This window comes from Anabrus simplex, chromosome 3, assembly GCF_040414725.1.
Source record: "Anabrus simplex isolate iqAnaSimp1 chromosome 3, ASM4041472v1, whole genome shotgun sequence".
Taxonomy (NCBI): Eukaryota; Metazoa; Arthropoda; class Insecta; order Orthoptera; family Tettigoniidae; genus Anabrus; species Anabrus simplex.
The window spans coordinates 98,939,205-99,011,293 of NC_090267.1; the positions used below are offsets into that span (position 1 = coordinate 98,939,205).

General features: G+C 40.6%; 1 protein-coding gene across 1 annotated transcript; it reads right to left on the reverse strand.

Annotated features, from left to right (window-relative positions):
• Positions 1–34,226: 34,226 nt before the first annotated feature.
• LOC136867063 (hemolymph lipopolysaccharide-binding protein) lies at positions 34,227–57,976 on the reverse strand. Its single transcript, XM_067144166.2, has 5 exons — positions 57,935–57,976; positions 56,530–56,687; positions 53,135–53,270; positions 49,890–50,141; positions 34,227–34,598 (listed from the first exon to the last, which is right to left on the reverse strand). The coding sequence occupies exons 2-5, from the start codon at positions 56,674–56,676 to the stop codon at positions 34,420–34,422; spliced, it is 714 nt and encodes a 237-aa protein (XP_067000267.2). The 5' UTR covers positions 56,677–56,687; positions 57,935–57,976; the 3' UTR covers positions 34,227–34,419.
• Between the last annotated feature and the right edge of the window lie 14,113 nt (positions 57,977–72,089).

Below are 72,089 nucleotides of genomic sequence, written 5' to 3' on the forward strand. Positions count from 1 at the left end.
TAAGGTTCGAATGTTAAGGAAAAGCCATATTTCTTTAATATTTACTCGAAACCTACAAAATAACTGAGAATTATAGTTCCCTGACCCCATTTAAAGCAATTTCTTGTTGCATATAAATGCATATTTAGGCCATTAATATTTTTTGGTCATATTTGCTCATTTTAGTGATATGCGAGCATATTAAGCTATAATTCGAGCATTTTTATTTAAATTGCGGCATCGTTTTTAGCGAGGTGCATGTTAAATGCGTCGATTTTCAAACACGAGATTTCAAAATACTGTAGTAGATGTATTTTTCTTTCTTTTTCCAGAAACAGATTGATAGCATATTTAAAAGACATGATTCGTGGAATGAGCTTCTGTACCAGCGTACAGTTACCAGAAAAGCATGCTAATATTTCGCTTTTAGTTCGTTCATCGAAAACAGAGTGAGAACTGCCCCTCTGGGGTATGATACTGAATGAATGTATTAAGTTTCAACGTACCTACTGTAGCTTTGCCCGTTTTTGTCATTAAATGTATCCGCTGTATTATTACTTATGACTTTTTAGCAGGTTTAATGTTACTAATACTGTAATATTTGCTAACTATCCCTAAAATGCTTAAGACCGGGCGAGTTGGCCGTGCGCGTAGAGGCGCGCGGCTGTGAGGTTGCATCCGGGAGATAGTAGGTTCGAATCCCACTATCGGCAGCCCTGAAGATGGTTTTCCGTGGTTTCCCATTTTCACACCAGGCAAATGCTGGGGCTGTACATTAATTAAGGCCACGGCCGCTTCCTTCCAACTCCTAGGCCTTTCCTATCCCATCGTCGCCATAAGACCTATCTGTGTCGGTGCGACGTAAAGCCCCTAGCAAAAAAAATGCTTAAGCTATATTTTACCTTTCTTAGATCATATTTAGCTCGTTTTAGGGCATATTTGCCTGCATATTGTGTACCTCTTTAGAACATAAACTTCCCAACGCTTCTAATAATGGTGTGTGGCCCCTGAAGAGGAGCAGTCTCAAAATATCCGAGTCTCAAAATATCGGAACATGAAATTGACGGAGAAATGTATCAAAATATCCACAAAATATATGCAGCCGAGACAAATAAGCCAATGAGTCTCAAACTATCCGATAAGTGTAGGAGACAGGGGCTTTAGAAACAAACAGTTTTTGAGTTTACTAGCTCAGTGTCCCGTCTTCGCTACGGTGGGGGTGAATTTATTATTATTATTATTATTATTATTATTATTATTATTATTATTATTATTATTATTATTCCTTTTACTTGAAATAATTTTTCGATTACTTCGACGACCAGTCGCTGAACAATCTACAAATGCCACTTGAGCTGTGGAATTTTCATGGAAACGATACTGAACAAACATACAATAGTGCTTTACGTCGCACTGACTCAGATAGTTCTTAAGGTGACGATGGGATTGGAAAGGGCTTGGAGTGGGAAGGAAGCGACCGTGGCCTTGATTAAGGTCCAGCCCCAGCATTTACCTGGTGTGAACAGGGGAAATCATGGAAAACCATCTTCAGGGCTGCCGACAGTACGGTTCGAACCCACTATCTCTCGGATGCAAGATCACAGCTGCGTGCCCCTTACCGCACCGCCGACTCGCCCAATACCGAACAAAAATGCCGTTGAAGGAAGGTATTCTAAATTTAACTGTCTAATTAAAAGACCTCATCCCTACTTCAATGAGTTGGTGTCTTCTTAAACCAAAAAGGAAGCTGGAACTTATGGTTTTCAAATAGATAGGATGGACAAGAATCTCGAAAGTTCAAAGCGAAAGAAATATTGCATTTTAGACGAAGGAATCAAAAGGGCTACAACTAAATGCGAGGAAACTGAAAACATCAATTTTTTAAGAATAATGCCTTACGTCATCAAAAAGGACTGGAACCTGTGGCAACATTCATTGTAAATATTTTCATATTCATAGTAAAATTTGTAAATGATCAAGGTTGTTCATGCCTTTGCTGGCAGGACGTAGTGTTTACAGTGCACTATGTCCTCTGGTATAGGCTAGAGCAATATTGTTACTTTCATTGATCTGTCTCAGCTTTATCCATGGCTTTGACAATATGAAAGTGGCTGAGGTATGAGTGATGCTAGTAATGCCATTCCTTATGCAGCCAGTCCCTGCTGTGAATGGTGTGAAAATGTTGCTCATAGGGTTGGTGTATGCATTTCAGTGGGCTTGGCAGACTGATATGTAATAGCAACTTCTGCCTCGGTGGGGAAAGCAACGGGAAACTACCTCACTCCTCATTTCCCTCGTACGCCTCTTCAGTGATGCCTAGGCCATTTGTGACAGCTGATGGCGGAGCTGTTGAGGATCCAACCAGCCTTCGGGCTGAGGACTAAACAACAAGGTTGTTCATATCTGACAAACCAATACCTGCATGAGACTAGGCGCGTGTTTTGGCATCCGTAGTTCTACTGACCCCCATCGTATAGGCCTATGTTTGTGCGACGCCATACGGCAGGCACACCTCAAGACTGAGGTACCCGTTTTAGAAGAGGGAACGCAGACCCAGCTGGTGCTAACAGAGAACCATTTCGTACATTTTTGTATTATTGCGTGCATATTTTAATAATAGTGTTTAGGCTACATGGAGGGTGTTTTGAAACAGTAACACCATTTGAAATTCGGATATTTTGAGACTCGCCGTCAGCTAGCAAACTGGCTTGTTAAACTGTCCTCTGGGATTTGGACTTTGAGACGCGTCGTCAGCTATCAAACTGGCTAGTTAAACTGTCCTCTGAAAATCGGATTTTTGAGACGCGTCTTCAGCTAGTAAACTGGCTTGTTAAACTGACCTCAGTAATTCGGATATTTTGAGACCGTCGTCAGCTAGCAAACTAGCTTGTTAAACTGTCCTATGTAATTCGGATTTTTGGGACGCGTCTTCAGCTAGCAAACTGGCTTGTTAAGCTGTCCTCTGGAATTCGGATATTTTTATTTTGAGACTCGTCGTCAGCTAGCAAACTGGCTTGTTGAGCTGTCCTCTGGAATTCGGATTTTTGAGACTCGTCGTCAGTTAGCAAACTGGCTTGTTAAACTGTCCTTTGGAATTCGGATATTTTGAGACTCGTCGTCACTAGTAAACTGGCTTGTTAAACTGTCCTCAGTAATTCGGATATTTTGAGACTCGTCGTCAGCTAGCAAACTAGCTTGTTAATCTGTCCTCTGTAATTATGGATATTTTGAGAATCGTCGTCAACTAGCAAACTGGCTTGTTAAACTCTCCTCTGGAATTCGCATATTTTGAGACTCATCGTCAGGTAGCAAACTGGCTTGTTAAATTGTCCTATTTAATTTGTATATTTTGAGACTCGTCGTCAGCTAGCAAACTGGCTTATTAAACTGTCCTCTGGAATACAGATATTTTGAGACTCGGATATTTTGAGACGACACGGGAGAGACCTGGTGGAAGTCTTTCGAGCTTACGCCTATAGGCGATTTGTGTGTCTGTTTCCACCCTCCTCGCTTTCATCTTTTCTATTTGACCTCCTTTGGTAAAATATTGTTCACTTCCAACATCGACATTATTAGGCTGCAATTCCTAGGCTGTCATTCATTTTTATGACCTCCGTGACCTTTTCATTTTCCTTTCACTGACACTGTCATTATTCCTCTTTCACTTATGATTAGAGTTAGGAGGTGAAGGTTGCCTATAGATCTTATGTCCTTATGGACCTACAAGGAGTGAACATACTCCGTCTCAAACACCCATAATTCCTCGTGATTTAGAAATAATATGATATAGTTTGTATTTGTATTATGATGAGACATTTTTACCCCTGCGTTATTAAAATAACTATTGAAGCTTTTCCTTTCATAAATACCTTCTCAGGGAGGAAACACAATGACGGCAACGGCCATCGCTTTGTCGCCTCCCTTCATTTTCCTTCTGTGTCCCTCTAGCAAGGTAGGGGGCCCATTCTTCATCTCCTTAGCATATTTGGGCTTATAGAAAATTAAGAATATTATGGACAAGGCTAGAAATTGAAATATATTACTAAATATATTCTCCACTTTCGGGCAAGTCACAATGAAACTGTTCTAACTTAAGGTAGTCAACATTTGACGTAAGTCTAAAATACAGAATTAAACTACCAAAAATATGTTCGTAATTTCGTCCCCTCACCAAATTTTATGAAAAATGCAATTAATTTTAATATATTTCTCCTTTCTAAACTTACCAAACACTTTTCCTATAATGAACTACTTGAAAGCAACTTACGAAGAATGTTTTCTTGGTATTCTTTTCACCACAGTCTTTCAGCGTTGCTCGTGGGATGTTAAATGCTTTACTTGCACTTGCAGTCTCTCACCGCCTTCTGAAACTGAAACGCAGTCCAATATTTTATACATATCAGTGCTCACACTAGGAATAACATGCTCTTAATCTGAATGCTCTGCTCAGCTTAGCATGAAAAATGAATCTTCCTTGTACACGTAAACTAAACGTGGTGCACACAACCAACTCTCACAACAAGAGGCTACGCGTGTGCACGCGGCCAAACATTAGTTACCAACCGTGCAAACTGGAAATCTCTAGGGGGACGAAATTAGGTGCGGGGACGGAATTTAGCTCCCTACCTTAGATGTGACGCGTAATCTGCTACTCTGTGATTCCTAGCAGCATATTACTGTTGAAGAGAGGTAGTTTATTTATGCGTTGTGTATGTTTTTTATTCTTTAGATCAGTGCGTACTTGTCTTGTGTTGAGTGAGATTTAGGTGGTTAATTAGTCTACGTGTGCTATTTTTCCTTTAACATTAACTCAGTGATTTATTTACTTTATGGATGAGGCTGAGGAAGAAACTAAACCAAACTGTGCTTAATTTGCAGCTTATTATCTTCCCCTTTTTAACTTGAACGTAAAAGCTTAGTTTCCGAAATGTATGTGCCACCATTTTCCCGTTATGCTGTGAATACCAAAATCAACCCCCTTCTAAAACCCCAGTCACCTTGAGTTCATAAAAATGACTTTCAGCTTAGTTTCTTACCCCTTTTATCTCGAGCTTACTTACTGAGTTTTATAAATTGACGTGCGACCGTTGTCCTGTGTTGCTGTTGAGCAGAGCCCTTCGGTACGTCAACCCAGCTGTCGTAAGAGCAAAATTATTTTCTTATCATGGAATTGTCTATAGTTGTACTTCTCTTTAAAACACAATCAACATTCCCACCAACCCGCTCTTCGTGGTCCTATAGTTGTACTTCTCCTTAAAACACAATCAACATTCCCACCACCCCGCTCTTGGTGGTCCTATACTTGTACTTCTCCTTAAAACACAATCAATATTCCCACCACCCCGCTCTTCGAGGTCCTATAGTTGTACTTCTCCTTAAAACACAATCAAAATTCCCACCACCCTGCTTTTCATGAAAACATAAAGGTCTAATAATACTGCTTCGAGGAATTCCCCTCTTAATTAATACAGGGTCAATGGTTCTAAGCGTCTTCACGGTTGGTTTGGCATGATAAGTTTGTATTTGCTCAAAAGTAAACCAGTAGATCAGTCCTCACCCAGTGCACCAAGTGCAAACAAAAATGGTTTTCTCTCAACGCATGTCGAGAGATATGAATGATTCTGGTGACAATATTAGTTCTATGCATCCATTCGAAGATTCCACTTGTATTTCAGCAATCATTTTTGATTCCTAAGGGTTAAATTAATAATCAACACTTGACTATAGAACTGCTCGTCCTGGGTTTCACACTGTATTTATGGAAATACTGTAAAAAGAAGAGGTAGATTGATCGTTATTAATTTGAACTGGCATCTATGGGCCAAGAGTTTTACTATTAATATAATATGAACAAACTATTAAAATATCCTCAAACAATTCCTAGCCATTGAAACCCTTTCCTACTACTCAACCTTTCTTCAAAAAGAGATTTTGTGTGAAACAGTTATTTTTTAATTTTTATTTTACAATATGCTTTACTTCGCAGTGACACATATAGGTCTTATGGCGACAATGGGATAGGAAAAGGTTGAAGTGGGAAGGAAGCAACCGTGTCCTTAATTAAGGCACTTCCCCAATCATTCGCATGGTGTGAAAATGGGAAACCACGGAAAAACATCTTCAGGACTGCTGACAGTGGGGTTCGAACACACTATCTCCCGAATACAGGCTGATAGCTATCTTACCCAAACCACGCGGCCATCATCTCGGTGGAAACAGTGATGTTGAGAACAGTAATCGCATAACACTTCCAGGTTTTGTGTCAGCTTAGTAACTTCTGAATGGATAATAATCCTCCAGATTCACGTTAAAATGCTTTGGATCAACCTAAATAACCATTTGACTGACGAGCTGGTATCACCGAACAAGTAGTAATGAGCTGTTCGCCGTAGCAGATCTTCTGGAATCAATTCGTTATGCATACGTCATAACATAACCTTTCCATCTATACATGTCACAGATACAATCCAGTACTAAATCTCTGTTAATTACCTCCCATTGTGAGGTACGACGACATCTCATATGTCACTCAACAACATCAGGTTAATTAAGAGAGAATATAGCTACGTTACATAAGCGAGCTTCCATATGGTGCTCATGTACATACAGGGTGAATCACCTAAAACTTACACCCTAAATGTTTCTGAAATGGAAGGTGCTAATTGCCAGATGTATGAACAAATTTTTTCCGGTTTTTGTGATAAAGAAAACACGTAATTTTTAATAAAATTCGCTTTTTTGCTTATTCATCGGCTTCAACACACTTCGCCCATCTTTCTGGTAAGTTATGAATACCATGCCAGAAAAACTGCTTGTCTTTTGCGGCAAACCATTCGTCGAGCCATTTTTCAACTTTTTCGAAATTTCTGAAGTGCTGCTCTGCGAGCGCGTTCCCAATTGATGCGAAGAGGTGATAGTTAGATGGCGCCAGGTCGGGCAGTACGGCGGGTGCGGAAGGACGTCCCATCCAAGCGATTTCAAGGTGCCTTTTACTGGTTTTGCTGTGTGAGACGGTGCATTGTCGTGTAACAAAATCAATTTGCCATGTCTTCTGGCCCATTCCGGTAGTCTTTCGATCCATGCGTGATTTCAATGAATCATTTGTTGGCCATAGCGATGAGTTTGAGGTGGGTCATCATCCAGTAACGCCTGCAATTACTCGTCTACCAAAGCGCACTGTCTTTCACACTGAAATCAGCATGTTTAAACTGTCGAAACCATGTGTCACATGTTCTAATCGATGGAGCGTGCTCACCATATGTTTATACCTGCTAACGACGCCTTTCCACAGCCTTTTCCTTTTGATTAAATAAGAAAAGCTCTTTTTCAGGCACAAACGTCGACATGATCACTGGACGTTACAACACAGACGCTAGTATTTATTATTTATTATTTAATGTATGACATTAAAAATTAAAAAAAACCTCACAATCACACATTAAATATACAGTACACTATGTAGGTTACAATTTCACCATCAAGCTCTGCAAATAGTCTATACAAGAAGGATTTGGGTCAAGAAAGTCTTTTGGGCTACCCTGATAAGCACTCAGGGGGCACTGTTCCACTATATGACGAACTGTTTGCTTAGGGGCACCGCAGCTACATTCCGGGGAGGGAAGTTTGCCCCATTTATAGAGGAAGTCAGCACACTTTCCGTGGACTGTCTTGATACGATTGAGGGTTGTCCAAGTTTTGCGAGGTAGGTCAAATCCTTTTGGTATAATTGTTATACAGGGGAAGTTCTGATACTCAGCTGGAGCCATAGAAGTCCATTCTTGAAACCAAGCCTGTTGCAGGCTGAATTTGTCACCAGGATTTTGGCAGTCCTTATTGGTGGATTTCTGGACCGAAGTCTGTTGTTCAAGGCATAGGCTATATCTCCACGAATTGGCAGATTGGAATTCCTCGACAACTTCTGGTACTCATGCAACAAGGCATTCTTTCTCCGTAGGTGAGGTGGAGTAATATGGCTCAGAACTGGTAGCCAAGAAGTGGGGGTAGATTTTATGGTTCCTGATATAATGCGCAAAGTATGATTTAGCTGAGTATCAATCAGTTTTGTGTAACAGCTGTTCATCCAGACTGGAGAGCAATATTCTGCAGTTGAGAAGACAAGGGCTGAAGTTCGTAAGGTCGAAGCAGAAGAACCCCAGGTGCTGCCACACAGTTTGTGGATGATATTATTCCGTGACTGGAGTTTAGCTTTTGTCACAATTTTCATTCGGATGATGAAATCTCTTACTTTTGCAGAACTTGTGATGAAAACCATGTGTTGCATATCGCGTTATTGCATGTAAAAGCTCGTAATTCGCTTGTTTCCAATCATCCGTCATTATGGCGTCTGTTGAATCAACGTCGTTCCAGATATACTTGCGTTTTACTATCAGAATTTGGAATGTGTTACCGTAGGCCTTAATATTTGGCAGGTGTATATGCATTCTGATATCTTCTATGAAGAAAGTTTCTTTTAGTAAGACGTAGGTCAATTTTGATGGTGTTGTATTCCCGATACCCAGGATACGAGCTTTAACTTTCTCTAACGTTACCAGTTGATCCCAGATTATATGGATCCCATAAGTTGCTATTGGTGCTATAGCTGTTTCTGTGGAAAATGTTTGGGTTGTTCAGTCGTGTAAATTGCTCTTGTTGCTCTCTCTTTGGCATGGTTGTTGAAATATGCCAATGTTGTTTTCTTTTCAGAATCTGTTTTACGTCGCACCGACATAGATAGGTCTTATGGCGACTACGCCATTTTTGTTTGATGAGTAACTCCGAGATATTTGAATTTTGGTACTATTTCTAGAGGTTTATTTTGAAGGGTTGATGTATCTTTTGAAGAGAGTTTACCGCCTCTTCTAAAATCATTTGTTTAGTTTTGTCGTGATTTATTTTTTAGTCATTGTTTTGGGCCCATGAAGTGAGCCTGTTTAGCACATTCTGGAGCTCTTCTCTGTCTTCTCAACCTATTATCATATCATCTGCATAGAGTACGTGCTAATGATGTGCTGTTTTCACAGAAATTAATGTGACCAAGGACCTGTAATTGTAGCCCATACATCGATTTGAATAATATTAGAATGTGTATTTTAAAAATGGAACTATGTCTATTGATATTAAAAGTACTAGAATAAATCAGAATGTCAATAGAGTTTGTTTCAGGATTCTAGTATTCTAGTACAAGTAGTTTACGATCTATCGTAGTTTGAAAATTGTAAATACCGACAGTTGTCTGCTCCACGTGTCAGCATTAACTTAAAGAACACAGTTAATAAACAAACAAACTTTTTGGATTCTAAAGAAGAAAGTGAATTGGTCCTCAAGGGTTGTGTTCAAAATGACGAGCACCAGCTTCAATACAACCTTCCAGTCTGCCATGTAAAGACTGATGCTCTCGTTCTAGCATTTTATCAGAAATGTCAGCGCAGGCATCAGAAAATGGAATGGCGTATGGCTTTTAGTGCCGGAATGTGTCCGAGGACTTCGGCTCGCCAGATGCAGGTCTTTAATGACTTGACTCCCGTAGGTGACCAGCGCGTCGTGATGAAGATGCAATTATGATTAAGACGACACATACACCCGGTCCCCATGCCAAGGGAATCAACCAATTATGGTTAAAATTTCCGACCCTATCGGCAATCGAACCCGGGACCCGTGTGACCAAAGGCCATCACGCTAACCATTTAGCCACGGAGCCGGACGCAGGCATCAGTGATACGTCGTTTCATACCATCTGATGTAGTCGGTATGTCATTCTAAACAGCGTCTTTTAGCTTTCCCCAGAGAAAGAAAAATAAAGGGGTCAAATCTTACGAACGGGCCAGCCAAGGCACAGGTCCCGTTCGCCCAATCTAACGATTTGGAAACAATAGTCCGCCTCTGTGGTGTAGTGGTTCGCGTGATTAGCTGCCACCCCCGGAGGCCCGGGTTCGATTCCCGGCTCTGCCACGAAATTTGAAAAGTGGTACGAGGGCTGGAACGGAGTCCACTCAGCCTCGGGAGGTCAACTGAGTAGAGGTGGGTTCGATTCCCACCTCAGCCATCCTGGAAGTGATTTTCCGTGGTTTCCCACTTCTCCTCCAGGAGAATGCCGGGATGGTACCTAACTTAAGGCCACGGCCGCTTCCTTCCCTCTTCCTTGCCTATCCCTTCCAATCTTCCCATCCCTCCACAAGGCCCCTGTACAGCATAGCAGGTGAGGGCGCCTGGGCGAGGTACTGGTCATACTCCCCAGTTGTATCCCCCGACCAAGAGTCTGAAGCTCCAGGACACTGCCCTTGAGGCGGTATAGGTTGGATCCCTCGCTAAGTCCGAGGGAAAAACCGAACCTGGAGGGTAAACAGATGATGATGATGATGATGGAAACAATATCGGTGGAAGACAAGCTGTAATACGTCATGCACTATGAGCTGGACAGCCATAACGCTGATATCCAATGCTCCTTCTGGTCTTCAGTTGAACTTCTTGTAACATCTGTGGAAGTTGACTTTTAGGAGTTCGTGATACATTTGAGAATCTAGTGTTCCCTGTATAAAACAGATCCTATGAGCTGATAGTTCACTATTCCACACAAGACATTTAAAGTTCGTGATACATTTGAGAATCTAGTGTTCCCTGTATAAAACAGATCCTATGAGCTGATAGTTCACTATTCCACACAAGACATTTAAAGTTCGAGATACATTTGAGAATCTAGTGTTCCCTGTATAAAACAGATCCTATGAGCTGATAGTTCACTATTCCACACAAGACATTTAAAGTTCGTGATACATTTGAGAATCTAGTGTTCCCTGTATAAAACAGATCCTATGAGCTGATAGTTCACTATTCCACACAAGACATTTAAAGTTCGAGATACATTTGAGAATCTAGTGTTCCCTGTATAAAACAGATCCTATGAGCTGATAGTTCACTATTCCACACAAGACATTTAAAGTTCGTGATACATTTGAGAATCTAGTGTTCCCTGTATAAAACAGATCCTATGAGCTGATAGTTCACTATTCCACACAAGACATTTAAAGTTCGTGATACATTTGAGAATCTAGTGTTCCCTGTATAAAACAGATCCTATGAGCTGATAGTTCACTATTCCACACAAGACATTTAAAGTTCGTGATACATTTGAGAATCTAGTGTTCCCTGTATAAAACAGATCCTATGAGCTGATAGTTCACTATTCCACACAAGACATTTAAAGTTCGAGATACATTTGAGAATCTATTGTTCCCTGTATAAAACAGATCCTATGAGCTGATAGTTCACTATTCCACACAAGACATTTAAAGTTCGTGATACATTTGAGAATCTAGTGTTCCCTGTATAAAACAGATCCTATGAGCTGATAGTTCACTATTCCACACAAGACATTTAAAGTTCGTGATACATTTGAGAATCTAGTGTTCCCTGTATAAAACAGATCCTATAAGCTGATAGTTCACTATTCCACACAAGACATTTAAAGTTCGTGATACATTTGAGAATCTAGTGTTCCCTGTATAAAACAGATCCTATGAGCTGATAGTTCACTATTCCACACAAGACATTTAAACTCCATGGACACTGACGTTCCATCTGAAGAAGCCAATGGGGATTTTTTACAGACCAATAGTGCATGTTCCGGAGGTTTACATGGCCATGATTTGTAAATGTTGCTTCATCACTAAACAAGATACATGATAAATCCGGTTTATCTTGTCTTAATGCCCGTATACAAAAGTTCAACGGATTCCCGAAACCGTTTCCATGCACCTCTGGGTGGAGAGAGACATCATGTGGATGGAACTTATGACGGTAGACTTGCCATTTAATAATAACGAAATGAAAAATGATGTACGGCTTTTAGTGTCGGAAGTGTCCGAGGACATATTCGGCTCGCCAAGTGCAGACCTGCGCGCCGTGATGAAGATGAAATGATGATGAAGACGACACATACACCCAGCCCCCGTGCGAGTGAAATTAACCAATGATGGTTAAAATTCCCGATCCTGCCGGGAATCGAACTCGGGACGCCTGTGACCAAAGGTCAGCACGCTAACCATTTGGCTATGGAGCCCGACAATAATAATAATGTAATTTGCTCTACGTCCCACTAACTACATCTACGGTTTCCGGAGACGCCAAGGTGCCGGAATTTAGTCTCGCAGGAGTTATTTTACGTGCTAGTAAATCTACCGATACGAGGCTGACGTATTTGAGCACCTCAAATACCACCGGACTGAGTCAGGATCGAACTTGCCAAGATGGGGTCAGAAGGCCAGCGCCTCAACCGCCTGAGCCACTCTGCCCGCATTATCATTTCATCCCCATCACGACGCGCAGGTCGCCTACGGGTGTCAAATCAAAATACCTGCACCTGGCAAGCCGAACATGTCCACGGACACTCCCGGCACTAAAAGCCACACGGCATTTCGTTTTTGCGCCACACCGACTCAGGTTGGTCTTATGGAGACGATGGGATATAAAAGCACCTAGCGAGTTGGCCGTGCGGTTAGTGTCGCATAGTTGTGAGCTTGCATTTGGGAGATAGTGGGTTCGAACCACACTGTCGGCAGCACTGAGGATGGTTTTCCGTAGTTTTCCATTTACACACCAGGCAATTGATGGGGCTGTACCTTAATTAAGGCCACGGCCGCTTCCTTCCGACTCCTAGCCCTTTCCAATCCCATCGTCGCCGAAAGACTTATCTGTGTCGGTCCGACGTAAAACAAATTGAAAATAAGAGTAGTTTGAGGATACATTGCGTCCAGTAAGGCGTCTAAAAGTCAGTGAAAAATGACACCACAGACAGGAACAGGGATCTAAATACTTTTCCTGCGTCCACATTAGCGAGAAGCAACTTACGTAGAAATGCGTTACCGTCTGAAATCGAAGTAAGAGCTTGCTTTCTGATATCAACGTATAAACAACACGTAACTAAGGGCTTACGTTCTTATAGCAATGTATGGATGACACTACTGACCTAGTATATGTACATAGACGAGTATTGTTTGCCAGGCTTCTAACTTAAAAACTACCCATGTTAAAAGAGAGGACCAGACAGGAAAAAAGAAAGTGAGAAGCTTGGTAGACTTTTCTAAAAGTACAGTCAGGGATTTTTTTTTTTTTTTTTTTTTTTTTTACAATTTGGCTTTACGTCTCACCGACACAGGTAGGTCTTATGGCGGCATTGGGGGAAGAAAGGCCTAGGAGTGGGAAGGAAGCGGTCGTGGCCTAAATTAAGGTACAGCCCCAGCATTTGCTTGGTGTGAAAATGGGAAACACGTAAAAAACATCTTCAGGGCTGCCGACAGTGGGATTCGAACCCACTATCTCCCGGATGCAAACTCACCGCACGGCCATCTCGCCCGGTCAGTCAAAGGTTCTACCTTTACAATGCTATCATTTTTTTGTTTAATTAGCGAATAACAAATGTCGGGACATGTTTCGTCCTTCTTGGTGGACCTGGACATCATCAGCCGAAACACTTGTAAGATAAGTAAAATAGACTAAGACAAACACACGTATCAAGCCTAACCTCTCTTGGGCAGACTAAGACGAATATTCAACCACGACACAATTTTTCTCCATGTGTGCACTCGCAGTCAAATATTCTGCCTGCCTCATAACCCAGCCAAAAATCATCAATAACACATCATGACGCCGACAGAAAGAGCTCGATCATCGAACTCTAATGGAACTATAACGTGTGTTAAACAATTCTATTTTCTATTTAACAGAACTACAAAAGCAATTGTGCTCAGGCATTTTACGAACATTCTTCAAATTTTATTATGCACTTTAACTTGACGTATTCGGTAACCCGAATCCTATTTGAATGTGCATTTGTCTTTTTTTACTTTACTTATCTTACAAGTATTTCGGCTGATTATTTATTTATTTAGCTTATGGCTAGCACATAACTCTACATACAAATATTCAAAAAATATAACAAACAATATAACACCTTAAACAATCAACCAATCTCAAAAAGTTCATAAACTCAAATCTAAGCTGATCAACCATTGTATAACCCCGTCAGAAGCACACACAAACTCCTTCAGCTGACCGGAGTATGACCTCCTAGGACATTCGGTGACAATATGACGGATGGCCTGTTTCTTCTCACCACAGTCGCACTCAGGGGAGGAGCGCATACCCCACATATGCAACAATGACCCATATCGTCTATGATTGGTACGGACTCTGTTGAGAAGAACCCAAGCTCTTCTCGGGAGATTAAAACCAGGTGGCGGGTGTTGAAGATTAAAGAGGGTCTGCCATTCATCTGGAGCTGTGTTGGTCCACTCCAATTGCCATACATCAGAACCGTTAAAGTTCCTATGGATGAGTTCCATTGCAGTCTGAATGGACGGAGATGTTAATTTCAGACGTCCATACCTAACAACCATGTCTTCATGAATGGGAAGACTTGGGTTCATTGTTATCTTCCTGAACTCGCGAATTAGGTTGTTTTGTCTGCGTACCCTTGGAGGTGTTATGTGGCACAAGACTGGCAACCAGAAAAGAGGAGTAGATCTGACTGCGCCGCTGACAATGCGCATCGTCTGATTCAGAACAACATTAATATTCTTAACATAAGGGCTATTCAGCCAAACAGAAGAACAAAACTCAGCTGTAGAGTATACCAGTTCCAGTGCTGACGACCTAAGAGTGGATGCTGATGCTCCCCATGTAGAGCCAGCAAGTTTCTGAATGATATTGTTCCTGGTCTTCAGTTTAGCAGCGGTATTCATTAAATGTTTCCTGAAGTATTGTGTCCGATCAAGAGTTACTCCAAGGTACTTGGGGTTAGCATTGTGTGGTAGGGGAGAGTTGTCGAGGGAAACATTCAAAGTAATGTTTGCCTGCCTAAGGTGAAAGAGACAGGTTTCCGTTTTGCTGGTGCTAGGTATCAAACACCACTTATCAAAGTAGTCGCTCAAAACGTCAAGGTCTCTGTTCAGAATTGCTTCTATCTCATTTACATTGGATTGCTGAGTAACTATTGCTAGGTTATCCGCGTAAGCGAATTGGCGTGATGTAGTGCGGGGTATATCGGCAATGTACATGTGAAACAGCAATGGAGAGAGCACAGATCCTTGAGGGAGACCATTGTTGAGCTTTTTAACTCTACTATGTTTGTTATCCATAACTACCTGGATCAATCTATCTGATAGCATGTTGTTTATGAGTTGTGACATTACTCTGCATCCAACAAGTTTTAAAAACTTATACACAACTCCCTCACTCCAGGCAAACGGCTAGTTTCTTACGAAGAATACCACTAACAGAGGAGCCAACTATTACGGATTATCCGTAATTATTACGGATTTCATCTCATGATTACGGCATTACAGTCAAAGGGGATATTATTACGAAAAAGCCACAATACCATAAAAACACATTTCTACCGGAAAAAAAGAAAAGCGGGAAAAATGAATCCTTTCAAGCGTTATTACTCAACCCTCCACTTTTCAGCGCTTGTGAGATAGCAACGATACAACGATAGGAAAAATCGGAGGGAATTCAGGACTACATTGAGCACATCTACACTGAAAACTCTTCTGGTTCTGAAGGCGAAAATTCCATCAGAGGGGGAGGGATACTTCAAGGAAAAAGCAGCTGCTGGGTGCGAAACAAGCTAATAATAATAATAATAATAATAATAATAATAATAATAATAATAATAATAATAATAATAATAATAATAATAATAATAATAATAATAATAATAATAATAATAATAATAATAATAATGTTATTTGTTTTAAGTCCCATTAACTACTTTTTACAGTTTTCGGAGACGCCGAGGTGCCGGAATTTAGTCCCTCAGGAGTTCTTTTTACGTGCCAGTAAATCTACCGACACGAGGCTGACGTATTTGAGCACCTTCAAATACCACCGGACTGAGCCAGGATCGAACCTGCCAACTTGGGGTCAGAAGGCCAGCGTTTCAACCGTCTGTGCCACTCAGCCCAGCTCGAAACAAGCTAGAAAGAATATTTTATTATGGAACTAACTAGTAATGTGCATTTTTGCTGTGTAATATGAAATATTTTATAATAGACTGCTGTCGGGAAGGTCAAAGGGGATGATGTTATCGAGAAGGTAGGTGATACTTTGGATTTGATTCGAAAATTTCCGGGGAGGAGGGGGATTACGGCAAACTCACTTAAAATGTTGGCACCTCCGCACTATACAGCGACACTTACCGGAAACCGTAAAGACTTCGCGTTAGTACATCATACAACTTTATTATATACTGTTACGCCTTTTAGCGTTCAGTCTGCAAGCCTCTGTGAATTTACTAAACGCTGCCACAATCCTCTGCTTGTAACTAGTTCTGTTGCCTCGTTTAGTTCTATACCTCTTATCTTTAAATCTTTAGAAATCGAGTCTAACCTCGTCGTCTTGGTGTCCCTTTACTCCTCTTAACCTCCATAACAGAGTCCATTATTCTCCTGATTAACCTATCCTCCTCCATTCGCCCCAAATGGCACCGCCACCGAAGCCGGTTTATGCGTAGCCTACTGCTTCATCCATCATTCCTAACTTAGCCTTTATATCTTCATTACGAGTACCCTCTTGCCACTATCCCCACCTATTTTTTTCTATCAGCAATCATTCTTGCTAACTTCATGTCTGTTACTTCTAACTTATAAATCAGATATAGTGAGTTCACCCGGCCTTCACTCCCGTACAGCAAATTTGGTCTGAAAACAGACCGATAGTTACGTCCGGGAGCTGACTTCCTCCTTACAGAATGCTGTTTATCGCAACTGCGAGCTCACTGCATTAGCTTTACTACACCTTGATTCAACCTCACTTACTATATTACCATCCTGGGAGAACACACATCCTAAATACTTGAAATTATCTACCTGTTCCAACTTTGTATCCCCTATCTGATATTCAATTCTCTTGGATTTCTTACCTTATTCTTTTCCTACCGCTTTATCCCACACCTGTGGAGTCATGGGTGCGAACTGCGTAACACATGTGTACTTGGCCCTGTTTTACGACCAAATGCCCTTCCTGGCGCAACCCTATATGGAGGGATGTAATCACTTTTGCGTGTTTCTGTGGTGGTTGGTAATGTGGTATGTTGTTTGAAAATGAAGAGGGGAGTGTTGGGACGGATACAAATACCCACTCCCCGATCCAGAAGAATTAGTCAAAAGCGATTAAAATCCTGGCCCGGCCGGGAATCTAACCTGCAACCCTCTGAACCGAAGGTCAGTACGCTGACTATTCAGCCAACGAGTCGGACCTTGGATTTCTTACCTATTGACAACAATTTAGCCTTCGAAAGGCTAATTTTCATACCATACTCATTGCACCTATTTTCAAGTTCCAAGATATTAGGCTGCAGACTTTTGGCACAATCTGCCATTAAGAGCAAGTCGTCAGCATAGGCTAGACTGCTTACTATATTTCCACCTAACCGAATCCTTCCCTGCCACTTTATTATTTTCAGTAGATGATCCATGTAAACTACGAACCACAAAGGTGAAAGATTACAGCCCTGTCTAAACCCTGCAAGTACCTTGAACAAAGAACTCATTCTACCATCAATTCTCACTGCAGTCCAATTGTCAACATAAATGCCTTTGATTCATTTTAATAATCCACCCTTAATCAAATAGTATCCCAGTACGGTGAGCATCCTTTCCCCCAGTACTCTGTCATATGCTTTCTCTAAATCTTCTAAAAGTAAATATAACTGTCTATTCCTCTCGTAGCATTTTTCAGTTACCTAGCGCATGCTGAAAATATGATCCTGACAGCCCTTTCGTGATCTGAAACCACACTGGTTTTTATCCAACTTACTCTCACCCACGGATCACATTAGTACGGGACTTTCTATGTTCTCGTTTTTCAAAACGTCTCCTGTATACATTGAAAGTATATGAAAGAAATAATATAACAATCACATGATTTATTTATTTATTTATTTGTTTATTTATTTATTTATTTATTTATTTATTTATTTATTTATTTATTTATTTATTTATTTATTTATTTATTTATTTATTTATTTATTTATTTATTTATTTATTTATTTATTTATTTATTTATTTATTTGAAAACATTGATGTGCATGCCATTCGGAAGCGTTTGTTTTTTACCTTTTATTTTTCATCACTCTGACACAGACAACTCTTTTGGCTACAATCGGATTGGGAATAATTGGGAAAGAAGCGACCGTGCTCTTAATTAAGGTACAGCCCCAGTATTTGCCTGATGTGAAATTGGGAAGCTACGGAAAGTCATCTTCAGGGCTGCCGACAGTGGGATTCGATTCCACTATCTCTCGAATGCAAGCTGAGCTAAATGACTCAGACCGGGTAGTCAACTCACTCGGTCATTTTAAAGTACTGGTGCTTTTCATTTAAATACTTTCATTGTCAAAACTAACCAAGTATGCTTTACAGAGTAACAATGTAAATAGCGGAAATTCGATCCTTCCTTATCAAAAGATCGGCTTTCATTTTCTACAACCCCATGTTCGGTAACTGTAGGATCGTAATGTGGGGCAAGTCATGCTTTGTTTGGGTCATCGACCTAGTCGCCGCCGCGGCCTCAAAGCGCGCACGCGTACAAAGCACATGACACCCTCACAATAATATCTGTTGGTGGTTTTGTCCCAGGGAAATTGTAAAGTACAACATTGTCCTCACTCCCCGGCAATATCTTAAGAGAGACGAGAAATAATAGCAAAGAGCTGTTTTTTAATACGTGTAAGAAAAAAAGCGAGTGAGGATCCTTGTTCTTTTAAAGATTAGTCAAGCGGTAACGATGGTGCACATTTTCCTAGCGACAACAATGTGGCAGACCCAGCCTCTCTGTAACCCCCTCTAACTCGGGAATCCAAAGGTTTCATCTGCTTCGATAGATTTTAAAAGCTCCCTTGAGATTATTTTCTCTCCTTTTCTGCCATCTTCTCCTTCTTCTACTCTTCGGAAATATAGTAACTCGTGGATGGGAGGTTCTTGTATGGTGTACCGTATAGCTAGGTTTTGGTATATAGGCTTTTCAAGTTCAGCGTTTTGGAATTAACTGGAACACAAAGCTGCAGAAGGTGGGTGCAATCTGCCGATGGAAATATGGGCCTAGACAGACAGAGTGGGAGGAAGGAGGGGGGTCTGAGGAGTTGAGGGAGAGGAGAACTCAGTCGATAAGTTGGCTTTAAGGTTCCATTTGAAATCCCAGAATATTCACAGTCTTACGACCAAAGAAGAAAACGTTCATTACATTACCAGCCTTTCTCCTACGCTGTACAAGAAGTTTAACTTCCCAGAATTAACGTACTTCACTCCATAAGTGTTTCAGTCTAGTCTAAAAGTAAGCAGTCCTCTATATGTTTGAATGATAGCCCAGAGACTATTCACTTTCAGCTGTCACAGAAAGGCCAGGTGTCACTGAAAAGGTGTACCAAGATAGTGTGCATACAGTGGACCTGAGTGTGACTGGTGTATCCTTTTATTGAGCTTCTATGTCACCTCCACCGGGCTGAGTGGCTCAGACGGTTCAGGCGCTGACCTTTTGGCCCCAACTTGCCAGGGTCGATTTTGGCTCAGTCCGGTAGTATTTGAACGTGCTCAAATACGTCAGCGTCGTGTCGGTAGATTTACTGGCACGTAAAAGAACTCCTGCAGGACTAAATTCCGGAACCTTGGCGTCTCCGCAAACCGTAAAAGTGACTTTTAGGTACTGGCAAATAAAAGCAAGTATTATTATTATTATTATTATTATTATTATTATTATTATTATTATTATTATTATTATTATTGTAAGTCCAAAACAAAAGTAATGGAGTGTAATCGAACGAAGTCAGGTGATGCAGGAAATATTAGATTAGGAAATAAAGCATGATTCCATAATTGATTTTCAAGCAATATCACCAAGAATTGTAACTCTCACCTTTAAAACAACAAACAAAATTTATACAATAATAAATGCTCATGCTCCTACATATCACGAAGAAGTAAAGAAGTGGATAAAGCTTGGGATCTCCTTGAACACATAATAAACAATGTAAATAAAAGTAAAAAATATATTAGGGGAGTTTAATGCCCAATTAGGAAGGGAAAATTATAGAGATATAATTGGAAAATGGGCTCCGCATAAACGTACAAACAAGAATGGCCAACAACTTGTTGAACTTTGCATCTATATCAATATCTATTTCAACATATTTCGAAAGGAAAACAAACAAGCTTATATCTTGGATGTATCCAAATTGGAGGACCATATTTGTATGGATATATTTTTCATAAGGAAATTCATAAGGTAAAAGTATTAAGAGGGATAGATACTGCTTCTGATCACTACATTGTCAAAATTAAACTGAAATTCACACCGCTAAAGAAGAAGAATATCAAAACTAATAAAGTAAAGAGGAATTATGAACCACAACATAAAAAAAATTGGCAAATATAAGGAAGTCACGCAAACTATAAAACTGACAGATGACCATGAAGAATTGATCCAAATTCACAAAAAGCAAGCAGAAAATTTAGCTCCATTGAACCGTCGTAAGAAACGTGCTTGATGGACGACAATATGTGATGATATTCATAAAGAGAGACACCAGGCATGGTTGAAGTTCGAAGTTCATAAATCAGAAGAAAAAGCTATCAACCTAAAAAAATATCAGGAATAAATTCTCGCAAAATATTATAATATAAAATATAATAAACTTCATTGAAGTTAATTTTGATAATTTTGATAACACCAATTCTAGAGCCTATTATAAATTTTTTGGAAGACAACTACAGAAATATGCTCCTCCTACATTAATGTTGAAAGATGAAAATGGAAAATATGGCATATATCAGTAGTACCGTGGTGAAAATTCTGAGGTTATGGCGAATGCATTCAGTAAACTTTTGAACTGTGAAGAACCTAAAGAACTATTACAAATTAATACAAATACTCCAATAAAAACCAAATTTAATAACACAGACCCTCCAACATTTCAATAATTAGAAAAAAACATTAAAGAACTTAAAAATTATAAGGCATGCGGAGAAGATCAGGTTTTTGTGGAGATGTGGAAACATTCAAGTAATACGGTTCGTATTTCCTTACCCACGACTTTAAAAACAATTTGGATCACTGAACACTTTCCAGAACATTGGACAACAGCTTTAATACACCCTATTCATAAAAAAAGGAGATTAGAGTAATCCGGATAATTATAGAGGATAGTCTATCTTCGACTGCGGATACAAGATTTTTCCCTAGATCTTATATGGAAGGATTAAAGATCAACTAGAAAAAGAGTTTGATAATACCAAGGAGGCTTTAGACCCTGTAAAAGTTGTGCTGAACAGATCATCACTCTAAAATTAATATTGACGTACTACAGAATATAAAACAAGCACATAGTAATAACGCTTGTTGACTTTAAGAAGGCATATGATTGTATACATAGACCTTCAAAGTTAAAAGTTTTACGGAATTTTGAACTCCATCCTAAATGAATTAAACTGATAGAAATTACTTTAGCTAATACCATATCAAAAGCAAAATTTAGAGGAGGGATTTCTGAACCATTTTTGATTAAAACAGGTTTAAGACAAGTAGACTGTTTATCAGCATTACTATATAATTTTGTATTAAAATTTATAATAAGGAAATGGTACAAGGTACAAACAAAATTTAAGTTTAAAGTGTTTAAGATTTACTGATATCCTTGTTCTATTGTCCAACAATATTCAGGAAACTCGAGACCAAATTAAATCTCTAGAGGAAGTAGAAAAAAAATAGGTCTTACAATATCCTATGAAATAACTGAGATCATGTTTACATATCCCACATTGGTAAATAAAATAACAATTGATGGGAAAGAAATCAAGTTTAAGTATTTAGGACAAATAATAACTTAATGAGAATCTTAATGAGAAACCAGGTTAGGATAACATAATAAATAAATCAAACAAAGCAAATTATATTACCAAGACTACATAAAATTGAAAAAAGCTTATCGATAGCAGAAAACTAAAGACACTATAAAACAGTCACAGAGCCAGAAATAATTTACGCTGTGAAACCATTTTTAAAACTACTAGGCCTAATACAGCTGAAGCAGACAGAATATTTAAGACAGAATACCTAAATAAACAGTATCAAATGAATGGACAATGGAGAATGGCATCAAATAAAACAGTTTATAAGGAAATTGAACCTGTATTGAGCACGATTAGTAAATAATATATATCATTCCTTGGACACCTTATCAGAACACCTGACCCCAGAATTAGCAGAAGAAGAATTGAAAAATGATATAACAGCAAGACCAAGATTAAATGGATCACAGAAATTAAAGTAGGATATTAAAGAACTACAAATAACAATAGACGATCTCAAAAAAAAAAAAAAAAGAGAAAAATTTAAGATACATCAAGACACACACACCAGGCTACAGACCAAGATCAATACTAATGGGAGGGTGTTTTCAACAAAACATAGGAAGGCAACATCCCTCAGAATGAAAAAAATATCGAGCTGATAGGAAATCAAGAAATCCTTTGTATAATTGACTGTGAGCTTGCATACGGGAGATAGTGGGTTCGAATCCCACTGTCGGCAGCTATGAAGATGGCTTTCCGTGGTTTTCCATTTTCACACCAGGGAAATGCTGGGGCTGTGCCTTAATTAAGACCACGGCTGCTTTCTTCTAATTCTTAGGCCTTTCCTATCCCATCATCGCCATAAGACCTATCTGTGTCGGCTCGACATAAAGCAACTAGCAAAAAAAAAGTATAATTGACTAGAGTGGTTCAATGTAGGCCATGAAATGTAAAATAAATAAATAAATAAATAAATAAATAAATAAATAAATAAATAAATAAATAAATAAATAAATAAATAAATAAATAAATAAATAATAATGTATTATTATTATTATTATTATTATTATTATTATTATTATTATTATTATTATTATTATTATTATTATTATTATTATTATTATTATTATTATTATTATTCTACCGGGCGGTACACCTCCACGCCGCTAATTTAAAAGTTGCGCCAGTTGAAACTCCTCTGCTGGAGGAAGTCCGAACTTTATTGACGGTATTAATTTTCAAGTTTCTCAGAAGATGTCACTACCTGGAAATTTTAGAGTTTTTGAACTGTCTCATTTTCGACGTATTTTGTTTTGCTTGTAGTAAGAAGTGTGAACTTTCTCTTCTAGAGGACACTACTGAAGATCAACAATAGTGCACCCTAGTGCGGAGTGAAAGAACTGTTTTTTTTTTTTTGGAGAAATTTTTATTTCAAAAGTTTGTTTCTTGTTAAATTTCTTTCTGTTACTGTTTAAGTTGCCTGTATACCCCTCTCCTTCCCCTTGTTTTGTACTTAACCTATCCCGAATTTCTTTTATTAATTTCTGACCAATCCGAGGTATCTTCCCCCAACTTGAATATGTTGCTGTATCCTACGCAATAAAGTGTTTGTGGGAGGGTGTTTTCATTCCCCTAACGCCTCGAACCTTCCGCGAGAGGATATAAACTGCTGATTTTAGGGTCTCCGGGCCACTTCTGTTCCATCTTTCAGTGTGTAAAGTACATAGCAGGGGGCGGGAAGCGCCTCTTTCTTCGGCGACAGTCAACAACCAGGTAATGGCCGATTAATTACTTCTTTTCTTGCTTGCTCAGCAGTTTAACTCTCGGGGCGGGTCCGAAGTTTTTCCATTATGTAACCTTCCTTAAAAATGTAAAGAAACTGGTATCTATTCTATCTTTTAAACTACGTATTGGGATAGAGAGTGCTTAACCCTCTCGAGTTCCCAATCATATTGTTTTGAGGTGAACTTATTTTTCTCAACCTATTCTTAGTTAACATAAAATAAATTGTTCTTTTCTAAAGTCACCTCTGTAGTATGGGATTAGCCCTTGCATTAGTGGCCTAGAGCCAGATTAGGTTTTTAAAAACAAAGTGTATTAGGAGTGCAGATCGCCTCCTCTCAAATTGTTATTTTGGAGGTCATGTAATTACCCCTTTTCATTTAATAGACCTCAGTAGGTTGGGTATTTTACCCCTGTGTCTATGTCCAGTGAGGACAACTTGAAGGTGGAGTTTGGTGTGGCCTTTGAGAGGCTTAGAGTTGAGAGCGAGTGGCTCTTTTTTTCGAAAATTGAGTGTTGTATGCCTCGTGGAGGCTTTTCAGTGTAATTTGGAGCAAATGTTCCTGAACATGAATGGGGTTTTCTGCCCCTCTGGTAAAACTTATTTTGAAGTAAGGTTGGGCTGATTGCCCACGAATTGTGAAGCAAGGGCGCTGAGCCCAAATCTAGTAAATATTGTACATACATTTTATTGACTTGCTACTCTGTACCTGCAATGCTTGTTATTTCGTCATTTTAAAAAGAAAATATAACCTTGTTAAATTTTACATTTAACTTTGATTCCGTAGTTTGAGACCCGTTCACGCCCGCACCTTCTTTCACCTCTACCTACCACTAAAACTCGGTAACAAGTGGTAGGAGAGCGTGGTTGAATGGGTCTCAATTTAGCCCCTTTTGACGGCTAACCATTGTTTTGTTCCGAACTCTAACAATTTTCTCAGTTGCTGGAATTTTTTGATTTTTTTTTTTTTTCAAAATTGTTCTGTCATCATGCCCGGGCCTCGCGATGTTCTCCATCTTAACTATTTGCGCAAGGAGGAGTTGATCTATGAATTGACTATTAGAAATGTGCAATCTGGAGGCACGGTTGCGATAGACACAAACAAGCTTAGAGAGTCCCTTGAGTTGCCTATTTCCATCCCCACCTTGGGAGAGAAAGAAATTGACGACTCTCTTTCCACGATCGTCGAGAATATTACTGGGCTAGCCTCTGTAGTTAGTTTTTTTTATGAAAATGATCCTTCTCCTAATCAAATTAAGCGTGTGCAAGCCAGGCTACATCACTTTTCAAATAGAGTTAACGATCTGTTGTCTCTGAAGTTGAATGACGTTCAGAGGAAGGAAGCTAGTACGCTGCTTGAAAATATTTCTGATTTGTCTAGCAAGGTCACTCAATTGTTAACTGGGGAGGTTCCTCCCAAAAGCGATCTACCCACCACAGTGAATGTAGGTAGTGAGGAAGAGCCTCCTAAGGGAGAAGCAAATAGGAAAACCATTGCTGCTCAAACAACCTCTGCCCCATTGGACGAGTCTGAACGCCGTAACTCATTAAATAATGTACGTTCTGAATTAACTTCCTTGCCATTGAAACCTTTACCTACTATGTCACCAGGATTTAGCAGCTTGCCTCATCCATTGGCAATGTTGCTCAGAGGTATCTCTTAAGTTTTCCGTTAATACCACCAGTGACGTAATTTCATTTTTAAGATTTCTAGTTGAATTTCAGGATCATGCCCTTGTTTTTTCTCTTTCTCCATGTCAAATTTTGCAAATTATCTATCCTTATGCAATTGGTATTCTCTCTGACAAAATAGTAAGAGCCATAGCTGAACAGTCATCTATTGAAGATTTTCATGCACACTTGCTTGCAAATTTTATTCCCGCCCGCGCGAGGTCATCTCTGATTCAGAAGTACTATTACCGTGTACAACGCTTGGATGAAAACTTGGCTGATTTCATACAGGACATTAAGTTTTATACTAGGGTGTTTGCTCTTCACTTCCCTGAGGATCAGATTGTACAAGCCATTGTGGAAGGTATCTCACCACCCTATAGGTCATATTTGTGTTTCGCGGCGTGCCCGCAAACTTTCTCTGAACTTGAAGCATTGGCCGTCTCAGCGGAAGGAGTTAGATACGCCGATTCTTTGCGTGTCGCGAAAGAACCCCCTCCTTCTTTTAGTAATCCTCGGCCTCCACCTCGCCGACCAGTCAATTCCCGTAAATGTTATGCTTGCGGGTCGCCTGACCATCTTCGCAATAAGTGTCCACTGATCAAGTCGAGTGGGACAAGGAATGGGGCTGGTTCATCACAAGGCTGTTTTAAATGTGGGGCTTTCTCACATATCGCCAAGAATTGCCCAAACTCAAATAGCACCCCCTCCTGCTCAACTTCTTGTGCAAATTCCACCAATGCCAATAATAAAATGTGACTAGCGGCTTCGGCTGAGTCGACTAATTCTGCTTCCCAAGGCTCAGCCCCTGACAAAAAGGTCGTGAATTCAGGGAACGATCAGTCTTCAAATTCATCTTTTGAATGCCCTAAAGAATGTCTTAGGATTGCGGCGGATACCGCCGCACCTGTTCCTTTTCTTAAGATTGAGTTAAATAACGAGCCTATAACAGCTCTATTAGATTCAGGCAGTGTTTGTTCAATTATTTCGGACCTATGGTATTCAAAATTTAAGTCTGTTTGTAAATTACCTGACTATGATTCATCTCCTGTTCAATATGTTTCGGCTAATTCATCCCCCTTAGAAATTCTAGGTTCTGTAAATGCCAAAATTCGTATTTTTAAATTTACATGGAAAATCAAACTGTTTGTGGCTAAGCACTTGTCTTGCCCCATCATTCTGGGAGCGGACTTCATTTCTCACACTGGTCTTGTGCTCGATCTCCAGAGTAGGTCGTGCACATTCAAGTTTGCGTCCAATTGTAAAATTCCCTTGTTAAAGTGTAATTCTGTATCATGTTCATCTATTTCGCCTACCCAGGATGAGATGTTGTTAGACCTTAGACATCTACCTGAGGAGCAGGCTGATAGTATTCGTAAATTGTGTCAGTCATTTCCAGAGGTGTTCTCTGATACTCTTGGTGTTACTGACCTTATTGAATACAAAATTGAGGTCACGGATTCGATTCCTGTCCGTTTTCCACCATATAGGCTATCTCCACCTAAAATGAAGGCATTGAAAGAAATCATCGATCAAATGTTGAAGGATGGTATTATTAGGCCCTCTAAGTCGGCGTATTCTTCGCCTATTTTTCTAGTCCCGAAACCCCAAGGAGGCTTCAGGCCTGTCATTGATTATAGGGCTCTCAATCGGAAGGTGGTGTTACAATCTGTGCCCCTTCCCGACCTTCATTCTTGTTTTTCATGGTTCCGTAAGGCCAAGTTCTTTACTATCTTGGACCTGAATCAGGCCTATAATCAAATTCCCCTTGCCGAAGAGTCTAAACACCTCACAGCGTTTTCCACGGACTGGAACTTATACGAATACAACCGCGTGCCTTTCGGGCTCCCCACGGGAGCAGCTGTACTCACTAGGCTACTAGATAGGGTCTTCTCCGACATCAAATTTGAGTACTTATATCACTACTTGGATGATGTCGTCGTATTTTCAGAGACTTTTGAAGAACATCTAGATCATCTGCGAGAAGTTCTCGATCGCCTTCGTAAGGCTGGGTTAACTGTCAAGTTGTCCAAGGTTGCCTTTGCTAAGCCCTCTATGTCATTCCTAGGGCATATTGTGTCACCTGATGGTGTAGCAGTCGATCAGTCTAGAACACAGGCCATCCGTGATTTTAAACCTCCCAAGGACATTAAAGGTATCGCCAGGTTCATAGGTATGGTGAATTTCTTCAGGAAGTTTATTCCTAACTTCGCTAATAGAGCGGCGCCCTTGAACCTTCTTCGTAGGAAAGGCATCAAATTCGAGTGGGGACCTTCTCAACAAGCCGCTTTTGAAGATCTTAAATTAACTCTCTGTAATGCCCCTGTACTTGCTATTCCTGATTTCTCGAAGAAATTCATCGTCCAAAACCGACGCGTCGTCGTCAGCAGTAGCGGCAGTCCTTCTTCAAGAGACGGAACTAGGGAGGCGACCCATCGCCTATGCATCTAGGACTCTATCGGCTCAAGAAGCCAAGTATTCTATCTATGAGCTCGAAGGTTTGGCAGTCTTATTCGCCTTAGAAAAGTTCCGTCTCTATCTGGAACACGTCAAATTTGACCTGGAGACAGATAATCAAGCTTTAAGCTGGGTCTTAGGTAGGCCGCGTCGTACTGGTCGTATAGCCCGTTGGGCCATCCGTATTTCTGCCTTCCAATTCGATGTCAGGCATATCAGAGGTACCGAAAATATTGTTGCTGATGGACTCAGCCGTATGTTTTCCAACGACGTCGAGACCCATGAACCGGTCGATAGTTCATCACCTTCCGAGTCCATACTATCTGATGTTAATGCCATCTTAACAGATGTTCCCATGCTCTTTATGGATATCGAGAAATACCAACGTGAAGATCCGACGCTGGCTCCGATAATGGAAACCCTTTCTTCTGGGGAACATGTCGTCCCTTATGTTCTGAGGAATGGTGTTCTATGTTGCCCCTCGAGGCATGATAAGATGATGAAAGTTGTCGTTCCAGCTGTTCTTGTACCTATGATCTTCAAGTATTATCATGAGACCCCATTAGGAGGGCATCTTGGAATCTTTAAAACTCGTGAGAAGATTCGTGAAATGTTCATCTGGAAAGGTATGGACGGTGAAATCCATGAACTAGTGAAGGCTTGCAAACCCTGTTTGCTTAGTAAACCAACCATGTCTTCTCATCAAGCGTCGCGCCCCATGGAACGCCTGTATATTGATTATGTAGGACCCTTCCCCCAGTCTAAGGGAAATGCTAACAAGTTTATCTTTGTATGCGTAGATGGCTTTACTAGATTTTCCTGGTTATTTCCGACTAAGCTGGCTACCGCTCAGTCTACCATTACTTGCTTAAATTCTATTTTTGCCTCTTTTGGTCCGTGCCAATATATTGTGTCTGATATTGCTAAGGCGTTCACATCTAATCTTTTTCGTAAATTCTGTTTCGACTTGTCCATCTCTCATGTAACTACTTCTGCTTATTACCCTCAACCATCTCTGGCTGAACGGGTTAACCGTAATCTCAGGTCCGCGCTTATTGCCTATCATCATGAAGATCATTCCAGGTGGGATACGTCCCTGCATTGGTTAGCTTTGCTTTAAATTCGGCGGTTCATGAATCACATAAATTTACTCCAGCCTCTTTGATGTTCAAGTTTGTTCCCAACACGCCGCTCTCTAACCTCTGGTCTCTGAGTGACATTCTACCCGAGACAATAGATCCGGACCACATTAAAGATCTTTGGAAGAAGGCTAAAGCCAATCTTAAAGTGTCTCATGAAAAGGTTAGGGAAAGGTATGATCGTGGACGGAGACCCACCCCTTTGAATGTAGGTGACCAAGTTATGGTCAAGAACTTTGTTCCCGCGGGCAAGCTTGCCCCCAGATTTCATGGGCCTTGTATCATTCTCGATTTTCTTACGCCGGTTACGTTGTTATTAAGTAATCCAGTCACCGAGAGGATATTTAGGGTTCACCTGTCACAGGTGAAACCAGTGTAAATTTTGTGTCAACTTGCTTCATATAATTTGAAAGGAATATGAAGGTTATATTTTTTGAGTTTCACTTTTATGGCTTTCTGCCCCTTCTATAAAATTTAGTTTCATATGTAAGTATTTTTGTAAACCCTCCCCGCACCGGTAAACTGCCATTCTGTCCTTACCACGGCCATTACCACGCTCCCGTCTCCTGCTATACACACTGTGGCTTGCTTATATTAAATGCCATGGATATCTGCACGCCGCTGGCCCCTCAACCTCTCAACCAAGCCTGTGCCCTCAAAAAAAAAAGATGATGGTCCAACAATTCTGCCGCCTAGTTTTAATGTTTCAGTGCCCCCGCAGCCGCGTGGCGCCGTGCCGCGACTGGGCTAGCGGAAGGGCCCCCTCGACCCCAGCGAGGACGACATGTGCAAGGCGAGCCGGAGCTCTCCTCCCGGCCAAGGCCCGGCGCAAACCTGCTACTTGCCCGCAGCCTGTATATGTTCACCGCGGGCGCGGCGTGCTTCAACACCACTGCTCCCCTCATAGTGCGGGCGAGCGGTATCTCAGGGTACTTGAGGCGTCCGAGCGGCCTCCTTTGGACGCAAGCTGCAACGGCCGGTCTGGCCATCCAACTTAATCAACATCAACTACATGAACAGTTACTATAAGCAATGACTACACTTGGGAATTCAACAGCAATATTTGGTGGACATTGCAAAATTTTTCTTCACTTTCAAGTATTAAAAGTTTATCTTCTGAATTCCACTTCTACAACCATAAAGACTTTACTTCACCTGCAACAACCAAATTTTGAAACTGAATCAAACCATCTCCATATCTACATCAAAACTTGGACCTTGTTTTTAAACAAATTTCATGTGTCACCTCTGGAGGAACTTTGGGGGGGGGGGGAGGTCTGTACCGGGCGGTACACCTCCACGCCGCTAATTTAAAAGTTGCGCCAGTTGAAACTCCTCTGCTGGAGGAAGTCTGAACTTTATTGACGGTATTAATTTTCAAGTTTCTCAGAAGATGTCACTACCTGGAAATTTTAGAGTTTTTGAACTGTCTCATTTTCGACGTATTTTGTTTTGCTTGTAGTAAGAAGTGTGAACTTTCTCTTCTAGAGGACACTACTGAAGATCAACAATAGTGCACCCTAGTGCGGAGTGAAAGAACTGTTTATTTATTTTTTTTTTTTTTTGGAGAAATTTTTATTTCAAAAGTTTGTTTCTTGTTAAATTTCTTTCTGTTACTGTTTAAGTTGCCTGTATACCCCTCTCCTTCCCCTTGTTTTGTACTTAACCTATCCCGAATTTCTTTTATTAATTTCTGACCAATCCGAGGTATCTTCCCCCAACTTGAATATGTTGCTGTATCCTACGCAATAAAGTGTTTGTGGGAGGGTGTTTTCATTCCCCTAACGCCTCGAACCTTCCGCGAGAGGATATAAACTGCTGATTTTAGGGTCTCCGGGCCACTTCTGTTCCATCTTTCAGTGTGTAAAGTACATAGCAGGGGGCGGGAAGCGCCTCTTTCTTCGGCGACAGTCAACAACCAGGTAATGGCCGATTAATTACTTCTTTTCTTGCTTGCTCAGCAGTTTAACTCTCGGGGCGGGTCCGAAGTTTTTCCATTATGTAACCTTCCCTAAAATGTAAAGGAACTTGTATCTATTCCATCTTTTAAACTGCATATCGGGGTAGAGAGTGCTTAACCCTCTCGAGTTCCCAATCATATTGTTTTGAGGTGAACTTATTTTTCTCAACCTATTCTTAGTTAACGTAAAATAAATTGTCCTTTTCTAAAAGTCACCTCTGTAGTATGGGATTAGCCCTTGCATTAGTGGCCTAGAGCCAGATTAGGTTTTTAAAAACAAAGTGTATTAGGAGTGCAGATCGCCTCCTCTCAAATTGTTATTTTGGAGGTCATGTAATTACCCCTTTTCATTTAATAGACCTCAGTAGGTTGGGTATTTTACCCCTGTGTCTATGTCCAGTGAGGACAACTTGAAGGTGGAGTTTGGTGTGGCCTTTGAGAGGCTTAGAGTTGAGAGCGAGTGGCTCTTTTTTTCGAAAATTGAGTATTGTATGCCTCGTGGAGGCTTTTCAGTGTAATTTGGAGCAAATGTTCCTGAACATGAATGGGGTTTTCTGCCCCTGTGGTAAAACTTATTTTGAAGTAAGGTTGGGCTGATTGCCCACGAATTGTGAAGCAAGGGCGCTGAGCCCAAATCTAGTAAATATTGTACATACATTTTGTTAATTTGCTACTCTGTACCTGCAATGCTTGTTATTTCGTCATTTTAAAAAGAAAATATAACCTTGTTAAATTTTACATTTAACTTTAATTCCGTAGTTGGAGACCTATTCACACCCGCACCTTCTTTCACCTCTACCTACCACTAAAACTCGGTAACAATTATTATTATTATTATTATTATTATTATTATTATTATTATTATTATTATTATTATTATTATTATTATTATTATTATTAAATCCCCCTGTGCGTGGCGTTAGTAGAATAAATTCCACGATATCCAACGCCTACCGTACAGTGTGACTTAAAGGAGACCTTTGGGCTTAAATTTTGGGAGTACAAGTTGGCGACCATGCTTTTCCTAATGGGAGGCAGTGCTTCCATTTATCTTATGTCAGGATACTCACTTTTATCTTTCCTATCTGACGTTCCTTGGTTCAAATCTTGTTCTTTTGTGACCCCAGGCCCTGGCAGCCCCCACTCTTTTACAATTTTGCTGTACGTTGCACCGACCCAGATAGGTCTCACGACGATCGTGGGAGTGAGAAAGGCCTAGGAGCGGGCCTTAATTAAGGTACAGCCCCAGCATTTGCCAGAAATGAAATGGGGAAGCACGGGAAACCATCTTGAGGGCTGCGGACATTGGGGTTCGGACCCACTGTACTGTTGAGAGCTACGTGACCCAATCCACGCGGCTACTTGCTCGGTAGCGTGGCTGTTAATACTTCCAAGCGTTACGCTACGGTGGCGGTCATTTTCGTTCTGATTAGTAGAGAGCCCGCCCGTTGGCTATGATCGGTAAGGCATCCAGTCTATATGGTCTGACATCGTGATTACCTGGTTCGAATCCCCTTGGTCGAAAAGTATTTTGGCCGACGGGTTTAGGAGAAATGGTGGCATACAATTTCTAATAACTAGATTGCGTGCCAGACGTGTGGTTAGTGCAGTGCTTAGTGTGATTAGTTGCCAACCCCGGAGGTGCGGGTTCGATTCCCGACTCTGACACAAAATTTGAAAAAAAGTTGGACGAGGACTGGAACGGGGTCCACTCAGCCCACGTGATTACAATTGAGGAGCTATCTGACGGTGAGAAAGCGAATCCTGTATGGAAAGCCAAGAATAACGGTCGAGACGACTCGTCGGGCTGACCACACGACACCTTGTACTCTGCAGGCCTTCGGGCTGAGTAGCGGTCGCTCGGTTGGACATGGCCCTTCGGGGCTGCTCTGCCATGGCGTTTGTTTATTTCTTCCTTATATAAGAATAAAGAGTAGTAGGCCACTGATACACATTACTTAGTCAATTTATTCTCTAAGCTTCTGTTCCGACGGTACACCAAGCAATGGAGGAAATCCGCGTCCAGTCCCTGAACCAGCGTCATGACGGCTGGTGAACGGCCGTATTTTCGTGAAATCACTTATCAGCAGACATCCGATTTTACCAAACCAAAGACCAAACCCCATGGCACAACAGCCCCGAAGAGCCATGGCCTACCAAGCGACCGCTGCTCAGCCCGAAGGCATGCAGATTACGAGGTGTCATTTGGTCAGCACGACGGATCATCTCGGCCGTTATTCTTGACTTTCTAGACCGGAGCCGCCATCTCACCGTCAGATACGTAGGTGGATCAAAAGGTTAGTTGCACTAACGCGCCGCAGCAGCGCGCTGTGTGTCGCAAACGTGGGCACAGCGGAGAAAGGGACAGACACTCCCCACACGTCTGTTAGGCAGGTCGCTGTGGTGTCTCGTCTAGTATTGTGTGATTAGCGGCCAAATGCAATGGCGCGTCAACTGGACGTTTAACCCTGTTAACCCATTTTCTTGGCTCGGCGTTGATATGGACTTAGCAACAAAAATACAAATTCATGAAAATCTGCGTTATCATAGCCGTTATGGTAAAAATGTATAAGGCATAAATGATCGGAAATTTAATGCTATATAACTTTAGTTATGTAGGGTTCATCGATAGGACGACTAATAATATAAATCTTTGAGAATTAAATTTTAGTCCTTCCCCTGAAGTACCATCTCACTCATCGTGAATAAAATGATTTATAGCCTAGATTATAGTGGCTCATTCCCCGACTTTACACACCGATTTTTATTAAATTATCTTTAGCCGTTTTCTCGTGATGCATGTACGTATATACATAAATGCATACAGACAAACAGACAGACAGACAGACAGACAGACAGACAGACAGACAGACAGACAGACAGACAGACAGACAGACAGACAGACAGACAGACAAAAATTACGGAAGAGTAAAAACTGCATTTCCTTGCTACTGTGGGCATGAGCGATACAGAAATACCATTCTTTTCAAATTCTGAGCAATGTACAGATAAAACTCTTATTTTATGTATATATACTTGGGTAAGCGAACCTCCATAATTGATACACTGAAGTTAGTTTGTTGACGGTTATGTCTCGTGATTTCAATATGTAACTAGTCAAGTTGGCAGCAGTGATGAGCCATTAAAAGAAATGAGGATATGGCGGCTATATTTGCCTTTTAGTGTACAGCCTTACCATAATCGGGTAGGTGGAGATTGGAAATGGCGCGATTTCACTTTCGAAGGAAGAGAGCCCAGTTAGAAACATCTTTCTAAACCTGAATTCACTTATTTTAAACATCCACGCAACGTACTCTACTCTCAATCGTCCTGTGGCCGTGCCTTCGACTGAATTTATGAGAGTAATGTTAGGTTATAGGAATTAATTTGTATGAAAATTAAGTGTTTATAGTTCAGTTTAATTTCTCTGTCCAGTACATGGTCCATGTAATTATTGAGGCAGAACAAGATTACAATATTAGCTAATACAGTAGTTCGTTATGTCAGCCAATGAACAAAAAATTCCTTGTACTTCTTAAATGTGTTCGTGGTAGGATACACACTATTCTGACGACTCCGAATGTTCTCAGGTTACCACAGTTCTTGCTCACAGAAGAAGGAGATTTTGGCACTGCAAGGCAGGTCGTTAAGTCCTCCGTTACGATGTATGGAGCCGCAGTCTTCTCCAGGGTAAGTACTGTTACCACCGTAGTTGTCTGGTTGTCCTGAGGAAGACCAGCGCTTGAAGCCTGTGTTGGCCAGCGGTTCACCTGGAACAGTAAGATTAAAGAACAGTAATGTGATAATTTCCCCTTACCTTTATTAATGCTGCGCTCATCAGACACCGAGATTTTGGCCTATCTGAACGCCGAAGTTCAGTACAGTACTGCTCAAACGTTTAGGACTACATAAAGAAATCATGAAATGGCGTCTAGAACCTAAAATTGTGCCCGATAGATCTTTGTATTTTTTTTTTTTTTTTGAGCTCTTACATCTAATATAAGTCTCCTGGATTCATAGAGTTAGGCCAAGTTTTGAAGATCTTACGAAATTTTAGCTGTTGGAAAGTCACATCAAAATGTCAAACATTTTGAAAATATAATGCGGCACCGTATTTTGCATGTTTATTTTTCAAAGCAGAGACAAGATGGTCGACTTTTTCTTGTTCTTGTTATGTATGGCCCAAGATCTCAGGGCGTGCTATCGGCGTCAGACTTATCTGCCCTGATATTTTCACTTGCTCGCTACAGATGGCATCCAAGAACTTCCTTTCTGACCCCTTTAGCTCACCGTGAGACCTATGACAAGATCAAGGAAAAATCAAGCCATCTTGGCATGGATTTGAAAAAAATAAACACGCAAAGAAACGGTGCCGCACTTTTTTCGGAATTTTTACATTTGTAGTAAAATGAACCCCATCTATTGATTAGTCTAAAAAGAAAACTTAGTGGTAATAATTGCAACCAGTTAGAATATTCAGTAGGTATACATTATATTTTTGAAAAATTTTGTGCCACTTTCCAACAGTTAAAAAGGCATAACTTGTGAAATACTTTGCCTAACTTAGTGAAATCAGATGTAAAAGCTCAGAAAAAAGTTAGAGGACTAGTGGCACAATTTTAGGTTCTACAAAACATTTCATGATTTATTTATGTGGTCCTAAGCTTTTTTAGAATGTGTTTTTTACCAGCTGATTTTCGTCCCACCGACATAGATAGGTCTTAGGCCGCTATTAGCCGTGGGCGACTAGTGGCGCAACTCACTAGTTGCCAGAGGATTTAAGTACCGGGCGATCAGTGGCGCAACTGTGAATAATTGCTCGATTCATACCGGGGAATAGTCAGTTGAGAGAATGGCGTCCTACGAAGAACATCTTCTTCTTGCTCTTTTATTGAAAAGGGAAAACCGAAGGGTTAGGAAAATGCGGAAACATCCTATATTTGTTTCTCGACTGACTAGAGGATTATATTATACATTGTATGGGGATCTAAATGAGAATGACAGCAAATTTTTCAATTAGCTGCGCATGTCAAAGTCGTCATTTTACGAATTGCTCGACTACATAAAAGAAGAAATAACGGTAAACGACATAGGACTAAACAAGTGTTTCCCAGCTGAGCTGTAATTCACTAAAATAGTAATATAATGGATCAATGGTACTTGTAAACGTAAATGATTATATATTTTTTATGGGTATTACATATTTCCGTATAAGAGTAGTAAACGTTTTATAATACTCACGTAGAGTATTCTTCTCGTCTACGGGTTTTGCTTCGAATTCTGGTATAAAGTTCTTTAAAATGCTGTTCCAAGAATTCAGTGTTTCTATTTTGTCAGCGTAAGCTTTAGTTCTGGAATCCCAAGTGACCGGTTTTCATTCTACCTCAAAAATGGTCTTCAGTATTTAATAGACTTTCAAATAATTTTGCCATCTCCTTCATTTGCTGTTGTAGTTTATTTGATGTCTCCTTGTTCAATAAATAAACTATCACAATAAGTAAAATATTCACTCTACCGCAGCACGAGACCATACAAGGTAATGAAGAAAGATAATGATTAGGCGGATCGCTGGCTCAATTGTGTTCCATCTTCCGCATTACGTCAAGCTGGTGTGAGAACACGAACTTGAGTGAGGTACATCGGGCGACAGTTACGCCACTAGTCGCTCACGGCTAATAGCGGCCTTATGGCGACGATGGGATAAGAAAGGGCTAGGAGTGGGAAGGATGCGGACGTGGCCTTAATTAAGGTACAGCCCCAGGATTTGCCTCCTGTGAAAATGAGAAACCATGTTAAACCATCTTCAGGGCTGCCGACAGTACGGGTTCGAACCCACTATCTCTCGAATGCAAGCTCAGACCTAGGCGCCCCTAACCGCACGACCAACTCGCTCGGTTGACTTTAAATGACTTCTCGCCATTTTTTGAAGGTCTCAATAACTGATGGTTAAGATGTATGGTTTAAAACTAATGTGAAAAAAATAGTTATAACAACAAAATATTTCGGGAAAAATATTCCTAGCTAGCAAATGTACCCGTGCTTCTCTATGGTATTCTACACTGTGTACGGATTTCTGCGTAAATTACTGTACACGCAGAAAGAAAGATTATATTATACTGCATGCCTCTTAGAGTTATCCGAGAAACACCATGAGGTGCGCGTTGGGGAGTTCTTGTGATAATGGCAAGCCACGTTTCCTACTACCATTCTTAATCGAGTTCCGGAGTTTCTACTATAACGACAGGCTCACTTGCCTACTGCCAATCATAATGGAGATGGGGAGTTTTCATTATAAAGACAGGCCCCATCTTCTAATGCCAATCACAATTGAGTTGAGGCGATTCGATTATAAGCTACAAATGTAGTTCGGTATAAATTATAGGCTTAAGGGATCGAGATATGACGAAAAGTCATAGGACCAAAGTTGTAGGTCTCTCCAAATTGAGCAGCGTTTGTGCTATCTGTTTTGTGATACGATTTACCGTTTAGCCACCAATTACCCAGAAACGAAAGTTCGCACCGTCATTAGAATTTCCTCCATATTTCGATGTTTTTCGGGGCCAGAAAGTTATACAATTGAATATCTTGGAATTTTTCCTCAAAGGAAATAGAGTCCAGGTTTCAGGATTAGCACTCGAATACATACGGAGAAATTAAGGAAGAAAGTAATACAGTTAAGAAAATCGACATTAATTGAAGATAGGATAATAACAGAGAACGGCCGGATAAGACAAATATGTAAATACCAAGTGAATGTACTGGAAAAAATGACATGTCCCTTACTAAACTGTAATGATTTGAGTTACGGATTTAAGAAAGCGGTAACAGAAGAAAAATTTAGGCGTAGGGATTCTTAGATGAAAACATGACTTTGTTACTACTTAAGCCTAAAGAGGCAAGGCAGATGCAAGAAATAAAAGGAGAGAACGGAAGTAGAAGAGAAATACAGTAACATTTATAGCAAATGCCATAAAACACCTTACGGTGTGAAATAAAAGTCTACAGTCCTCAGTACTATTGAAATTTGAACACCCTCCACAAGTGCTATTCGAAGCCGATTGAAACCCCCAACGCTATTTCGCAAATACCCCACAGAATGGCAGCTTGACGTCTCTCTTGCCTTCTCTCCAACGAAAAACGTCGAATTTACAGGAATGATGACGAAAATGGTATTACGGTATGTTACTTCTCTGCTGCCAAGCAACCAGAGACGTTGCCATCGAAACTGGTAGGTTCGTTGTCGGTCACAATGCAAAGCATGAAACCCGCAGAAAATAGTAATATTCTCCGTTATTTGAAGAGAAACCAAAATAATGTAAATAACAGAAGTTGCTAAAAAGGAAGAGAAGTTTCACGTACGGTCCGCGGATTTTACAGAAAATCAATAGTATAATAGAAAATTGAAAAAAAACTGTTCTGGTTTTCGTATAAACCCCCAGTCTGTTTAGATATTTAAAAATTATATGCACATCTAAACCTCCTCCTGAGTGAGTATACCTTAAATATGAAGTTTGGTCGAGATCTATCCAGCCGTTTCGCCGTGATGGTGGAACAGACGGACAGACAGATAGATGGACAGACATGAAAGTTGAAAACCATTGATACGGTGTTGAGTTGACCTAAAACGGATATAAATCTGAAAAATTGGCAAATCAAACGAAATTACAGACACCGGACCCCCTACAACTTTATTTATATAGATAGTGCACAAATTGAAAGAGTGAAGAAGTTTAAGTATCTAGAGAGCTGTGTGTATTATTATTATTATTATTATTATTATTATTATTATTATTATTATTATTATTATTATTATTATTATTGGATGTTGTTGTTTGACTTTATCACTCTTATAATTGCCTTCTTTCCTTTTTGGTGTCTTCTGTAAATATCCGATCTCAAATAATCATCTATTCTTCGCCTCATTGCTGGTTATTATCTTTCTTAGCCATCCTTCCTCATTATTTTCTTTAAAATATTCCCATATCGAGTATCCTCAATTATGTTCCAACGGTGAATGCCAATTCAACATTTGGGTTAAGGCATCTTCAATCTTACTTTACTGCTGGGCATCAATTTATTGTATCCTACAATTATCTTGTCACTGCTCCTGAGTATCCTCACTTCTACCTAAACGTTATGACAATTTAATGTACGCCGCTTTAAGAATCTTTAGTTTTGTTTCACGGTGAGTCAATTTTTTTTAGCAGCTCATCATTTTTTTAAACGTTCCCGCGGTATCTTTCCCTTCAATTGCCCTATGCTGGGAATCCTCAGTTTTGTTCCACGTTGCGGCGCCAATTTAAAATGCACCATCCTGAGGGGATTTCTTTCTTGCACCATATTGGGCGTCCCAACAATTGCTCCGGCTATTTTCCCCTCATCCGACCATCACTTCTACGGATCATTAAATGGATCAATGCATTCAAGAAGAACGATGCTAAGTGTCGGTAGCTATGCTCGCTTCTAACATTCATTGAATAAACAGTAACCGCATCATAAAATTTAAGCGATATCGCAATCTTCATTTCTAATATCACATTTATCGATAGGATAATCCTTAAATTGCCACACGACACCTCTCAGGGATAATTAAAATGCATCTGTGAATAGTATTATTTTTACGTGAGGTCAACTGGGAAACCGCATTTCCTTTTTATAAATTACCATCGATACCATCCATCCATCGGAGTCAATGTTAAGTTGTCTAAGTCCAATCATTCGAAGAAAAGAAAAGAAAAAAAATATTTTTTAAAAAATTTAATTAATTCAAAATCATCTATACCATAATGATATTAGCCTATCTTCAATAATATCCTCTAAATTGGAAAATCTATAATTTATTTCATGATTCTAAAATCATAAAAGAAAATCTGATAACATTTATTTACATCAATTATCTTCCTCCTCTCTATATGAAAAAATAAATAAATTAAATTAAATCTATCTACAATCTGATTCAACTGATCCTCTTGCACTTATTATCCGCATCATAAAAATAAAGAATAAATTCTATTAATCACATAAATCGTAGGTACATATTCTATCTGTTGAAGATGTAGTTAAATATTCTCTGAAATTAATTATCTCATGATAATAATGACAATTAATTGATAAGAAGAAAAAAATTAATATGGGTTAAAAAGCTAAGTCCCTAAGCCTTAGTACATTTCATAACAAATATGCTTAATCTGAGTCCATCGGCTCCTGTTTCTTTCTAAAAATGCTTATTTTCGTCGATATTAAATTGATATTCTGTCACTAACACATTTATATCTTCCAATATTATAACGTCAGCAGTTGCAAGTAAGTTCCAAGTATAAAACAGCTCAAAATGGCTATTTCAAATATATATCGATCATTAAATGAAAAATATTGGTCACTTTGACCATGTCATTTGGTTAAAATATTCAGATAACAACCTAAAATTAAATGTAGGTATCGTATAAAGAATAATTATTATCGTAGTTCAAATAGAAAATATACCTATCATGATTTATGGTTTCACCAATGTCCAACCAAGTATCATAAAATTCGTAGGAATGTACACTGACTGACAGAGTAAATGCAACACCAAGAAGGAGTGGTTCGAAAGGGATGAAAGTTGGGGAAAAAACAGAGACGGCACGAACGAATAATTCATGTTTATTTCAAACCGATTTGCAGGTTACACAATGCGCACGGCATCGACTCAGTAGGATGTAGGACCACCGCGAGCGGCGATGCACGCAGAAACACGTCGAGGTACAGAGTCAATAAGAGTGCGGATGGTGTCGTGAGGGATGGTTCTCCTTTTCTCTGTCAACCATTTGCCACAGTTGGTCGTCCGTACGAGGCTGGGGCAGAGTTTGCAAACGGCGTCCAATGAGATCCCACACGTGTTCGATTGGTGAGAGATCCGGAGAGTACGCTGGCCACGGAAGCATCTGTACACCTCGTAGAGCCTGTTGGGAGATGCGAGCAGTGTGTGGGCGGGCATTATCCTGCTGAAACAGAGTATTGGGCAGCCCCTGAAGGTACGGGAGTGCCACCGGCCGCAGCACATGCTGCACGTAGCGGTGGGCATTTAACGTGCCTTGAATACGCACTAGAGGTGACGTGGAATCATACGCAATAGCGCCCCAAACCATGATGCCGCGTTGTCTAGCGGTAGGGCGCTCCACAGTTACTGCCGGATTTGACCTTTCTCCACGCCGACGCCACACTCGTCTGCGGTGATTACCACTGACAGAACAGAAGCGTGACTCATCGGAGAACACGACGTTCCGCCATTCCCTCATCCAAGTCGCTCTAGCCCGGCACCATGCCAGGCGTGCACGTCTATGCTGTGGAGTCAATGGTAGTCTTCTGAGCGGACGCCAGGAGTACAGGCCTCCTTCAACCAATCGACGGGAAATTGTTCTGGTCGATATTGGAACAGCCAGGGTGTCTTGCACATGCTGAAGAATGGCGGTTGACGTGGCGTGCGGGGCTGCCACCGCTTGGCGGCGGATGCGCCGATCCTCGCGTGCTGACGTCACTCGGGCTGCGCCTGGACCCCTCGCACGTGCCACATGTCCCTGCGCCAACCATCTTCGCCACAGGCGCTGCACCGTGGACACATCCCTATGGGTATCGGCTGCGATTTGACGAAGCGACCAACCTGCCCTTCTCAGCCCGATCACCATACCCCTCGTAAAGTCGTCTGTCTGCTGGAAATGCCTCCGTTGATGGCGGCCTGGCATTCTTAGCTATACACGTGTCCTGTGGCACACGACAACACGTTCTACAATGACTGTCGGCTGAGAAATCACGGTACGAAGTGGGCCATTCGCCAACGCCGTGTCCCATTTATCGTTCGCTACGTGCGCAGCACAGCGACGCATTTCACATCATGAGCATACCTCAGTGACGTCAGTCTACCCTGCAATTGGCATAAAGTTCTGACCACTCCTTCTTGGTGTTGCATTTGCTCTGTCAGTCAGTGTATTTGATAACCTATTTTATTTAATTGTGGTAGAGATTCATATTATGAAATTGCTCTATCAATTAAAGACATTCTCGATACCAAGCTTCAAATAACATTCAGTACAACGTTGACATATTCTCTATGAAGACAACAAGTTTCCCCTTATTTATTTCTTATTTGGATATTTAATCTGAAGACAGTTTACGGTAACCCACATACGACATCTACGATGTATTTCATTGTATTCATGTACCACTAACCCAATATATCTCGCAATACCATTTTAATATCTTGCCGCATATGTCAAACATCACCATTGGCCAGTAATTCATCGTATTTACCACCAAAATTATCCATAAGCATATCTATCTCTCCATTTACCAATATTAATTACCATAATATCTCGTCATTCATTCCCATAAATATATCTCAGCTAATAATTATTCGTAAAACCACATCAACATGTCATTCAAATCCTAACTTCCCTACGTAAACATTTATAATTTCCAACTATGCGGCAAATCGTCTTAACATATCATTAATGTACTGCAACGGTACATTTCTGGGTTAAGTTTCATTTGTAATACACATGAACACGTTATCCTGTAAATAAAACACATTTATAAACTAAACAAGTTAATATTTACTCACATGTCATCGAGTCGTAATAGTAACCAGATCTAAGTTACTCAGAAATCAACTATCTTCTTTTAAAACATTACGTCTGGGATATGTCTCTTTGTATACGTTGTTTCAATCCCGTAATGATTGAAAACATCACTTTAAATCTCTCCTTGTTCATTTATAAACATTCCTATACTATGACATTGATTATAAACTCTGGAAGAAATACCTACTCCCATAATGATAAATCAACTAGGATAATCTCATTGCAAAGATAGTATCGACTAAGATTTCATCACGAAGAACTCCGTAACAAGCAACATACCAATGTTCACTACAAATATTTAAATACTACGTCTACGACACCTTAGTCTCAAGATAATAAAATAATTCTTTGGAACTTAGCTTGCGGCTGCTGATGTTAGATGACTGGGTTATGGCTCCGATGTTGTCATCTTAGGGCTGCGTAGAAAGTCCCCAACATCCGTTACGTCACCATCAGGTTGTAGTCTCAAAACCCGGGATAGCAGGAGCAGCTGGGCGGTCTACGTCGGAAAGTCGGCTCCATCTCCGATTTAGCCTCTCATGTTGTAGCCGTTAGTCATATGTGAAAGAAACATTTCCAATATGGCAATTAATATCACGTCCATATCCTCCAGAATGTTCTACAAAGAATCTAGATTATATTTTCGTTTCAGGTTATTATGTCAGAAATTCAATGTCAATTCCTTGTGACAGATTTTAACAGGTAAATTATCAAATTAGCTTTTAATTTTTTTTATCCAGCCAATCAACCTATAATACGTTAAATTTGACTTCATATTTCGTAACGGCCTTCGGTCTATATTCCGACTACTGTCCGGATACTATTCAACTTCTTCTGACTTTCCGCCTCGATATTTGATCAGATATAGGCGCAATCCTAAAATTTCTTCACCGTGCAGGTTCTTCAGCTCTTATTAATTGAAATATCTCCCTTCTTCTTTCCGCGAGGATTATTTTTTTCGTAGATAAACTTTCTTCGATGTTTTGCGTACCAAATTTTTTTATTGTTCACACTATTCCTCCTTTTTAACAATTTTAAAAACTTTCTATTATTTTTTATCACGGCCGCATAGATCCTTTATAACTTTACGTCTAACTCCATGACCTAGGCATATTTAATTCGCCAAATGAACATCTTTGCCGTCACATGCATGGCCTCCTTGATTTTATGCGTCCGTATTATATATACTCTGAAATCACGGCCTATTTCACTTAATATTGTGCCCTACAGGACTCTATGGTTCCGGCCAGGCGAAAGCCGGTCACGAACCCAAAGTACAGTAGTGAAAGAACTCTCACAAACGTGAGCTTGTGCACATAGTCTTACCTGAACACACATCCTTGCTCGGCCGTAAAATAGCGCACTTCTCAGGGATAACATGGGTGAACAATGGGCAACATTAAGATTAAACACTAGGATATGTGACTAATCAGGTAAGAATTAGCTAAATTAAAAAAATATCTAACAGAAAACATCGCTGCATTCAAAGTTTTACAATCAGGGATTTATTACATAAAATATACTAATTACAAATGTAAGAGCTTTCAAATGCTTGGGTAAAGATAATGTTGAGCCGATGACAACCAGTTCACTGCCTTCACGACACAGCTGTGCTGTAGCAAGCATGTTACAATTGTGTAAGTAATGAAATCTAGAAAAACGGATATCTGCTGAAATACACATCTAACAGTCATTCCCATAAAAATTACTATGCCTCGTACCATCGAACCCCGGTGCAAACAAATATAAACACATAATGTACAGTGTCCTGACTCGGTCACGGACCCTGGTCCCATGAAGAGTAAGGCGTAGAATACTCATATACAAACAATATAAAAAGAACACAACCAACATGTCCAAGGGGTCAATATCAAACGGGCCAGTGTTAAAATTAAAGTAGAACAAACAGAACACAAAAAATTTCTCCTTGCATTTAAAACATCAAGGTCGTCTTCTCCCCCTACACACTGGACAAGCTGCAGACAGCAATATAACCGAGTTTCAAGACTGTGACGTCAGACGCAACAACCCTCACCATTCGAACATTTGACTAGCGGCAGTCCACATAATTTACGAGCTCAGCTGGCTACGGGCTAAGAAATCTCGCCTTTCAAAACACCTCACGTAATCTGGCTGCTAAAAGCACTCTTTTAAATACACCTGGGCCATCCGCCCTCATCTCAATATCATCAGCAATATAACAAATCTTATTTCCGCCTCCCATGGGCTCAACCTTGATAATACAAAGACACAAATCATTAAGCTATAGTCACATGGCCATAATAAGGCATCTCACATACATCCAATACACTCTCAAACTGTGTTGGGCTTTCTCATATCAATTCATACAGTCAGCTACATGCATAATGCTCACATCTCTCAAACATTCGGACTCGCTCGCCCTGTCAGTGAAGCTAGGTGAATTACGGGTTGAATCTTGGTCTCAACTATACAGGCTACGTCTGCAGTGACAAATGCCTAAACGCGACACAATAAAGCGTGCCTGCCTGTTTGACTAACCTACCATGACCAAGGGAGTTCGACCTGACCCATGAAGATAACACGTACGTTAAAATAATACTATCGAAATGAAATATAAACACACCAACAAGGAATCTACAAACTATCATCTATCCTAATGTACGGGGTTCGAGCTTGAGGCCTAGCTCTTTATTACCAAGAATTTTCCTACCATAAACTAACCTGTTGGCTGACGGCCCCCCTGTTCCTATCTAAATTTAAATGACATGCTTGAAACAGAATTGGAAAGCTCTGACCTTATGTGATTGATGAAGGAGCGGCCCTCCCTGTGGACCACTGAATTTACCACATCATGACAAACTGCGACGCTTGCAGCAGATACTGGTGAACACTTGGAGACATTCTTTCTTGCGTGAGTCCTTCGTACAGCTCCTTAGGTGGTTGGAAGATGTCCCCTTCGACGTCGCGCTGATCAGGTGCGCCCAACGTTCCTGGATCGATTCCCGATGTCGTGTCGGCTTCAGCTCCGGTTGTGGCTTCCTCGCAATGATGATGTAGAAGCTCGTTCTGGCTTGATGCAGGGGTAACTGAAAACAAATTCATTTATTACAGACTGTCCAGACTCCATGCCTGTTTCCACTGCTATCGTGCCTCACACGTTACATTGACCAAGTCTTGTCCGGAATTTTAAACCTGGTACACCATAGTTTCTTCACCACTCTTAGTAACACTGTTATTCCATCCTTTCACTCGGACAACATGTAGTTCTGGAAGAACTACCCTGAGCCTATATTTATTCTAGCATTACGTCAGTTACAAATTGACCTCACAGAAATATGAAGCTACTAGTTCATCAGTCTATTACAGGCGGTACCTCATCTCACCATAGCATATCAACACAGGTAATATCAAGACTTTAGCTGAATATGCAAGTTGATTACTTACTTCCTCGCAGATTCAGTAGTACTAGTTGTAGGTGCAGCTCGAAGATAAAATGTTGTTCTCAGTACCGACACGCAGCATGACGACTTCGTTCAAGCAGCCTTACGGTCAAAGAATGAGGCTGATGTGCCAGGCGGCCTTGCTTTTATAACCAGGTTAGCGTAACCACGCCGCTTGATCGCGTGCAGGATACGCGCGCCCGCGACTCGAAGTTTTCCCCACAAAGCACGTCAAGTACCCTATTTAACGAATGCATTTATGATTGCAGCCCTAATGCATATCAAAATTAAGCAGAAATTATGCAGGTTGCAATTCTTGTATCAAATCCAATGCAACTCTTCCATAACTAAGGATATTAATTTAATTCTTTCTTCCCTCCGAAGGTAAGTTTTGCCGGGATCCGGGAAGCGTCCCCAGTCTTCATTAAGAGGCTTGGCTTGGGACATAACTCCCTTTAATGAGGTTCTGGAGATTTTCATAATGACGCTCTAGCTCTCTTCACACAAGAACGCTTCTTCTGGAATCTTTTATGAAATAAACTATAAGACAATGAGTTCGTGGGTGGTCTCATGTAATCCCAATATCAATAATAAAATCTATACTATTGGTCCATGAACAGAACGGTTCAATATATTCGTTCTTTTTTAGATGTATGGCTCAATTACATAATTTTTGCAATCTCATTACCGTGCATGGCAAACTTTTAACATCGTATGGCATCCTTTATTCCGTTATCAGGACGATGAAAACGGTACATAATGGATATTTTTATCGTTAACATTATTATAACTTTTACCGGCCGGAACATTATTTCACTGATTTTCATTGTAATGTTTAACTTCATTCTTTAATGAAATGTATACACTGTTTAGCGTCTCGCGCGCTGACGTAAATAACAGACAATTCGCCTCTACAATGGAATAACAACAAGACACATCATCACCACGGGCGTATTTAATTCATTTCGTGTACGATGATTCCCGCGCATTTTTGACCGTATGTGCTTGACACGCGTAAATCCACTCTGCCAGGATGGATGCTAACTTCCCTCCGAGAATAATTAAATACATTTCAACCCTGTGAAGTTATCTTCATCAAATGTTTCCCAAAATTCTTAATTACTTATTTCCACGTTAATGACAGTGCCGAAATCTCTCACAATGAAGGTCATTAGCCAGAATTTCATTATTAATTTCCCGAGGTCTTCCGAAATGTTCCGACCTCGTTCGATGTTTTGGGGGATCGCCTCCCACTGTAAGTTGATAAGCTTGCAAAAAATATGGATGCGCGTTTTTTTCGCATCTCGCAGTTGGCATTTCAGAAATGTAGAATTATGGGCTCATTGGCTATGGAGGCGCCGGCGCCGTTTGATGATGTCAATAACAATAATTATAATACTATAGAAACATGTAGGCTAGTATTGACTGAATATTGTTAAATATATCGTACTTATCCATTTAGTGTGAAATCTGGCATCGCATGCTCGCTTAAGTTAACGAACAGTATTAATCCTCATATTCACTATTAAAACTGTAGGTTGTAACCATTTAGTCATCACTGTACCTATAAAATTTCTGATATAGTAATTTTCGATAGGACAATTGACATAGGTAATCAAAAATTAAATGTTAAACTTCCTCCCCTAAACTACAATTTCATGAAGTTTGTATAAAATTACTTATATCCTAGACTGTAGCGTCCGTGACTAATGGTACATACCAATTTTCATTCATTTCTGTCCATCCATTTTCCCGTGGCTCGCCCGTAATGTGGACTTAGCAAGTGCTTCATTTATAACTATATATGAATAATTTGTTCATGTATATTTTCATATTCAGTACATATAATCATTGTATCTTGCTTGTATGTATTGGTAGCTCTGACATGAATGAATAATATTAGCAAAATTATCGAAATTCATGAATTTCTCCGTTATTATAGCCGGTGCTGTAAAAATCTATAAGGCATAAATGATCGCAAATGTAATTCTATATAAATTTCGTATGTAGTATTTATCAGTAGGACAACTAAAAATAACACAGATTTTTGAGAATTACATTTCAGGCATTCCCATAAACTACCATTTTACTCAACGCGAATAAAAAATGTATACTCTAGGTTGTGGTGTAGTGCCTCATTCCCCGAATTTACATACCCATTTTCATTAAATTCCATTCAGCCATTATCTCGTGATGCCCATCCATGCATACATGCATACTGCACCCAATACGCAGGTCAAAAGGGCACAATACATACATACATACATACATACATACATACAGACATACATACATACATACATACTGAACCCATACAGACAGACAAACAGACAGACAGATATGACGGAAAATTAAAAAGGTGCATTTACTTGTTACTGTGGTGGACACGACTGGTACAACAATACCATTCTTTTTAAATTCTAAGCAATGTACAGACAATTCTCGTACTTTATATATAATTATAATATTCACAATGCAAACGTATCCTGAAAGGTGGTGGTCTTTAGAATAAGTACTGCTAAAACTTGAAGAGAAAAGGTGAATCAGAATTATAGGGATGTTCGAGAAAAATGTAACCATTACTTGTATGTTCAACTATAATCCTAAACTTTCAGTTACGGTTAATGTTGGCATAATTGAATCTGCGTTTGGAGGGCGCTAAAGAAGTGTACCAGGGGCTTGATGGCGCCCGTGGCCACCGCGTTGTACAGGCCTGGTATAGACACTGACTGCGACAACTACAGCAATATATATATATATATAGATATATATATATATATAGAGAGAGAGAGAGAGAGAGAGAGAGATGGGTTTACAGACGCACATCAAGAATTTTGTGGATATATGACATAACAAATTATGAAGTACAGGGTGGGAAAAGTAAAACTAGCCCGGATAATAATTATAAGACTGATGCGGAATTCACCCTTGTTAATGAACAGGAGAACTGCCCATCACAGGAAATGCTGGAAATCGTGATTTTGATGCACCAAACTGTTGCTGTCACATGTATTCACGTGCGCATCTCCCGAGTACGTCGCTGTGTCATTACGTGTGAGAGGAGCAAACGTGTTTAGTGAACTACTGAATGCAACACAAAATGGTGTTCAAAGTCGAGTGTTAAGCGAAACACAATTCGTGGAGAACCTGTGCGGAACTGTTTTCCCAGGAGTTTATGAATGGAAGAGGTTTGGAAAAATATCCTGCGAAGCGCGATTCGTGTTTTGGCGAAACCTCCAGCAAAAATCTGCATTGCAAAACTTAGTGGTGAAATGACATGAAACGCGCTCTGTAGCGAATAAAAACCCTAACTATCCGAAAAGAGTTCGAACACCAGACCGAGAAATCAACGCTCGAGTGATGGAAAGCTTGGAACGAAGTCAGACGAAATCTCAACGCGGTTTATCTCTGTAGGTGGGAATTGTAAGGTCCTCGTGTCGGAAAATTATCAAAAAAGAACTGCATCTGTACCCATACAAATTTACTGTTGTGCATGCATAAAAGCGTCCAGACAAACCTTCCTGTGTTGAGTTCTGCAGGTGGTTTCTGAGTGAAGTGGAGTGAGGACTTTTGGGTCCTTTTTTCACTTCTTCAGATGAGGCCATTTCCAGCATCATCTGCGATGTTCATTAAGAAGTGTCAACCCCGCGTCAGTCCTGTTGTAGTTTTACTTTGCCCACACGGTATTACGAAGTCTCAGGAAGGATTTGTTAGGAAACGAAAAATGAATATCTGGGACACATAATGAGACATCCTGAAATGTATGAACTCCTTCGCTTAATACTTGAAGGAAACGCAGCTGGCAGTCGAGGGCGTGGAAGACCTCGGATGACTTGGCTAAAAAAAATGGGAATTTCATTGAATACGTCATTGATGGAACAACCTCAAACTGCAGTCAACAAAAGTAAAATTGCCATGTGGACCACTAACGTACAGTAAAGGATCGTCACTCTAAGAAGAAGAAGAAGAAGAGGAAGATTTTTGATTTAAAATTGCCAACTCTTCAGAATAACCTCCGACTTACCAAAGATTGTTAGATACTGGCCTTCAACGAAGCGATCGTGGAAGCCAACGAAAGCCCACTGATTGACTTCCGGAGCTCTGCTCATCATGAACATGATGACTGCAGACTCTTCTTCCGAGTTGATGATGGCCAGGTGCGCCCCTTCCTTGACACAGGTCTTCTGTGCATCGTCCCAGGTCCTTGCTTCCTTGTGATGCTTGTAGAAACCAATACCAGGAAAGAACTCGTAGCCTGTTACTCGTGGTGGAGGAACTACGAACAAATTAGGCACTTTGTTACAATTGGAAACAAAACATATTCAAGAAGACAGGCGGTTTTTAAAGCAGTATTTTGAAAATTCAAAACTACACGCACAGATGTCCAATGAGAAACCTCTGTCTAATAATGTTTTCAACCATTCGGAGCTTCTAAAAGCCTTAATAACCTGCGGCACGAAAGACTTTTGTTTCATTGTTCATATTATTATTAATATTATTATTATACTCGAGTCGAAAACATACAAATTTACAGTGAATGTACAAGTCAGTTTGAAATACACGAAACATAACATGTGAGATCATATTAAACGAGCCCAGTATTTTTCAATGTCCAATGTACTCGGAGTGGCTTGTAGGTGGTCATCCTCTGTGCAAGGTGTTAGGGACAGAGGGCACTGAAGCATGTGCCCCTTGGTTTGTTCTTGTCCACATTCACACCTTCTATCACTTGTACTGAACCTCCATTACTTCAAGCTATCCCTGGAACTTCCCACTGCTGCTCGTAGCTTGTTCAGGGACGGCATACTGATAGAAAACGTTTGTGAAGCGGGACATAATTATACACCAAGTAAACTTCCTGATAAACCAGAGGCAACAGCCTTCATAGTGTAGAGGACTAACCACAGACGTGTTGACGCATGTCCAATGTACTCGGGAGTGGCTTGTAGGTGGTCATCCTCTGTGCAAGATGTTAGGCACAGAGGGCACTGAAGCATGTGCCCCTTGGTTTGTTCTTGTCCACATTCACACCTTCTATCACTTTTACTGAACCCCCATTACTTCAAGCTATCCCTGGAACTTCCCACTGCTGCTCGTAGCTTGTTCAGGGACGGCCACACCAGCCAGCTTGTATTGTATCCAGGTGGTGACTGCTTAGCAGCTGACATCCATCGACGAAGGTGAGGGTGTCCTTTTACTTCCAAAGCTCCAGCGGGTGGGCGCTGTTCTGTTCCACTTTAAGCCACTCCCTGTTGGCAGCTGCTTCTCTACGTACACAGGTTGGAGCTATTACAGCCAGGTAGTAGAGCTTATCTGTCGAAGAAGGCTTTGAGCAACCTGTAATCAACCTGCAGATTTCATTGAGAGCCGTATCTACATGTTTGACATGAGATGTATTGTACCAGACTTGGCAAGCATATTCAGCAGCAGAGAAACACAGTACCATTGCTCAAGTTCGGATTGTTTGAGGATGAGAGCCCCTCTGTGACCCTACCAATTTGCGAATAAGATTGTTTCGTATGGATATTTTCATCTTATTACTCTTACAATGGGATTTAAATGTAATAGCTCTATCAAAGGTCACCCCCATGTATTTCGTAATGTGAGAGTGCTGCATTTGAGTACCTGATCATTCTAGACGTAACTCACGATGAACTTCCCTATTCATTAAATGGAAGGCACATACTTGAGTCTTAGAAGGTTTGGGTCTGAGTTGGTTCTGATTGTAGCAACTTGACAAATTTCTAAGGACAGTTATCAGATTGCTCTCCACGGAATCAAAGCTTGAGCCTTGTGCACTAAGGGCTAGATCATCTGCATATGAAAAGTTTCTTGAGTTTGAAGTCAACGGCTGGTCGTTGGTATAGATGTTGAAGAGAACTGGAACCAAGACTCTCCCCTGAGGTAGACAATTTTTCTGATGATGGTAACAATAATAATATTAATAATGGTAGTATTGCACTCTTAACTGCCAACCGAATATGGGCCAAGAGGGAAACACCTACGTGTGTGTTCTACTCAGGCAGACAAATCACTTCTCATGGCCACCGATGTATATTTCACCATACATCTAAAGGTGCTGATTATGTCAATACAAAGAGAAGGAGGATATTACTGCTCAAAGTTCGATTCCTAGCTCTGGCAAACAATTAAGACTGGTTTTTGAGGGACTTCGAGTTCTTGCACCTAGCCTTTGATAGTACAGTTAACTTGAGAAATAGATTAAATTCCACACTTGATCATCCTAGAAGTATCCTTCGATCGTTGCGCTAATAGCGGTAACCGTTACGCTACGGAGGTGGACGGTACCATGTAGGAAGTACGTACAAAGAGTGGTAGTAAAGTAAGAAAGTACACTAGGTATTGAGGAAAGAGAGAAAGTACAGTAGGAAGGGGGAAGGAAGGAGGAAAGAAAGTACAGTAGGAAAAGAGGAAGGAAAGAAAGAAAAATAAAGAAAGAAAGAAGGGAGGGTGGGTGGAAGGCAAGTAAAATAGTAATGAAGGAAGGAATGAAGGAAGGTAGGATAGAAGGAAGGAAGGAAGGAAGGAAGGAAGGAAGGAAGAAGGAAGGAATGAAGGAAGGAAGAAAGGAAAGTACAGTAGAAATTAGGGAAGGAAGAGAGGGAGAAACGTCAAAAATACAGTAGGAAAGGATGAAGGGAGGCAAGTAGGGAGGAAGAAAGTAAAATAGGAAGGGTAAGGTAGGAAAAGGTACATTAGGATTAAGGAAAGTAAGGTAAGTAAGGAGGGAGGAAGCAAGGCAAGTAAAGTGAGGGAGAAAGGAAGGCATGTAAAGTAAGGGAGGAAGAAAGGCAAGTAAAGTAAGGAGGGAGGAAGAAAGGCAAGTAAGGTAAGGAGTGCGGAAGAAAGGCAAGTAAAGTGAGGAGGGGGGAACAAAAGCAAGTAAAGTAGGGGGCAAGTAAATTAAGAAGGGTGAATGAAGGAAAGATAGTACTGTAGAAATGGGGGAAGAAATGTACAGTAAGAAAATAAATATAGCAGGAAGGAATAAAAGAAGGAAAGTAGAATGGGAAGGAAGAAGTAAAGAAAGTACAGTAGAGATGGTGGAAGAAAGGAAAGAAAATCCAGCAGAAAAAAGAGGAGGGATGGTAGGATAGTTAGTTCTGACCTAATGAGCAAGTTTCCTTCCTATCATGATACTAATATTACACTGAAGTAGGAAGGAATGAAATATATTAAATGTATAGCAGAGTCTACGAGAAGACTGGAAACCTTTAAAAGTGGATATGTCTGTAGGTATATACTTACCAGTGACACTGGTTAAGATGTGTACTGTCTCCACGTTGTCACATACCGTGGTGCTTAGGTTCACGTCACAACCCCAAGTCCCCAGATCACGGGTGTATTCGTACCCATTTATTTTCACCTCGTTCTTCATCAGCAACTGAGAAGAAGGAAACATAATATATTGCTCCTGAAGATAACAAATATCGCCCAATCATTTTGCTGAATGTCAGGGAAAATATTGATTGAAGAATTCAGACCAAGAACGTGTTGCAATGAAGTGTGTTCCATATCATAATGAACACACTTATAAAGAAATCTGCAGCTCAAGCTTTCTACAAAGTTTCTTCATGTTTAAAAAAAATGAGTTATGTGTTGCCATCTATTGTGGAAGTTTCAAATTATCTTCTGTGAGTTGGGCTAATATGAAAGAATGCTGTGTGACGATATGCAAAGCTTTTAATTTTATGGCATTTTATTGAGACTAATGTTCATATTGCAAAATCGGGCTAACACAATTTTACGCAGGAGGAGTAGGTATCTAGTTTCTGATCATACATATCTTCTCTTTGACAGGGATTTTTGGTTGATTGAAACAAAAGGACTGTTTCTTGTGTTTTTGTGCCGGATGAGTGGATGTACTAAGTAAAAATAGGTAGAGAAAAATAAGCCATTTCAAATAGTATAGATGATAAGTGGTAAGTTTGTGAGCACTGAAACTTTGCTAGAAAGGTAACAAGGAGAATGGTATCTGTAAATAAGCAAAGAGGACTAAAGGGACTAAGTTTCAAGCATACTATTTTAAAAAAGATGAACCATTTAAGTACTTTTTAAAAATATGCATATGGTATTCACGAGGAATATGATTGTGTTGGCATTAACAAAAGAACAGTAGTCGTGGTCGGCCATCAATCGCTGGTATTGGGGTGCCGCAAAAGTACAATGGCACAAAGCCAATAAAGCCAGCAAAGCTCAGGAAAAATGATGTATCACAAAATAAGTTTCCAGCACTTTTATACACAGGGTGGTCGTAAACAACATGAACCGGATACATCAGCATTAGAGGATTGGCGTCCGGCTCCATGGCTAAATGGTTAGCGTGCTGGCCTTTGGTCACAGGGGTCCTGGGTGCGATTCCCGGCAGGGTCGGGAATTTTAACCTTCATTGGTTAATTTCGCTGGCACTGGGTCTGGATGTATGTTTTGTCTTCATCATCATTTCATCCTCATCACAACGCGCAGGTCGCCTACGGGAGTCAAATCAAAAGACATGCATCTGGCGAGCCGAACTTATTCTCGGACACTCCCGGCACTAAAAGCCATACGCCATTTTATTTTCAGAGGGTTGGTCATGCTGATAAATAATTGGAAGAAATAATTCGATATCCCGCGCCATTGTCATTTTGTCAGCGGCTGAAGTTAGCCAAACAGATTGCTTTGCGGGTGACATCACATGGGCTTTCCGAGGTGGTGTGGCTTATGACCTGCTTGAAAAATTTCTCCAGAGGAGGGACTTAAACTAGGACCTCCCTGCTGATAGGCTCGACCTGCAGCAAGCACGCTACGGTGGCACTGGCTGAAATCCAAAGTGTGTTAGTGTTTGATGCTCGTTTATCGGCGTGGCTCTCAAGCTCGGTCGAATACAAGCCGTGTGCAAGCATGCGCATTTAAAATGGAGCACTGTTTTCAAGTAGTGTATCCAGTTTCGAGGTGCAGGGGTATGGACAGAGGATCTCACACGACCTAGACAAACGTTCGTAACGAATTTTCAACAGCTGTCAACCTCAGCATCGAATCCGAACACAGCATCCAGCACAGGGAACTGGGATATCGCAAAGTGTGAACCGAATAGGCAGCCCGGTACCTCACCGAATAATAGAAAGCCGTATATATGTAAGGGTATAACTGTAACATTTCAGGCACTTTCATATGGACCAACAGAGTTTCCTGGAGCAAATTGTGGCTGGTGATAAAACCTGGTATCACCTTTTCGAGATAGAAACGAACACAATCATTCAGGAATGTAGACAACCGTCATAAGGAGGAACAAAAAGGGCGACACCTGTTTGATGGCAAGCTCATGCTGACGCTGGTCTTCGATGCTGATTGACCTCTGCTATTTCTGCTGGTCGGTTCTATGATCCTCGGTCATCGGAAACAGACATCCAGGGTGTGGTTATATTCCGCGATAACTCTAATGGGGTTTTTGGTACCAATCTGTAGCTAGCTTCAGGTAGTCTATGCCATTCTTGTTAGATCGCGCTCCCCGTCGTTCACAGCGTGTAGATACTTGTAGACAAGTTGTATAGATGGCAAGGAAGTAGACATGAAATAAAAGACGTTAATAATCAGAGGCTGTTTGACTCGAGGTGAAATATTTCAAAGTCTAACCTCAATCAGCGGGGCCTTTTGGCAAGTAATTAGTCATACAACGTCAAGTATTGTGGAGATAATGCTGTTTGTTGCACTGGATCCGACTTTACCAATCGATGAACTTTATTCGAACTCACTCCTCGATTTTAAGCGATAGCGCCTTATCTTTTACAAGTTACTTTGCGTCGTACCGACACAGATAGGTCTTATGGCGACGATGGGACAGGAAAGGGCTAGAGGTGGGAAGGAACCAGCCGTGGTCTTAATTAAGGCACAGCCCTAGCATTTTTCTGGTGTGAAAAATAGGAAACCATGGAAAACCATCTTCAGGGCTGCCGACAGTGGGGTTCGAACGATAATGGCTGCACTTAAGCGACTGCAGCTATCGGGCTCGGTAAAACGATAGTTCCCGTGATGCTAATTTTGTTGTTTGAATTCCCTGTGCCCGTGTGCCTGTGCTATTTGAATTTGTATCGCTGTAAACCTTTGTCCCTTGCGTTTGTTTATTAGAAATATTTCTTCGCGACTCCACCTGAAATCTTGTATTTCCTGTTTGAGCACACCTCAGGGGCTGGAACCTGAATGATTATTTCATGTATTTCTATGTATTTTCTGTCTCAGTGCAATTAAGTTTTATATTTTCACATGTTACTTTGATATTGATGTGATACCCATCTTCTTGCGTATGCTGTGCTCTACTGTCTTGATTTTAAAGGCCTTTATAATTTCTCATATCAGCTTTGTGTTAATGTGTCAATTGTTCATTTCAAGGTCAATCCACTTTGTGGTGTGAGGTTATGGACGTTATGGTTGAGGATATGCTCTCAATAACACAGTATGCCATGTGGACGAGGCGTATCAGATCATTACTTACGGCATAGTAAGTACATGAAAATAAAAATATATGAATTATAGTGTAAGTTAGTGGGAATGGAAATAGTAGAACTGCGCCGTGATCGCCGTGGTAGGAGATGGGTAGTGGGGTTACATTTCACCAAGTGGCCATCGTCCCACTGCCACATGAATTAGTTATGAATACTGCTTACCTTTGTTCGCCAGTGACCAGTCTGATTGCGATGGCTAAGTACTGAGTAGCTGAGTCGCTGAGTCGACAAAGGGCACTGTGTCAGGGTAGGCAGTGCGAAATACCACAGGTTAACGATCAACAAGTAAACAGAAGGCTTTGGGAACATCTTGAATACACCTGGAGGAAATTACGTGAACATCACTACACACACCAAGCAAAATAAATTCTTATCAAATATATATTAAAAAACAATGCCCTGACTGACTCATAATTAGAGTCCGGATTTTTAGGCAGTAATAAGTTAGAATGCAAACTATTGAAGCGGATAAGAAGTATAGTCTATTCTGCACAACAGTTGTGTTATGCGTCTTGCATAAACTTTAGGGGCACGGCCCTCTAGAACCCCTAGAATGTATGTTACTCTTGCTACATAAAGGAAGAACGGCCTGGACAATACTTCCTAATAACCTAATTCGTTTGCATTCTAACCTATTACTGACTAAAACTCCGGAGTCCACCCATAAACGCCCTGCCAAGACCATTAAAGCTCGAGTCATGAAAATGTCATGTTCGTATCAGTGTGTAAGGTCTTAAGGCGATAATGGAATAGGAAAGTGCTAGGAATAGGAAGGAAGTGGCCGTGACCTTAATTAAGGTACACCCCCAGCACTTACCTGGTGTTCAAATGGGGAACCACAGAAACCATCTACAGGGCTGCCGACAGTGGGGTTCGAACCCAATATCTCCCGAATACTGGATACTGGCCGTACTTAAGCAACTGCAGCTATCGAGCTCGGTAAGGCGGTAGTGGAAAATGAAAGGGCTAGGAATAGGAAGGAAGCGGCCGTGACCGTAATTAAGGTACAACTCCACCAATTGCCTGACGTGCAAATGGGGAACCACGGAAAACCATCTTCAGCGCGTGAGGTTCGAACCCACTATCTCCAAAATGCAAGCTACGTGACCCAAACCACGCGGCCAGTTGCTCGGTCTCAGATGGTTTAGATTCAATTCCTAATTTTGGAACAAAACGAGGCCACAGAGTTAGTTACACCGAGCAAGTTAGCCGTGCGGTAGGAGCCCCACAGCTGTGAGCTTGCAATCGGGAGATAGTGCGTTCGAAACCCACTGTTGGCAGCCATGAAGATATTTTTTCCATTTCCACACAAAGCAGGTACTGAGGCTGTAGCTTAATTAAAGCCACGGCCGCTACCTTCCCAGTCCTAGCCCTTTCCTATTCCATCGTCGCCGAAAATCTGCGATGTGTTAGTAGGAAGAATTTTGTTATATGTAGTAAATTGACAGAGGCTTCCAGACTGAACGCGGAAAGGCATAACGCTCTATAATGAGGATGTTCGTATGTATGAACAATTCTGGAACTTGGAGTGAACATGCTAAGTATAAAGATCACCCGTTACACTCACCACTTGTTACCAGCTGGATGAGGCCGAGTGAACTGATTCTACGAAGGCTGAGAGTGTAAGTTATGAATATCCATATTATAAACTAGGGTCAATTGCCTCAGAGAAATCTTAACTGCTCAATTGAGTAACGTTTGTTTCGTATTAAGTGGAGAACTTGACATTGCAAACAAAGATCAATATGTTTTGAAGTTTCCGCATACTAACCGATTGCAATCACACACTGCACCTTGTGCTAGGCGTAAAATATCGTGATATTCGTTATCAAAGTACCTTCATCTTTTCAGACCTAAATATTTTCCACAGTTGCAAAAATATTTCGTACTAGCATACGCACCCGTCCTTCGCACGGGATGTGGTAATCGATTCACGATTCCTTCACGAATTTATGGGAAGTTTTATGCCTGGATCCAAACGCTTAATACGTCATGTTATCTTTTCTACGAAAGCACGTGGCAGTAACGTGAAGTATGATAAAGCTGAACAAAGTGGAGAGAGAATGGAGGAGATCACAGAGTTTATTGAACGATGCAGTTCCTGGTCTGAAGTTGTGCGTAATTCTTCCTACTGCTCGCTTACATATTGTTGTTAATATGAAACCGGTAGTGGCACTGAGGCTGAAGACTCGTGAAACCAATCGTTGACGATAACTTCTCTTATTATCTGTTCAATCGACAAGAGTAAAATGGCTTTATAGATAAACCATTTAATCCACCTTGAAATGATTAGACATCCTGTAAAAGTGTGCATTAATGATACATCCCTTATCTCCCTTATTCATCCTCGTATCGAAATGATGTACATGAGAACAAGTTTTATAAATTGATTTCCATTAAGGCAGGTAGATTTCCATTCAGATTTGTGGTGTATATTTTGTGGGAGTACAAAATCACTGTTTCGGTTCCGTCTAACCCCCAGTCAACTCAGGGATTTACAAACAATATTGTCCCTAAAACCTACCCAAGGGCAGGTGGATTCTAAATAATAAGTTTGGTAGAAATATATCCAGTAGTTTTCAAGTTATTAGAACTCAGACATACAAACAGACAAGCAGACAAACAGACACCAAAGCTAAAAAAAATACATGCAGATGATCGTTATTACAACACCTCAAACGGATAACTGAACGAAATTTTCGTCAAAATAGTCAATGTACAGACACACGATCGTTACGATTTTATTTATATAGATTAAATATGGTCTCTTGAAAGAAGACCAAACGAGAAAAAAACAACGTAGATTTGTTTGAAAAAGTTGCTTAACATTTTTACGTGTACATCTTCATACACATGTTACAACACTTATGATCATGGCCCAGCTGTTTAGCTATCCCCTCGCTGTTTAATTAACAGATTTCAAGATATGTAAAGATGTATCACATTCTGAAGCAGGATATGTGAATTTCTTTGTACCTAAAAATACCTAACCCAGCTCGATAGCTGCAGTCACTTAAGTGCGGCCAGTATCCATTAATCGGGAGATAGTGGGTTCGAACCCCACTGTCGGCAGCCCTGAAGATGGCTTTCCGTGGTTTCCCATTTTCACACCAGGCAAATGATGGGGTTGTACCTTAATTAAGGCCACGGCCGCTTCCTTTCCATTCCTAGGCCTTTCATATCCCATCGTCGCCATAAGACATATCTGTGTCGATGCGACGTAAAGCAAAAAAAAAAAAAATACCTAAACGTAGGGCTGACACCTAAAACTACCTAAATAGCTGTTTTTCTTCCTTCAAATGAAGAAAGTATTTTCCCAATGAAATTTACCGTAAAATAATTCCCAACCCTACAAATTTTAAGTAGTGGGCTATGCCTTAGCTGGCGAGGTGAAGTGTTTACACTGCACTATCTGTTCTGGTATGGGCTAAAATAGATTTCTTACTTACATTGACCTGTCTCAGTCTCATCCTTGGTTTTGACAATACGAAAGTGACCGAGGTATGAGCGATGCTAGTAATGCCATTTCTTATGCAGCCAGTCCCTGTTATGAATAGTTAGAAAATATCGCTCATAGGGTGGATTGATGCATGCATTCCAGTGGGCTTGGCAGACTGATATGTAAGAGCAACTTCTGAACCGGTGAGGAAAGCAACCGGAAACTACCTCTCTCCTCATTTCCCTAGTACGCCTCTTTAGTGACACCTAGGCTATCTATGACAGCTGTTGGTGGACGTGTGGAAGATCAAAGCAGCCTTCGGGCTGAATAATCGGCATACACAAACGTACATCTTAAGTAGTAGGACGGAGATAGTTTAGGTTACACCATGCAGCACGTCTCATGTCTTCCACTGCACATGTGACATATGAAGATACATTGAAGCAGCTGATAGGCAGTCAAGAGGAGCACAACATGGTGGCTCCCGGTCGACCACAGAGAACACAGTAGGTAGAAAGCGTGGGGAATGGCTCCTGCAGTAGGTCTACTTTTAATAATATTATTTGCTTTACGTCCCACTGGCTACGAGGTCAAGTCAATAAGTATCTGCAACTTTTCTTTAATTGTCTTTAGTTTGGCTCTATGGCGTTGTGTGCTCGCCAGCCGCTAGATGGCACCGTTGTCTACGTCTGTGGTAGGTTTCAGGGTTATCAGATCAGTACAGCTTGTACTGTTGCGACGTAATCACTCGTGGAAAGTTTCTAGTTCATTTCACATGTCTGTCATCTTCCATTGCCCGGCTCCGTGGCTAAATTGTTAGCATGCTGGCCTTTGGTCACATGAGCCACGGGTTCGATTCCCGGCTGGGTCGAGAATTTTAACCATCACTGGTTAATTTCGCTGGCTCGGGGGCTGGGTGTATGTGTCGTCTTCGTTATCATTTCATCCTCATCACGACGCGCAGGTCGCCTACGCGAGTCAAGTCAAAATACCTGCACTTGGCGAGCCGAACATGTCCTCGGACACTCCCGGCACTAAAAGCCATACGCCATTTCATCTTCCACTGAAGTTTAAACATTTGGTATCGACTGAAGTGCCCATTTGAAACTATATTGTTAATGCTTTTCAATGTTGTCTTCGCGGACAATCGCATCGCTGCCTGTTGCACAGGTTACACGTTCCTTACGAGGTTAAGCTTCTGGAACTGCAGATAACTTGGATATTGAAAGGAAAATACTTGGCATGACACCCGGCTTTAACATATTTAATTTTGTGTTCGCCTTATAATCCTTACTGCGAGCATTAATGCTACATACGCGAGAGCAATTTGAGAGTATCCATCTGCTTCCTTTATTAGTACCTGGCCTAGATATAGCTGTCATCCACTTTTCTCTTAATTCCTTTCCAGGCGGTATTTCATAGAATCTTATCTCTTGTGGCTGCGAACCACCTTGCCGAAATTTGCGAAATATGCACAGCAATTTAATATTTCATAAAAATCTAAAGTCTCTATCCTACAAACAAAAATGAAAATGTAAAAATAATTGAACTTGCACAAACGGAAGAGAAAAGTAAACTTTAAAAGAAATAAAAATATCTATAAGCATAGCATGATTAATTCATTTCACAGTTCTATACAAAATATCACTTGTAAAAACGGGAGCGAACAGGCACGTTTACTCATTGTACGAAATAACTCAGGTTTTCGTACACATACCGTACAAGCATCAATAACACAATACAACACCCATACTAACCGCGAAGAGAGTGCGCCTAAAACTGCACTCTTACGGTAACTTGAAGAAATATTGATATTCGCTGTAGTGTAAATATACCACTATAACGTGACACACAAACGATTTGGGTAGGTTGAGGGATCTCCTGTCCAGCTACGATCAAGGAATGGTTGTTTTATGACCTCTTTCTGTGTTTCTATCACGGGGGGGATTTTTAAAAATGGGAACAGATTCTGTTGCTCTATTACAATTATAAATATTCCACAGGTATCTGTGTTTCTCTATAACAAAAATTTTTAATGTAATCCCCATATTGCACTGCCGAGATCTCCTCAAGTATTCAAAATATATCAACTTTTTTCCAATGAAAATTTGAGGAAATGTTCCTCTAAATATGTACTGATTCCCTGTAAAAAATCGTATTCCTGAGAGTAAAAATTTAAGGACAGAAATCATATTCATGAAATACGCTGGTGTCCTTAAACTTTTGGTAGGACCTGTATTTCTTGTACAAGGTTATTGTTTCCTAGTATGAAAAAGTATAGAATTCGTGTACTTTAAAAGAAAAGAAAGATTGTTCCCTCGGATGTGGAAGTGTTACACTAGTTCACAGTGAACTCGCTTTCGCTCATTGGGGCTCAGCCCCCAAACAGCCAATTCCTCTACATTAGACGTGGTCATTTGGAAAATTACTGTGGCTAACCGGTGCGTCACTACGAAAAACGGATTGCTCCACCAGACGACCCTTTTATTGGCGTACATGTTTGGTCCTATAATATTTTCTTGTACAGAGTATTCACGATCTATAGCAAAGATAGAGGTAGACTAAACGTTTAGACCTGGTGCAAATTGCGTAAGATTCTCAGAAGATGAGAAATTATTTTCCTAACCTGATGGGAAGCTATAATCTTGAAACTTGGCTGGCGTATCGACGGTAAGTCGACCTACAAATTTTAGTTCTTTGAGGTTTTTCCGTATCTCCATGGCTGAACCTTAGATGGCTGTAGAAACTTAGATCAGGCTGAAATTGCAGTACAGTTTCCGCAAATTCCTTTCCTTTTCCTGTATACGTACGGCAGTTAGAATGATGAAACTTGGTTTACGTATGGCCAATGGACGTGACAACGGGCCCGCCCAATTTCCTGACTCTACCTATCTTATAAGTGTTTCAAGAAGTAAAATAATATATGCCAAAGAAAGAAAATTGACCCAAAATCGAAAAATGAAGTCCAGTCTAAGGTAGAAGGAGTCGAGATACGACAAAACGTCATAGAACCATTTTTTTTACAATTGGCTTTACGTTGCACCGACACAGATAAGGTCTTATGGCAACGATGGGCTAGGAAAGGCCTAGGAGTGGGAAGGAAGCGGCCATCTTCAGAGCTGCCCACAGTAGGGTTCGAACCCACCATCTCCCGGATACAAGCTCACAGCTGCGTGGACCTAACCGCACGGCCAACTCGCCCGGTAGGACCTAAGTTGTAGATCTCTTCATTTTACGACTGGGAAGTGCTATCCGTTTTTTTGATAGGATTTAGCGTTTAGCCACAACGTACTTCGAAACGAAGGTCTGCACCGTCCTTAAATTTTCCTCAATAATTAGATATTTTTCGGAGGTAAAAAGATACACATTCGAACGTTTTTGAATTTCTCCGACGGTTACATGGTAAGAGATATAATTTTTCCAAATACCAATTTTCTAGCGCACCTGAAATATGAATCCGCCATTTTGTTTGGAGGGGGGGGGGGGTAAATATTAAAAATTTGAACTACTTGTCATTTTTCTTTGGGTTACAGCCTAATAGCTATCAGAGTGCCGAATTTCAAGTTCCTATCTCTTCTGGAAGTGGATAAACATTAATGTCAGTGAGTCAATGAGTCAGCCTTTTGGCATTATATAATAAGGAGAGCCCTCAAATTTTAGCCCCAGTTTGTCTACACTGAGTTTGAGTCCTTCCAAATAAGTAGTTTTCTTTATACTTGCCGGGAGCACATGCTGATGTCACTCTATGTTTGTAGACGAAGGTATCTTGCGGCTCCGTGATGGGCGATGTTACAGTCTCTGTTGTGCGTATCCGGTTTCTCACCAGCTGCCCAGCTTTCGGGGTGACCATTCGTGTGGAACACTAAGTAAACAGAAGTATCTCAATTTCATGCCCATGTATGGAACATTCTCTAACAGCAGCTCTGTTGTTCACGTGAAACCCAAACTACCCCCATCCTACTAGCTGATGTACCCGTGCTTCTCTACGGAATCCTACACTGTTCACAGAATTCTAGGTGAAGTAGTGTACACGTTGTGAATATGATTGTATTACATTACACAGGTCTTAGGTTTTACCGGAGGAAAACCGGGCGAGTTGGCCGTGCGGTTAGAGGCGCGCGGTTGTGAGCTTGCATCCGGGAGACAGCGGGTTCGAATCCCACTGTCGGCAGTTCTGAAGATGGCTTTCCGTGTTTTCCCATTTTGCTTGATTATGATGTTTGTTGTTTGTTGTTTAAAGGGGCCTAACATCGAAGGTCATCGGCCCGTTTCCCATTTTCACACCAGCCAAAATGCTGGGGATGTACCTTAATTAAGGCCTCGGCCGCTTCCTTCCAACTCCTAGGCCTTTCCTATCCCATCGTCGCCATAAGACTTATCTGGGTCGGAGCAGCGAAAAGCCACTAACAAAAAACTTACCGGAGAAACACGACGGGAAGGTCGCCATACGTCGTTTCTCCTGTGAAAACCGTTTCAGGGAGTCTTCATTGTATTGGCAGGCCGCCTTGCTTGCTGCCTGTCACAACTTAGTTGGACATTTTTACCACCATAAAAATCAATTTCAATAAACATATAGATATATTTTAATATTATCGACCCACTAGAAATTTTTAAAAAAATTGAATCAAATCTCTAAATAGGCCTACTTTTAATACTTGAAGTGAAACATATTGTTACCTCCATTTTTAAATAAATGACAGAAATATTTGTGTCACACTGCACGCACGTGTTAAAGCGTGTTCTGCCTACCAGACCGCTATGAATTTACCTATCTACTTCACCCGTTGAGTTGTAAAAGGTAATGCTCTAAAACCATTTCAAACTTGTCTTTCTGTAAAATCTATTTGAAAGTAAAACATATTTTTACTATATTTGTTTTTGGAAGCCACTCCCCCCATTCCTAACCCCCTCCGAAATAAATTCCTGGGCACGGCCACGGCTTGTAGTACCAAAAGTAAACCGCTTCATTCAAAGTTATTAAAATTCTGCTACCGCCAGAAGTGCTCTATGACGGCCTGTATATGTCAGTGTGTTGTGTTTAATTTAACGTAGACTCCGGGAGAGGGCCACTGGTGTTCCCAGCGGACAAGAAGAGTGTCAGACCTAATGCATATTTACATGAATAATGCTAAATTATTATATCCTTTCTATAGGCATGTTAAACAGTGCGTGCAAACCACAGCTGCATGTATAACTTCCATTACCAGGTGCTCACAAGAGGCAGTCAGCTGTGTAACAGGCTCCATTATCCTCACGACATCACCTACAAATGGCATAATCCCCAAATTTCCGCGTCATTTTCCAATAGTAACAATAATAATGATTATTGTTATTATAATCATTATTGCTATTAATGTCACACTCCAGTAATCCCAAACCCTGCACTGACTTTACCCCAACACTTCGGCTTTACTTTCTGGCTGAACGCAGGCATTGATGTACGACGCACTTCTTACTGCAGTGTTCGACACCATATCGGAGATGCGTAAAAGGACTTAAAGTCATCCCGGATTTAGGGTACTCGGCACCCTTGACAGACATATTTTGGCACCCCCTCCTATTGTATTATAAGTGACGCCTACTGGACACTAATAAAACTCAACGTTTTGGACTAAAGCTTCTTCTTCTTCTTCTTCTTCTTCTTCTTCTTCTTCTTCTTCTTCTTTAGCGTTTGTCCCTCCTGGTGACAGAGTCCACTTTGTAGATTCGTTGTCTCCATTTAATTCTGTCTCGGGCCATGTCTGGATGTGTAGTCTTACAGCTTTCAGGTCGTTGTGTTCTGTATCTGTCCACCTCTGTCTTGGACGTCCCTTGGGCCTCTTTCTAGCGACTTCCAATGTACAGTATACGGTGACTTTGCCAATGTATTGTCTTCTGCACGCAACACATGCCCAAATCAGCGCAGACGGTTTTTCTGCATTTTCTCCTGAATCGGTGCAACGCCAAAACGTTTAAAATATGATCCAGTCTAGTGAAGTAAACTCGTGTCCTCATCCCGAGGTGGTGCAGCTCTTTTGAGGCACACCCCCATGGGGGGTGAGCTGCATGTACCAATTCAACTATACACCAGCCCTCCTGCCATTCTTACATTTCTGGCAGTACCGGGAATCGAACCCGGGCCCCCGAGGACGGAAGCTAACAACGCTAACCGTTACGCTACGGAGGTGGACATCCAGTCTAGTGATACCAGCTGTCCACCTAAGCGTCTTTGTAGTAGTAGTAGTAGTGGTTCATTATTATTATTGGCTATACTGCTAATAATAAGAGTTGGTGTCTGGCATTTCTTAGAGGGAGGTCCGTTTACTGCCTGCCGAGGTGGGATAAAGGGAGCGGCTGTGTGGTTGCCATGGAAACGAGGGTGGGGCGACTGCGGTTGCCATGGAGATAAAACTTCAGGGCAGCTCGTCTTGCTGGGAGTTGCCAAACCTGTCACTGTCACTGATAAGAACCTGCTTATTTGTATAAGAGTGATCGCAAATGGGACGACACCGCCTGGCCAGGTAGTCTACAACAGATCACAGCGGTCAGAATGAAGGAGGGAACAAGTGAGCCGGAAGCGAGGGGTAAGAGTATGTAGAAAGGAATGCTGGAATGTGGCAACATCGTGAAATGGCACGTGTAGTGCTCCTTCCTCCAACCTTACCTGTCAGACGCCAACTTTAGTTAAGTCTAGTATAGTTGGTGTACCCATGCTTCACTACGGAATTCTACAATGTATACAGAACTGTAGATGAAGTCGTGTACACGTTGTGAATAAGACTCTATTAAACTGCATAATAACGTAGATGCTTAAAAATTACATTTTAAACGCCTTCCCCATAAACTACCATTTCATCCAAAGTGAATAAAGCTATTTATAGACTGGATTGTAGCGCCTTATACCCAGATTTTACATACCTATTTCATTAAATTCTGTTTACCAATTTTCTCGTGGCACGACGTTGTTATGAACTTCGTGAATATCTCTGTTATCGTAGCCGGAACGGTAAACATGTATAAGACGTAAATAATTTTATTTATGTAGTATTTATCGAACGCCATGAAGACCCTAGGAGGGTTTGGAAGGTAAAGGTTTCCACTATTCGCAACCTCGGCACTTCATGGAGTACAGTGGTTGGCTGAGTGGGCATCAGGGCCATACGCACCTCCGGAAGCGGAAATCTCGTTTCTTAAATTTTACGACTTCCTGACGGGGATTCGAACCCACGCCCTTCCGAGCGAAACGAGCACGCCTTTACCCCCTCGGCCAGGCAGCCCCTAATATTTAGCGATAGGAACACTACTAAATTAAATATTTGAGAATTACATTTTAGGCCTTCCCTTAGGCTACCATTTCCTTCAGCGTGAATAAAAAATTGTAGAGCCTAGATTGCAGTGCCTCATTCCCGACTTTACATACCGATTTTCATTAAATTCTCTTCTACCATTTTCTCGTGATGCCCGTACATACATACATACATAGATACAGACAGACAGAAATGACGGAAAATTAAAATGTACGTTCCTTGTTACCGTGGACACGACCGGTACACAAATATCATTCGTTTAAAATTCGGAGCTATGTACAGACAAAACTCTTATTTTTCACTATTATATAGATATGGCCTACAAAAGCAATATTTGAGTCGTCCACCTTCAAACTCTGCTAGGCGATTCTTTTTCCGTAGTGTGCTCCTTGATTTAATACCCTCAGGCGTTTTTTTTCTTTTTTTAAAATGCCCACACCGAATGTAGTTAAAAAGGCTTATGTGAAAATCTGCATTGACTTACATTAGCGCTCGTAGTGGAAGAAAAAGGCAAACTGCTAATCTAATCCACCGGATAAGGATGATTAAAGGATTTTAATTTTTAGAAATAAATAAAGAATATGTTCTAATAATTTATTATATTTTATTTACCTAAAATGCGTATCTCATATCCCTAGGATATGTTCAACATTTAATTACTTGTCTGAAGGTCTAGAACTGTGGATCTTTATTTATAAGTGTCCGATGATAACTACAGTGAAAGATCAATGGGATTGTAGTAGGCAAGATCCGTGCAAATAAATAAATAAATAAATAAATAAATAAATAAATAAATAAATAAATAAATAAATAAATAAATAAACAGAGGGTCGCTGTTGTCCAACCCTTGTCCCGTTTCTCCATGGGGTCGGGTGTAAAGTGAGATGAAGTTTCGTAGCGAGGTTTTACGACTGGATGAATACGTCAGCCTGGTGTCGATAGATTTACTGGCTCATAGAAGAACCGCTGTGGGATGTAAGAACCAAAACAGTATTATTTTATTTACGACCGCGTCAACCTCATCACAGCAGTTAATGTAATAATGGCGGGTGGCCTCCGGAGAGGTCTGTGCAGGTCTTTCGAGTTGACGCCGTATTGGCAACCTGTGCGTCTATGAAAATGGGACCCTACACGGAATTATTTCTAATGCTGAAGACAGCACAAACACCCAGCCCCCGTGCCAGAAAAATTAACTAATGGAAGTTAAAATCCTAGAACCGGCCGGGAATCGAACAAGGGACCCTTCGAACCAAAGACCAGCGCACTAAGCATTAAGCTATGGGACCGGAGATAAGTTAATGAGGAGAAATTAATGACGTGATATAAGATAGTGGCAAGGGTGAGGGTGACAGTGCTGGCATATAGCCTACTCCTAGCTCAAGGCTTAACGTCACCATCTTACAGACGAATCACCATCAATAGCGCCATACGCCATCACTCCATATGAACACGTATACGTATTTCTTTGTTTTTGGAAAATCTCCTTAAAGTAAACATGAATTTTCGGCGGAGGGATCAACTGGGGGTGGGGGTGAAAAAGGAGTTGAATTATTTTATATGAAGATACATATATCTCAAAAACTGAAAACGTTAAAGCCGTTATAACTGATATTTGGAAGCTCCTTTATAAATAAAGAAAATTCACTTTGGGAGGGAGGGTGAAAGGAAGTTAAAGAATTTAATTCTTTTTGTGAGGATATTTATATCTCAAAAACTGAAGGTTACACACGTGAAAATTGGTATTTCAAATCTAATTTAAAAATAAAGGAACACATATTTATTAGGGGGTGGAAATCTCCTTAAGGGTTGGGGGGTGAAAAAGGAGTTGAATTGTTTTTATGAGGATATAGTTCAAAAACTAAAGATGTCACTGACATGAAAATTTGTATTTGAAAGAAGATTCCAAGTAAAGAAACACGTATTCTTTTGTTTTCGGAAAATCCACAGAAGTGGGTGAATGAATTTAAAAATTAGTTGAATTCATTGTATGAAGGTATTTATAATTCAAAAACTAAAGGTGTTACAGACGTGAACATTGGTGTTTAGAATTTCCTTAAAAATAAAGAAACACGTATTTTTTTGTTTTTGTAAAATTACTTAAGGGGTAGGGTTGGTTGAAAGAATTGTAAAATTAGTTGATCTTTTTTGTGTATGAGGATACTTATACCTAAAAATTCTAAAGATTTTACAGACGTGAAATTTTGTACTTGGAATCTCCTTTAAAAATAAAGATGTATATGTTTTCGGAAAAACGACTTGGGGGAAGAAAATAAGTAAAAGAGTTGAATTCCGTTTATGAGGATACTTATACCTCAGAAACTGAAGATGTTACAGACGCGAAATTTGGTATTTTGAATCTCCTTTAAAAATAAAGAGACTCGTATTTATTGTTTTCGGAAGTCCTCTTAAGGGGAGAGAGGGGCGGAAAGAAGTGTAGAAGAAGTTGAATTCTTTTTATGAAGATACTTATCAGTCTCAAAAACTGAAGATGTTACAGACGTGAAAACTGGTACTTGGAATATCTTTTAAAAATAAAGAAACCCTTTATTTTTGTTTTCGGGAAATCCACTTTAGGGGTGAAAATAATTGAAAAAGCGTGTGAATTTTTAAATAGAGTACCGATTAACATGTTACAGATGTGAAACTTTGTATTTTGAAATCTTTTGAAAATACAGGAACATTTTTATTTTCGGAAAGGCCACTCAACGGGGTTGAAAAGGAATGAAAAATGAGTTGAATTACTTTTTTATGAGGATACTTACTTTTCAAAAACGGAAGATGTTACAGACGTGGAAATAGGTACTTGGAATCTCTTTTAAAGATAAAGAAACATGATGTGTTTTTTTTTTTCGACTTGAGAGACGACTGTTTCTCACATGTACAGTTCTATGTCGCATGGTCGTCTTGGTCCCAAAAGGCAATACCACAAACGTGGTTTGCAAAGAGTTTCTGGGTTAAATGGAACTCAGTTTTTTCAGTGAGTTTTTATACCTTAGGGATTTTCAGATAATATCTTAGTACTGTACTGAGGAACGATTACTTCAAACAAATTCCAAAATCCACGCGAGCGAAGCCGCAGGTAACTACTAGTAAAGTAAATAATTCACCGTATTAACTTTAAAAGAAAGAAATCGCACAGTTAGGCTCATTTGTCACATAACATTCACCCAACGCAAGACAAGTTCGCACTGATATAAACACTAAGAAACATACACAATACATAAATAGACGACTCCTCTACAACAGTAATAAGCTGGCAGGATTCGCGGAGTAACGGATTACGCGTTACATGTTCCAGAGCGACTCAGAAGAAACATGAAGTAAGGCAACAAAGCGATGGCTGTTCCCACCAATGTGCTTCCTCCGTAAGAATGCAGTTATAAAATAGAAAAGCATCAGTAGTTACTTTAATAACACAGGTCAAAAATACCTCATCCTTTTTCCTTCCTTTCATAATACAATACGAAATACTGTACATTATAATATTCCTCAATCACGACGAATTATGGGTGTGTAAGAGGGGGCGGGGGTGTCCGCTCCTTGTAGAGCATTCAGTTACTGCTCTACTGGATTGGTCCATGCAGGGTATTAGAGGTAGACGGTTTAGACTCAGTTTGTAATTATTTTAGTGGGGCTGAGTGGGTCAGACGGTTGAGGCACTGGCCTCCTGACCCCAACTTGGCGGGTTCGGTGGTATTTGAAGGTGTTCAAATATGTCAGCTACGTGTCGGTAGATTTATTGGCACGTAAAATAACTTCCGAGGACTAAATTCCGGCACCTTGGCGTCTCTGAAAACCGTAAAACTAGTTAGTGGGATGTAGAGCCAATAAAATTATTATTAGTATTAATGATTTGAAGATAAGATATTTGGAACTTTTCTTACAGTCTGCTTTACGTCACAGCGACACAGATTAGTGTTATGGCGACGATGGGATAGGAAAAAGCTAGGAGTAGGAGGAAAGTGGTAAGGTACAGCCCCAGCATTTGCCTGGTGTGAAAATGGGAAACCAAAGAAAATTTGGAACTAAACGAAACGTCAGAGCTAGTTACAAACAGACGATTGTAGAGGGATTTAGTTAATTCATATAGGCAACAACAACAACAACATCGTTGAGCTCTTCGACTGCGACATCTTAAAACGACACCCAATGTTACAACCCTCTTTTTGTAAAGTCTCCACCCCATATCCGAAGAACGGCAGACTGAACGCTGAAATGCTTAATAGTCTATAATGATGAATAATAATTAGGCAAAGGATTTTTAGGTAGGAATAGTTTAAAATGCAAACGTATTTGAACAAGGCGCAAGTGTTTTCTACCCGCACAACAGTTCTGCAGTGAGATTTACATAAATATTAGCGATCTGAACTATCAGAGCCCCTAAAAGTTATGCAACTCGCAGATATAAATGTAGAGCGGCAAGTTTGTACTTGCGCCTTGTTCAAAAATGTTTGCATTCTAACGTATTTGTGTCTAAACATCCTATTCCTAATAATAATAAGAAGAAGAAGAATTCGAGGCATATTGACACCTTTGTTGCAGCGGACATGATTAGAAAAGGTGGACTTGAAGATATCCGGAAGAGAGAAAGAAAAATGCTAAGAAAAATTCTGCGGCAAAATATAAAACAATGGGGAGAGAAAACTTAAATCTAACAAAGAATTAAATCAAAGGACAGAAGCAGTGGTTGAACTGATGAGAAGGAGAAGGTGGACACTTGTTGAGGATGGACTATAACAAACCGACGAACAGAATCTTTGAATTCTTCAGGAAGAGGAAGAGAGAGCTGAAATGATTTAGAGAGATGAGGTCGGACTTGACGAAGATGGGGGTTTCGGAAGCTTGTATCGTGGACAGAAATCAATTTAGACAACACGTCCTACACAGAAGAGCAGAAGAAGGAAGTTGGAGAAAGAATGAAAAGATACTTGCAGAGAGTAAAGGTTAAAAATACTGCAAAGATTGTCAAACGTAGTTCATAGACGGTCGAAACGAAA

Coding starts and splice junctions, on each gene's coding strand:
- LOC136867063 (XM_067144166.2), bottom strand. CDS start 56,676: ATGTTCCCAAAGCCTTCTGTTTACTTGTTGATCGTTAACCTGTGGTAT. Junction 50,142..53,134: donor CATCTTAACCAGTGTCACTG/GTAAGTATATAC, acceptor ATTTGTTCGTAG/TTCCTCCACCACGAGTAACA. Junction 34,599..49,889: donor CCAGTATCTAACAATCTTTG/GTAAGTCGGAGG, acceptor TTACTGTTCCAG/GTGAACCGCTGGCCAACACA.